The sequence below is a fragment of the Myodes glareolus genome, chromosome 2 (genome assembly GCF_982192425.1).
Source record: "Myodes glareolus chromosome 2, mMyoGla1.1, whole genome shotgun sequence".
Lineage (NCBI taxonomy): Eukaryota > Metazoa > Chordata > Mammalia > Rodentia > Cricetidae > Myodes > Myodes glareolus.
This window is the reverse complement of record NC_142027.1, coordinates 113,302,411-113,374,499: the sequence shown is the minus strand read 5'-3', so window position 1 is coordinate 113,374,499 and position 72,089 is coordinate 113,302,411.

Genomic DNA, 72,089 nt, shown 5'->3' with positions numbered 1-72,089 from the left:
TCTGGTCAAGCTGGTGTCACCTCTGCGAGTTTTACAAAACTATCTGGTCTCTGAACCAACTTTGTTAACAGACAAGAGAGGCTGCCAGGGTGTTGCTATGGGAACAGTTGTCTTAAAATCAGGAGTAGCAGGCTCTCTGTAAGGGGCTGTGGTAAGGAGGGCAGGGAAGAGATTTAATCCCTTACTTCTTCCTCATGGGGAGGGGGCAGTAGCCTGCTCTTCTCTGCCAATTCCAAGAGCGAGGCGGACCTTACTGTGGCTCTCCTACAAGGATGATCATGTATGCTTGAGTTTTAGTCTGAACAGATTTGGGTCCAAATTCCCAGTTCACCCCACTGCCTGGGACTCTGTTGCTGCGTTCATCACGAAGCAACCATCACAATCATATTTCCCTTCTGCAGCTGGTGTGACTCTTCGAGGGGACACCTGCAACTTGTCTAATCTAAGGCGGTGTGAAAATCGGTAAGAACGAGATGCTCCACAGAGCCACTGCACCGAGATGACAGAGTCTGCCTGCCACAGCCTTGGTGGTTAATTCTCCAAGGCAACTTGGAGAAAGATCTCACATCCATTAGAGTCTGATAAGGGGCATGCACAGGACTGGGCAGCACGCCAGCCTCCAGGTGGCTCACTTTGAGTCAGATGCACCTGAGACTCCACCACACCTGGTACGGCAATGTGGTTTGGGCATCTCTGCGCTTGGCTGTCGTGATTCAGTCCAATTGGACATGCATTCTCTTTCTGATTTTGTGGGGTGTTTCCTTGTGGAGACACAGCAAATGCCTCAGTTAGGCACTGATGAGAAGCCAAAGAAATGGTTCCACCCAGTTCTAGGTGAGTGAGCTAATGAGGTCATTGGAGGTGGTTTTTGACATCTGGAGCACCAAAAACGCCACTCCAGCAAGACTGACAATTCACAGAAGCCACATCATTGGGGCTCCATGCACAACTCACAGGCAGCTCCACCAAAGAATCCTTCATACCAGCCACAGTCATTATAGAACTCTAGAGGGAAATCTTATAAATCTTGTAAGATGCAGGATCTTCCTGGGATGTGTACCTTTCCTTGATTTCTTGAACCTTATCAGATCCTTCCTCCCTACCCCACAAAGGAAATGTTTCAATTCAAAGGAAAGTGCTGTACAAACAGACCTCTTATTGAGATATGAACAAGCAGCTAGGATCTGGCAATTGTCGTGGTTGGGTTGTGAAATATTTCCCACAGGCTTATGTGTGGTTGGGTTGTGAAATATCTCCCGCAGGCTTCTTTGTAGTTGGGTTGCATTTACTCTTTGGCTCTTAGGAGGTCCTGCTACCCAGTTCCCAAATAAATCACACGGAGTCTTATTCTTTTCTATGAATGTCTGCCCTTACCTTGACTTGTTTCTAGCCAGCTTTTCCTAAATTATCCTGTCTATCTTTAACCTCTGGGCTTTTACCCTTCTGTATACCTTTCTTTACTTCTTACTCTGTGACTGACTGTGTAGCTGGTTGGCTGCCCCTGGAGTCCTCCTCTCCGTCTCCTTTCTCCCCTTGATCCCTGTTTCCTCCTATTATTTTCTCCTCTTGCCTCCTATCTCTGCCTGGCCATTGGTCACACAGCTCCACAGAGTTAAACAGATGCCACATAAAAGAATGCAACCTGTCTTTGCACCATTGAACAAATATTCCACAGCATAAACAAATGTAACACATCTTCAACTAATACTCCACAACACTTACGTGTCTGGGCACTTGGTTCCAGCTACCGGCTCTATTCTGAGAGGCTGTGAAACTGTGAAATCTGGCTGGTTTCTCATTAGGCCACTGGGAGCAGGCCTGGAAGGACATCTCATCTTTGGTTCCAGTCTTGTTCTCTGCTTCCTAGTTGACTCCAGTGAGAAACTAGCACAAAATTCCCTCCACTAAGGACTGACCAATGGGAGCCACCACGCTGTCCCACCACAGTGGCCCATACTATAGGAGACTGGGAACCAAAGCAGTCCTTCTCTTTATTATACTGCTTCAGTCAGTCATTTTGGCCCAGCAGTGTGAAAAGTCACTAATACAGCAATGTGTCCAGTACCAGCTGTCTATGTCTGTTCCAATCCAGTCATGCTGGGCAGCCTCTGTCTTCTCGCTTAGATTTTACGGCGACCTGTGAGGGGAGGAGGAAGGCAGAAGGAGCCGTGCCTGGGGGTAGCTGCCATGAAGGCTGTGAGAACGCTCAGATGACGGACCCTGCCTCTGTAATTTAAATAGGATCGTCTCCCGGAACTCTTCCCCGAGTTTAATGCTCGCGTCACATGTAGATGGTATCAAGAGGGTGGAAAACCGGTGGAGCCCTGGGAAGTGATTATATTTGGATGAGGATGTTAGGGTGGGGCTGCTGAGACTGAACCTCGGTGGCTCTGTAAGAAGAGGGCCAGATGGTCACACAGGTACTTGATGACTCCTGGGAACCGTCTCAGGATTGGTCCATCAGAAAGTCCTTCCCGGACATAAGTGATGTCAGTGCTGAGCCCCTGAACGTCCAAAGCTGGGCAAAATCAACCTCTTTAGGAAGTTAACTGTCTTGGGTATTTCTTGACAGCAACAGAAAGCTGATTGTTACAAACTGTATGTAACAAGCCCTATTGTTAAGAAAAAGGGGTCCGCTTAGTTGGGGGAGCCAAATCTACCACACAGAACTGAGAAAGTGGTTAAATCTGGGTGGGAAGTGGAGGTGTTGATCAGAAGGGAGTCTGGATAGGGGACAGGTAAGAGCAGGAGGGTGGAGGAGGTATAAAGGACGGGGAAGGTGGCTTTGGGGTCACTCTGCCGTTGATGGACATGTCTCTGTCTTAGTCTGAGGTGCCACAGTTGCCTAAGATACCTAGCCTTAACTCGGCCCTAAAGATGAATGAACTCAATTAGAGCCAAGTGTGGTATCACACACCTGTAACTCCAGCACTCGGGAAGTGGAAATAGCAGAAAACCAGTTCAAGGTCAGCCTGGGTCACACAGTGAGACCCTTTCAAAACAGAAACAAAAGTGGAAAAGCAAGGGCTGGGAAGGCAGTTCAGTGGTAGAGCAGCTGCAAGGTTCTGGGTTTGATCGCCCATGCCCAAGTAATTAATTAAAACTTTGAAAAGTGGCAGATCAAGTTGCCACTAGCAGACTCCACATTCTTCGAAGACCTCATGGTAATGAACTTCTTAAGGGGACATTGTCTGTACAGTTACTCAGGTGCCTCTCTGTCATGTTGACTGCGGAACACGTAGGACTCACTGGCCATGCGACCCATACTGAATACATACAGGCTGTGAGCTGTTAGAGTTTATTCTATGATTAGCTCTACATACGCTTTAATGTTTCTATTCTGGGTGGTCTCTCTTACCTACCCTAACTGTTGTTGTTGTGATATTACTGTTGTTGTTGTTATTTTGTGTGGCAACCTGGATTGAATCCAGAGGCTTCCCGTGCACTTGGGAAGTGTTCTACCACTGAGCTACGATTCCAACCATTTACATATTGACCTCGTTGCCTTCTTAATGCTGTGGCAAAATGCCAAGTACAAATGCAACTGAAGATAGAGTCTATTTGGATTTATGGTTCTTGGGAGATGCAGTGCCACCAGGGTGTCAAGTCATGGCAACAGGCAGAGAAGGTACAGTGGCAGGAGCAGAGGCCGGCTGGTCACATTGTATCTGTCCTTAGGAAGAAGGAGCAATGAATGCATGGCTCAGCTCAGCTCCAATTCTTCAGTTTAACAGTCCAGGATCCCAAGCAGGGAATGGTAGAATGGTGTCTCCAGCCCTGGCACGGGTCTTCCATCAACATAATTGAGACAATTCCCCAAGAGAGGTCCAGAGGCTCTTCTCTCAGATGGCTCTAGATTCTGTCAAGCTGATGATCAACATTAACCATCACATGTATGCTTTTAGCAATGAGTCATGGTGGTCCATGTCCACAGTCCTAGCCCTTGAGAGAATGTGTGTGTTGTTTACCTTCCCCCTGCTATGCCAAAATACCAGACTGAAGCAGCTGAGTTATGGAGGTTTACAGGTTAAGAAGAGATGCAGACCACTGTGGCAGGGAAGTCCTGTGCCAGAAGAACGAGGTAGCTCACCATTTTGCCTCCACAGGAAGCACAGAGCAGACAGGACGCAGGACTAGTCTACAGAACTCCAAGGTTCACGCCTTCCTCCTGTCAATTCCAAATTCTACAGGTTTCACATCCTTCCGCCAAAGCTGGAGACCAAATATTTAAACACACGAGCCCATGAGAGGCGTTTTATATCAACACTGAGGCTGGGCGACTGTGACTTCAAGGCCAAGTGGAAACTGTTAAACACAGTGCAGGCTCAGCTCCAATCCCACTGTCATTATCATGTTGGCGCATATGTCCTACATCAGAGTCACCAATGGAATGGGAACTAGTCCTTGACCTCGTCTCCCAGCGTTCTGAGAACATTAGGGATCCAGATGCTCGGGCTTGAGAGGACCGAGAGTAGGAGTTTGCCTCGGAAACATGCCTGCATTTGGGACTAATTACACAGAGGTCATGCACACACGCAGACTCTCTGCTGAACCACAAAGGAATCAAGAAGTCTTGAGCTAAAACTAACTGAACAATGGCGTATTAATTTTCTCATCACCGAGGCTGGAGGGCATGACTCAGTAGAGTGCTTGCTTAGCATGTAGGAAGCTCTGGGTTCTCTCCTAAGTGCTGTACAAAACAGACACAGGGAAGCACTTCTGTAATCTCAGCACTTGGGTGGCAGAGGGAGGAGCATCTGAAGGCCATTCTCAGCAACACAGAGAGTTTAAAGCCACCCTGGGATACACGAGACTCTATTCAAAATGAATAGATATAAATAGATATAAATTCTATAAATGAATAGAAATAAATAAGTAATGAAAAAGGATTTTTTTTAAAAAAGGGTAAGTCCTCTTGTTGTTGTTGTGAATGCGCAGTCCTCTTCTTGTTGTTGTGACTACATACATGACAGAAATGACTTAAAAGAGAAAGGTTCATTTTGACTCAAGATCCAGAGTGTTCAGTCCAATACGGAGTGAAGCATGAATTGTATTAATGGCTTTCAGCAGTGGAAACTGCTGGTAGCTGGTCATAGCAAGGCAGTAGACAGGAAGCAGAGAGATCAGCCCAGAAGTGGGGCTGTGTGTCTATGGACTTCAAAAACAGAGAGGGGCACCCGTCTCTGCTAGCTAGTCCCTCACCCCTAGATGTTTCACAACTATCCGCCGGGAACAAAGTTTTCCAACAGACGATGCTGTGAGGGACACTGAACATCCATTCTTCCTGTCTCAGCCTCTCTCCAGTTCTAGGTTTCCAGGCATGGACCCTAATTCCAGGCAAATGAATCCTTTAACATATCAGTGTTTACTTTAAACTTGTGTGTGTACATGTGTGCATTTGCGAGTGCTTGTGTGGGTGTGGGTGCACAGGCTGGAGGTCAAACTCAGGTCTCTATATGGCTCTAACTTGCTTTTGGAGACAGTTTCTCACTGGCCGAAAACTCCTCAATTCATTCAGGCTGAGTGTCCAAAGAGCCCGGAGGTACTCTGCCTCCCCGGTGATGCAATTATAATTATTTGTTCCTGGTTTTGTTTGTTTAGTTTAAACATGGGTTGTGAAGACTAAATTCAGGCCCGTAAGCTTGCAAGGCATCCAAGTTATCACCCCAGGTCTAATGTATACATTTGCCGGAGACAGATGAATGTATGTGCATGTTCTTGTGTATGGGTGTGGGCATGTGTGGCCACAGCGTGTGTGTAGAGGGCAGAGGATAGCAGTAAGTTGTCAGTCCTTGCCCTCCTATTTTGTTTAAGACAGGGCCTCTTGATGCTTGCTGCTATGTAACTCAGGCTAACTGGTCCATGAGCTTCCAGGAATTCTCCCGTCTCAGCTTCCCATCTACTGGTAGGGGACACTGGGATGGCAGATGCTGGCCCAGATGTGTTCTGGGGGATCAAACTCAAGTTCTCATGCTTGCACAGCAGCGGCTCTCTCAACTGAGTTAGCTCTTGAGCCTCAATACCTTTCCTTAGTATATACTTTTACATAGGGGTAGGAGTTTGGAACCTGTGAGATATCAGAATAATGTTATTTTTTACTACTTCTAAATAAGGAAATCACATAGTCTACTGTTAATGCATATATATATATATATATATATATATATGAATCTCTCCAAATGGTAATTATTTAAAATCTACGCCTTGCAAAGCAGCTCTCTGGAAGTACTGAAGATGGCTTCCATTCACTGTCTTGACGTTTTGGCAGAGAAACGTCCTACCACACTTTCCCTGTTAGAGCTTTGGTACCAAAGGAAAAGAAAAGCAAGTTAACTCATTCTCGGAGGCAGAGGATGAGGTCACTAAAGCGTTGCAATGTCTAGAGACCCAGACAGGCAGGTGAGAGGATCAAAGGAGTGCCTAGCAAATGGTGCAAAGATCACGGCTTCTCTGGGTTTCCCTGTCTGTGGCTGGAGGGTTGGATACGGACAAACTGGAAGGGACAGTAGCCCCTGTTGTTCCTAGTATTGGGAGGGGTGTTGTCCGTAGTCCCTGGGAAGTCTCATATTGTTTCCACACATTTGTGTGCAGTCCCTGCCTGGTCACTTTTGTATTGTCCTCCCTGGCCTGAGCCCTGATTTCTGGGCTGGCTGTGGCCGGCTAATCCCTCATGGAAGGAATTCGGTAGTTGCTAAATGTTCAATAAATGTCAGCTATTTTTATTATCAGGATAACTGGCTGCCATACTTCTGTAAAGTTACTGTCCTGGAATCTGTGTGTTTCTTAGAAACCAAGCACAGAAGAATTTCAGGGAAAGGGAGGCTATACCACACTGGATTAAATCTTAGGGGAGAGAGACAGAAAGAAAGAGAGTTTATGTGAGTTTAGGTGCACGTGTGTGCACACACACACACACACAGGAGCGCGGAGGCTGGAGGTCAACCGTGTAGCTGTCCTCTTTATTTGACTGTACTCTCTCTCTCTGTGTATGTGTGCACGTGCCTGTGTTGTGAGCATGTGGAAGCCAGAGGTTGATGTTACGGACTCTCTCTCTATAATACTTTACCTTGCTTTTTGAGCCAAGTCTCTCCTTGAACCTGGAGCTTGCCAGTTTGGCTAGACTGATTGGCCGCGATCTGCCTGTCTTTAGCCCTTGCTGTTTCAGGGTTCCGGATGTGCACCACGCCTGGCTTTTTCTGTGGATCCTGAACATCCAAACCCCAGGTCACTGGGCTTATACAACAAGCACTTTAGAGTAAGCAGGCTCCAGAACCTCTTCCCCTTCATTTTTCCAATAGTCTATCACTAACTTAGGGGTTCACTGATTCATCTAGGCTTGTGTGGTCAGCAAGTCCCAGGAATCCACCTGTCTCCATCTCCCCAATGCCAGATTACAAATGTGCACCACCACCCCTGGATTTTCATGTGGGTTCTGGGAATGGAACTCAGGTCCTCGTTCCTACACAGCAAGTCCTTTACCAACCAAGCTTTTACTGCAGCCCCTCGCTTAAACTTTTAAAGTCAGCATCCTTTGGAAATCTCTTGATGGGACGCGTGACAAGAAAACTCGCCTCGGAAGAACTATGGTTTCCGCCTTCCAGGATCTAGTACTAGCAGATCCCAGGTGGGAATGAACCAGGCTCCCGCGATGCCACCTCCCTCTAGGGACCAGGCGGAGCTTCTGCTGCTCTGAGTTCCTAAGCAGAACCAAATGTGGGCTCCTCCCTTCAGAACAGAGTGCACGCAGGACCCTGCAAGGGAACGGGGAACTTTTGCCTTGATAGACAGCCCCTCCCACCTTTCCCTTTGCAGAGGGCTGCTGACGTGTCCAGAATCGCAGTCACTCACAAGTAAACCAGGACTGTGATTTGCAAACCCCAGAATGCTTATGCTTTGAAATGTCAGACCTTCGAGTCTAAAAGCAGACTTCAAAGGGCTTGAGAAGCTGGCAATTAACCAGCGCTCCCTGCCCGGAATGAAAGCGGATGGGTTTGCTGTGATACACAGACGGCATGTGTGGTAACGGTCACGGTCACCACGGTGTGCAAGCATCACTTTGTCCGGTCCCCACCCACTTTTGTAACTCATTGTTTGCCATTATTGTTTAGAAGTTATTGCACAGCACTTTGGCGAGCCCTCAAATCATTTAAATTTTTTCTTTGTTCTTGAAATTTTCATACATGTATGCGATGAAATGCGATCATACCGACCCCATCCCCCCTCCTACTCCTGTACACACCTGACGTGTCCCTCCTCCAAACTTCATGCCTTTTTTTTTTTTTTGATAACCTGATGAAGCCCAGTGAGTTCTCTTCACATGTGAATAGGTGTAAATGGGTCACCCTAGAGCATGGAAATCCTATCAGTGACCAAATCCTCCGAAAAGAAGACCGTTCCCTCCCTTCCCCAGCAGCTCTCAATTGCCAATAGCCTCTCGGTAAGGGGTGGAGTTTAGAGACCATTTGCCCAGTCCACGCTGTAAGTTTTGCTGGCTTGATCTTGTGCAGGTACCCACAGCTGCTTGGCGCTCATGAGCGTAGCAGGCGCGGCATGTCTGCAACGCAGCAGGTCACATCTCCCCTCCCGATCTCACACTCTTTTCACCTCCTCTTCCCTGGTCTTCTCTAGGGGAGACCTAAATCAGAGTTGTCTTCTGCTCTGCATGGGCATGTGTGTTTGCAAACACTTGAGTGTGGAGACCGGAAGACACTTTGGCTGCCGTTCCTCAGACCCATCCACGTTGTTGTATTTTGAAAGAGCGTTTCTCCATGGCCCAGAGTTCACCCATTTGGCTAGGCTGGCGAAACCAATGACCCACTTTCCCCCAGCACTTGGATTATAAGCACATGCCAGAAACTGTCCTAGCTTTTTAATTAATTAATTAATTAACATGGTTCTGGGGATCAAATTTAGGTTATTGTATTCGAAAGGCAAGCACTCTTTGGTCTGAACCATTTCTCCCACCTGCAGATCATTTTGTGTGCTTTGTGTGTGTGTGTGTGTGTGTGTGTGTGTGTGTGTGTGTGAGATGCTATTATACTCAAAATAGTATCACTGTGGTTTTGACCACAGCAAGGTCAAGATCTGATTGTTGTCCAGTCATACTCCCATGGCTCTGAAGAAGTCTCTGCCCTCGCTCCTTTCTTTTGTACCTGGGCTCACTCATTTCATTGAACTCCTGTCCTGATTTAGCTCTTTATTCTCAATTATTTAAATGCTTCGTGTTAGACATTAAGGGCATGTTTGTCCATTTTTTATTGGTATGATGACATTCCCGAGGCTTTGTATTTTTTAAAGAAAAGGCATTGGTTTCAGCTATGACTTTAACTATTCAGAGTCCTTTAAGTACAAATCTAAGATCTGGAATTTAGCTTTGGCTGTTTATATTATTCCATGACAGGTATCATGATAGAAGTGTGTGTGTGTGTGTGTGTGTGTGTGTGTGTGTGTGTTTTAGAGGCAGGGCGGGGAGAAGAAAGTCATGATCATTCTGGAAGCCAGAGAGAGGAGGTGTCAGTCTTGATTTTCTGTGAGAACAGGTATGTATACACATGTCTGTGTAGGTGTATTTGCACATTCAGCCTATGAGACAAGTTCCAGTGTTGTTCACCAGGCAAATCAACCCTGTTTTATTATTATTATTTTGCTAATTTTGTGTGTATGTATGATGTCTGCATGTTCTTGTATCTCCATTTCCCAGACTTTTTTTTTCTTAACATGGTTCTTAGGGATTGAATTTAGGTCCTAGCACGTACAGGGTAAATACTTCACCATGAGCTACCACTCCTGACCAGGTCTTGACCTTTTGTAACAGCCCTCTGTGAGAACAAACTGGGGTCCTTCAAGAACTAGATTAACTTTCTATATTAATTCCCCCAAGTGGTCTTCTTCTAGGTACCACCTCCTCACACGTAAGTGGCCAAAATTCCAACATATGATACTCTGTCGGACACTCAGGCCACAGTCAAACCATCTCAGAGTGTGTACAGACAGAAAGAAACCTCCATTGCTAGCCTCAGGGGACTAATCACGTGGGGATTAGCCACCCCGAAGGCTTAGAAGTGCAGGACCATTGATGTAAAGAGAGTGGCTGGGGATGCAAGGCTTGCGGCAGGCTAGGAGGAGAAAGCACTGGGGTACTTTCCTTCTGGGAAAGTAGCCATTACTGACTTAAACTCAACTATCATTTCAGGCAATTCAGCTTCCATTTTCTTCCAAATGATGCTCAGAAAGATTTTAATATCTCACATGAGTCTGGGGAGCTGTTCTAACAGAGGACCCAAGTTCCATTTCCAGCACCCTCGCCAGGTAGCTCACAACTCCCTATAACTCCAGCTCCGGGGGATCCAGCATCCTCTACTGGCCTCTATGGACACCTACACTCACATATACATAACACAGAAGAAAAGTAAAACAAGTCTTTGAGAAATAAAATACCACATGCAACACCATTCTGGCTGGGTGGGAAGGACATTATTAGATTTTTGGATATCAGAACCCTTTGGTGTTGGTTCATATTTCACTAATGACTTTTATCAACTCTCATTGTCTTTGAGCCTCGGATTTTCTTGCTGTTAAATGCTGTTTAAGTTGGGTAGGATGCCGTGCCTGTTGACATTGTATTTGGCAGAGCATCGTCTTAAACAACGAGTATTTTCTCTCACCTGTGGCTCCTAGACTATACAGATTCATAAAATCAGATTTGTACAGGATGCCATGAAAGTAAAAGTGAAACAGTCTAAGAAGCAAACAGGGCTGAGGGTGGAGGTAAAGAGGAGGAGCGAGGGGTAAGGGAAGTGTGTTCAAAGTACAATATAGTGGCGTAGAAATAGCTTTATGTAGTCCAATGTAATAAAACGAAAAAGAGCAACCCCTGTCTTGTGATCAGCTGGGCCCATCTATACCTATATATTATGTAGTTCCTTTCTTCCATCCTTCTTTTCATCCTGGGGTACCAGAGACAGACTCCAAAACAGTACTCCATCACTGAGTTGCAGTTCCCACCCCTCCCTGGAGGATTCTGGGCAAAATCCACGTCTCCTTTTTGCGTATTGAATTTGAGACAGGATTTCATTGCATGGCTCAGGCTGATCTTAATCTCACTCTGCTGTCCAACCAGTCCTTGAACTTGCGATCCCCCTGCCTCCGCAGTCTGAGTATCTTAAACCGCTAGCCCCACTAGGACGTATTCCTAACATTTTCCAGTGCCGAGACAGATACAAACGACGCGTATCTCAAACAATTGCCCTATCTGTAATGGCTGTTCATAGTAGATGTTGTTTATATTTTCAAGTGATGGATACATGGTATGATGTCTACTATCTGGCAGGGGAGGGTCCTTTTTGGATAGTTTTTGGTAGTTAAAGGCCCAGCCCTCCATACTCTGAAATACTGCAAATTACTGGAAGCAAAGTGGGAGGCGAGTCTCCTCTATTCCTTGCTCCCAGGGCATAGAAACCATGACATGTGGGATCCGCGAGTGTCATCCACTTAGAACATAAGCGGGAAGTGTCTGACCAGCAGCGCTAGCCACGTTGTACATTTGCACCCTCCCTGCAACCGGAAAAACTAAGGTTTGAAGGAAGATTTGCCTTGTACAGATCTGTCAGGTCTGTCTACACCGTGTCACAGGGTAGGAAGTGGCTGGCTTAGACGGGTTTGCCTCCGCAATGCAGCAGGACGTAAGAGAGGACTGCAGCCAGCCAATGAGTCAGGTGCATGCAGATGGCTTGCCCTCCGCCTGTCTGTAGACTCCCACTAAGGGCAAGAATTTTCTTGGGTGTGCATATGTGAAGGATGCGTGCTGTGTGTGTGTGGTGCATGTATGTGCATAAGCTTGTGATCCCTATGAAAGTCTGTCTAAACAAACAAATAAACAACAGGGACCAAGGAGATGGTTCAGTAGCTGAGTGCTCGCTATGCAGTCCTTGAGAACTGGAGTTCAAATCCCCAGAAACTCATGCAAATGCCCAGTGGCCATGGCGACCCATCTGTAATTCCAGCTTCAGAAGGCAGGGGCCAGGGATCCTCAGATCAAACTGTCTAAGGGGACTAGCCATACCAGTGAGCTCTGGGTTTGACTGAGAGACTTGGCCTCATTGTAAAAGTTGTAAGAATGATTGAAGATGATTCCTGGCATCAACCACAGGTCTACACACACACACACACACACACCCCACATACTCACCCCTCCACTATACATACTTACACATACCATACCACACACACTCACACATACACACCTCCACACACTGCAACACTCATATACACACCACATATATTTACACACACATGCACACCCCATGCACATGCACACACACACACACACACACACACACACACACACACACACACCTGTGCCCCTATTCGCATGCAAGATATGTACACATACACACATGTACAACATATACACAAAATCCCACTGGCACCTCAAGTTGGCCTTTGGTCTACACACACACACACCAGATGCATGTGTGTGTACCCATGTGCCCATTGATAAAAACATGCACACACATGTAAATGTGTATTCACAAGAATCCAATATTGAGTGGAACTGGCAGGGTGCTGGTGTGCCTTCAAACTCCATTAATGACTGAGACTGTTTGGAAGATTATAGCCTCAGCTCAAATAGAGAAGTGGAATCTCTCTCTCTCTCTCTCTCTCTCTCTCTCACCTAGGGCCTTGCACATGCTAGGCAAGTGCTTGATTGCCAGGCTACACCCCAGCTTCTTAGCTGTACTTTTTGCAGTGGAACATCAAGTTCTTTCTTAAAAGGTATTTTTTATTATGTTACACATAATACAATGTATATGTGATGTGTGTTGTACACATGTGTGTATTGTATATTGTATATGTGTATGTATGTATATGTACATGTGTGTGTGGTATGTGTTCTTTGTGTTTGTATATAATTTTTGTGTGTTGCGTGTTGTGTGTATATGTGATGGTCTGTGTATAGTATGGTGCATATTCATGTGTGTGTATGTGTATATGTGTGTGATGTGGTGTGCATGTGTGTATGTGTGCTTTCATGTGGTATGCATATAGCAGTCAGAGGCACACTCTCAGGCGTCAGCTTTTTCTTCGAACATGTGGGTCCTAGGGGTCAAACTCAGGTTATCCGGTTTGGCGCCTGTACCTGCTGAGCCATCCCATCAGCCCTGTCAAGTTCTCTCCAGAAAGGAGCTGAGTGGCACTCTCGTTCTACCAGCTGCCGTGTTATTCCGTGAACTGCCAGGGCAGCACCTTCTCTAACATCTCAATTCGAGCTGAAGGCTCCCTTCACGAGTCTTTTCATCCCAGGAAAACTTCAGCAAAGCACGGGGAGAACGAGTGTGCTTCCTGGAGCTCCAGATGCCCTTGCTCCAGATGCCCTGTCCCCGGCATCCGAACATTCCATCAGGGTTCACCTCCCAGGTCTTCACATTTGTCCCGACTATCCTTGGAGCCAAGCAGCAGCCATCTTGGGGAGCTCGGCTGAGACCCCTTATAGATAGATGATCATCGCGGCTTGACTTCTTGACTGGTTACGCCCCCCCCCGCCCAGTATCCAGCTGTGCCCACCACTTATTGTACACAACTCTGCTTAATTGCATGTGGTCTGGATGAAGGGCTGAAGGAGTAGGGGGAGGGGCTCCTTCTATGCAATACAGGGCTAGGGTATCCTACAGGATACCCCTGTTGGGTAACTAGGCACCCTCACCTGTATAAGTAACCCCTCATTCGTGCTCTTTTAAGGAAGCCCAATAAAGTTATTGGTTTCCTATTGTGAATTTTGGTGGAATCGGTTGGTCCTCCACTTGTCTTTGGGACCTTGGCAGAAGGGGTAGGCATTATTTATCTGACCCCATGGAAAGGAATTTTCAGGACACTACTGCGTATTGGCCAATCAGAGCCTCAGGGTTGAGACCTGGGAGAACTCTGGATGTATGGGAAGGGAGTGGGAGTTTCTGAGCGGCTAGTTGGGAGGAGCTAGAGCTTCTGGGAGATGCTGAGTGGGCTGCTTCCACTCCCCAGGAAAAGGCCTTCACACCGCCCTCCCAACCTCCTTCCTGGGCTCCATTCCAGGACCAGCAGGCAACAGCGGCGCCCCCACATGCTGGTTCTTGACTCGCCATTTGGGTTTTGGGAAATTCGATTTTGGAAAACACATCTTGCTTTCATTCCTTTGAGCTGGTGCCTTTGAAGATGGCGTTCAGAAAGGGGCTGTGTGGGCTCCAGGCCAGAAGGCAGCATCCTTGAGCAGAACAGAATCAGCTTATCCACAGCAGCAGATTTGACACCATGGGGTGGTCTGTGAATGCTCCGCTCTGTTCTGCTCCTGTCCTTACAGTTGGTGGCCTCATCACTGAATCACCGATCCTTGTATATCCGCTGGTCCTCACATTCCTGCTTCAGGGGAACCACACACTTTCTCCTGGTGTGTGTGTGTGCCCGTGTGTGTGTTTACACAAGCATGTCACAATGCCTTGGTGGGTCGTGGCGGTCAGAGGACAATTTGCCGGAGTTGGTTCTCTCCTACTATGTGGACTCTGGGAATTGAACTCTGGTCATCAGGTTTGGTGGTCAACATCTTTACCCATTGATCCATCTCCTGCCCACCCTCCCCCCCCCTTGTTGTTCTTTTTGAGACAAAGACACACCTGGAACTTGCCAGCTAGGCTAAGCTGATGAGACATTTTTGTATGACAAAATATACAAGGAATGGTGTTTGGTGTTCAAACTCAGAACAAGCGCTTTATGGACTGAGCTGCCACCTGGCCCCAGATGAATGACTTGTTCGGGGCCCTCTGCTGCAGAAGAAACTCTCTACTTCTCAGGGAAGGACCTGAGAGGGAATCCTTTGTCTATCACAGTCAAGCAATACTTCCCCCAGTAGTCAGCCAGAGCTGAGGTTTGAATGTCCCCTATGGGCTCACATTTAAAATGCTTGGCCCAAGTCTGGTAGTGTTGTTTGGGAAGCATGTGGGACTTTTGGAAATAGAACTGAGGTGAAAGAAGAGGGTCACCCTACTGGCCCCTGCACTCACATTACATACACAGACACAGATGCACAAATAGCACCTTAGAAATACATTTTAACTAGTGGATGGTAGTGGACAGATGGCTTAGCAGCTACAAACACATGCTGGCCTTGCAGAGGACCAGAGTTCAGTTCTCAGCTCCTTTGTATGGCAGCTAGCTTACAACTGCTTGACGGGGGGCAGGGCGGGGGGATCGAGCATTCTCTTCTGGCCTTCTTGGGTACTGTACACACATGCGTGCATACACACACACACACACACACACACACACACTTAAAAATAATACAATACACCTTTAACAGCTACCCCAGGATATTTGGTTGTTTTTCTGTCCATTTAAAAGTTTTTATATCTGTTATATATATTAAACTGTTATATATAAAAAAGTTTTATATTGTTCTAGGCAATATAACAGTCCCTGCAACTCAGGCTGTGGTATTTGAAATACCAGGATAATTGATCTCATTTTGCCTCATTTCAACTTGCCCATCTGCAAACTAAGGGCAATAATAGCCACTGCTTTCTTTTAAGGCCATTGTGTGGTTTGAAGTCAAGTGTAACACTCTCGGCATGGCACCTGCCTTGCTGCACACTTCCGCGGACATGAGCTGGTCTGGGTGTCATCATACGCCCCATTATTTTAGGCTAGTCTGGCCCCTTGGCCAAGAAGAAAGGCTCGGTGTCTAAGCACGCGCTGTGCAAGTATGAGGACCTGAATTTGGATCCATAGAACCTACATCAATCCAGGGTGGGCCTGACAGCCTGACTATAATTCTAGCCTCAGAAGGCAGACACAGTGAATCCCCAGAGCAAGCTGGCTAGTAACATCAGTCATGTTGTCCAACTCTGGGCTTGATCGAGAGACCCTGCCTCGAATGAATAGAGTGGAGGGGAGACTGTATGAGAATTTTGCTGTCCTGGTTAGCTTTTGTCAATTCAACACAATCTTGAGTCACCTGAGAAGAGGGGATTTCAGCTGAGGGGTGGCCTCTGTCAGATTGGCCCACAGGCTAGTCTGTGGATCTTTTTATTGATTAACGTTGCTGTGGGAGGACCAAGCCCCCTGTGTGTGGTGACACCCCAGGGTAGGTGTTCTTGGGAGCAAGCTACGAAGAGCAAGCCAGTAAGCAGCACTCCCCCATGGCCTCCGCATCAGCTCCTGCCTCCAGGTTTCTGCCCTGTTTGAGGTCCTGCCCCGACTTCCCTCAGCAGTGGAGGGTGCCCTGAGAGCTGTACGCTGAAATAAATCCTTCCCCCCAAATTGATTTTGGTTGATGGGTTTTTATCACAGCAGCAGAAACCCTAACTATGATACTTGCAGCCCCTCAGGGACGGACAGTAACCTGCAAGCCAAGTAAATAATCCTTTCACACTGAAGTTGCTGTTGGTCAGCGTTTGATCACAGCAACAGACAGCACACTAAGACAATGTCTAACATCTACCTCAGGCTTCTACCTGCAGGCATACACATGTGTGTCCTCACACATGCAAGCATACACACATGTCTATCAGACATGAATGTAAACCTCCCTCCACCCCACCCCCCCCCACAAGCAAGAAAAGAATCTCTGGCTCACCAATCCCTTCCACCTCAGTGGGATATCTCTAGCTAGCCAGCGGCCCTCTGTGCTATCCCTCAGCCAGCTTTCTCTCATTTGCCCTCCCCACCCTGGTTCCCCTTTCACTGTGTCTGGAACAATGGGGAAGACTTGTCTCAGGACAGTCATAGTCTCCTCGGGAAGTGCCGAAGCTTTCCGGGTCATCTGACAAGATAGCAAGGAAGCGAGCCTTGGGAGAAATTCAAATATCAAGCATAATTTGGTACTTGATACAGGAAAGAAAAAGTCTTCTGATTTCTTTTCATTGACATTTTCTCTCTTCTCTCTACCCAGCTTTCCTCAGGGGAAAGCTTTTCCCACAGGGACTGAAGGAGAAGCAGCAGCAACAGGTGGGCATCTTTAAAAATACCTCCCCTCTTCAGCAGTGTTAGTGCACCCAGCCTCCTTCACTCGTGTGGCCGCCTCTACCAGTCACCTCCTGGGGTGGTCTTCATAGTGCTGGTAAGATGGGATGCTTTTCAGATGGGCTATTTTTTTAATATTTGTTTTTTATTTTAAATGTGTGTGTGTGTGTGTGTCTGTGTGCACATGCATGTGTACATGAGTGTGTCTATGTATGTGTCTATGACTGCAGTGGCTGAGGAGGCCAGAAGGGGACTTAGATATCGTGGAGCTGGAGTTTACAAGGCAACCCAGGTGCTGGGAACCAAACCCAGATCATCTGCAAAATCAACAAGTGCTCCAGCTGCTGAGTCACCTCTTTAGTCCCAGGGTAAAAATGTTTTAATGGGGGTCAAAGACTGCTAAATGAGCAGCAATTATTTATAAAGTTAATTATTCATAACCTTAAAGTTTTCTGAAATGTTATCTGAATGAATGGAAAACAGAAACTACTTTTGTATGTGTGTTAACATGGCCCTCTTTTGTGTATGTGTGTATGTATATATATGTTCATGTTCGTATCATGTGTGTATTGGCATGTGTGTGTGTCTAGGAGTGTGTGTGAAGGCCAGAGGGAAACTTGGGGTTCTGTTCTTTAGGTACCATCACACTGGGTCTTGAGAGAGCGTCTCTAATTGGCCTGAAGCTTATCAAGTGAGGCCAGGAACCCCAACTATCCCATCGCTCCCCATCTTCACCCCCTAGTGCAGGCACTGCTGGAAGGAAGTTCTTTGCTACATTGTTTCTGGAGATCAAACCCAAGTCCTCATGTCTGCACAAAAACACCCTTTCCTGACTGAGCTAGCCACGCTGCAAACACACCGCACCACACACACACACACACACACACACACACACAGCTTCCAGCTTCCACTTGCCTTTCTTTGACAGACAGGAGGGAGACAGAGTTCCCTCTCTTCCTGGAAGGCCCGGTCTCTTCCTGGGAGTGACTGGTTCGGTTGACAGCCTTCCACAGTTCGGGCTTCCAAGCCTATCCAAGCTGGCAACGCTGGCACTTGTGGAAGAATCATTTTACCACACAGCTGCTATTGTAAACAGGGAGGCCTCTGTGCTGGAGGGTGGGGGCCCTCTTCACAACAGCTCCATCTAAATGCAAATCCGGATCCCCTGCCAGACATGGAGGTGAAAGCTTTCCTATTAGCAGGCGGGAGATAGGAGAGTTAATTTAATGCTAAAACATTCCCAAGCAAGGAGAGCAATTTCCCCTGTTGAGCAGTGGCCTCATTTTCTCTTCATGACCACTGTGCCCATAATATGATAATTTTTACCTTTTTAAACTTTGCTGAAGGAAAAAGGACAGTCATCTGTCTTTGGAAATGGTTCCTTGTGCATTCATTTTTATCTACAAAAATGCAGGTATTTGTCTATTTGGCGAATGAATGGCCTGGGAAAAGCCAAAGGATGATGACGGTGGCGTTGCGATGCGTTGGGTTCGACACCAGTACTTGACTCCGTGAACTGCCCCCAGGCAGGAGGTGTGTGTTCCACCAGGCTACTGGCTACTCGGCTCTTCTCTCTTCCTCTGTGTAATTCGCTCTCTTTTTTTTCCTCTCTCCTGGAATTGAGAAGAATATGTAAGAACAAGCAAATTCTATTCTATAGAGTTTGGTTACGGCTGGGATGGGACGGGTTCCCCACAGGCTCATGTGTGGGGATGTTTACTTGGTCCCCAGTTGGCAGGGCTCTTCCGGGAGAGTGTGGACACTTAGGAGGCGGGGCCTCAGTAGAGAAAGTCAGGGTCAGGATGGGAGTGAGTGGACTTTGAAACACGGCCTGGCTTCACTTGCAGCTTCTGGGCTGTAGGTACAAAGTGACCCAGACCCCTCAGGCTCCAGTTGCCACGGCTTTCCCGTCATGAAGGAAGGTGCCCTTAAACACTTCCTTCAGTCCTTATGGACCGGCATTAGACCCCAACAATGAAGTAAGTAGCTAATATACACGGGGTATTCCTCCGGGAGGAAGAGAGTCACTGGGGGCTGAGGATGGTCTTGAGGTTTCAGGTTTGGGGCTCAAGTCCTTTGGGGGAAGGGATATTTAAGATGAGCTATTAATGCCAAAGACAGACAGGGGTATGGGGAGGGTCTCTGAGCAGTGTTCAGGCCCATTGAGGCAAAGTTGGGGGTGGTCTCTTCTTAAAGATCTCAATGGAAGGGAGAGACTGGAAGGTTTCCAGTCCCATGGTGGACGAGTTGTCCGCAGTACCGCTTGCTGCTTAGAGTCAGACTGTCTCTGATTCCCAGTCGGGAGGGGAGGGGACCCGAGGGTCTTGTGTTTTGAGGAAGGGAGGAAGGAATCTTGCTAACATGTGACTCCAAATAAGTAGGTGAGGTGGAGGGAGGGGCACAGGGAGTTAAAGCATTCCCACTTAGGGGCGGAGATAAGTGTGTCACCTGTAGTGCACTGACATGGCAGAGCCCGGTAGCCTGGGCCTGTAGACGTCTTTAGGGAAATGGAGAATATGGTACCTCCTGGAATCTGGGCACCTGGGGAGTCTACTGGGGATTGGACATTAACAGACAGTAGGGGGCTGACTATTTTCTTGTATGAAAGAAGAAGAGCCCACTCTAGGTGGGCCTGGCTTAGAGGCTAGCTCAAAACCTGACTGTGGGCCATAGCTTCACCTCTGGCCTCAACTCTCTCTCTCTCTCTCTCTCTCTCTCTCTCTCTCTCTCTCTCTCTCTGCTTCTTGATGTAAGAGGCCACATGGGCAGCTCCAGGTGCCACAGATGACAGCACCCAGCTGTGTGCACCCCCGAAACCCAATGGACTGTCTCCCCTCAAAGCATGAATCTGCCTCCTTTAAGTTGCTTCTGTCAGGTATTTGTATCAAGTAGATGTTAAAGAAACTGATACAGTGGGTAAGGAAGCGTTAAAATGGATCCACAGGGCTGGTGAGATAGCTCAGCCAATAAGAGCACTTGTTGTGTTAGCACGAGGGCCTGAGTTCTAATCCTGAGCACCCACTTAAAAAGGTAAGCGTAACTGAGCTGGTCTGTAACCTTCACTTAGCTGGGGGCAGAGATGGGGCAGTGGGATTGCTGCAGCCTGCTGGCTGCCAATCTAACTGCAGGGTCAGTGAGACTCGGGCAGAGAGTGACAAAACAGGACACTCGATGTCCTCTTCTTGCCTTCATAAGTATGCACACACATGTGCATATGTCACACATGTAAATACACACACACACACACACACACACACACACACACACAAGTTCAAGGCCAATGCCAGCAAATACTTGTTGGATAAAATGTGTCCTGCTTCCTAAACATCTTACATCCCTTGCTTCCAGGTTGTGTGACTTAGAGCATTCAGCCTGACCGCGACACCTTAGCGGATGCAGACATTACAGATAATCAGGTCACGTGCCTAGATAGAAGGGGAGGGGTGAGTGCTTTCTAAAACCACAAAGCTGAGCTTGCAATGTAGCTCACTGCAGTCCAAAGAGGAGGCTGTTTTCTCCTTTGCCTCAAGCGAGCAAGCCCACTTTCTTGTGTGCACGATCCAAGAACGTACAGCCAATAGGAAGTTAACAGTTGACTCTCATTGTTGGTGAATTTTGGACTTATGGGTTTTCTCTCTATAAATTGTTCGCAATGCCCAAACCAGTGCTTGCAGCTTGAAACCTTTTTGTAGTAGTCTGAACAATGCATAGAACTGCAAAAACTAAGAGTTACAACACACACATACACACTTTCACTGAGGTTAAACAAAGTGGTTTTCCAGATTGACCTCCAATTCTTCTTCCCCTACCTCCACTTCCCAAGTGCGGTGTTTTAGGCATGCTCACCACACCTGTTTTATGTGGAGTAGAGCATAGAACCCAGGGCTTCAAGCATGCTAGGCTAGCATTCCTCCAGCTGAGCCACATTCTCAGCCTCTTTCCTTTCTGTCTATTTGCCTATTCCCTGCTGTCTGTCTTTTATTTATCTCAAGTTACATTTATTTAGTGTGTGTGTGTGTGTGTGTGTGTGTGTGTGTGTGTGTGTGTATGCATGTATGCCATAATGCCTGTGAGGAAGTCAGAGATCAGGTTTTAGAAGTTGATTCTGTATCTATGATTAAGGGACAAAACTCAGACAGCCAGATTTGGCGGCAAGTGCGTTTACCCACTGAGCCATCTTGACCCCTCTACTCGTCAACCTCACCTTTTTTGGTGGTGCTGGTGACTGAACCCAGAGCCCTGTGCATATTAAGCCAGTGCCTACTGCTGAGCTACACCCAAGCTTTCAAGTCGACTCCTACTATTGCATCAGAATAAAGTTGAGAAACATGGAAACCCCATTCTTTAGCCCAACTCAGCACAAAATGACAGAGGGGACAGGGACAGATTCCAGTAAGCATCAGTCAAATTCAGGAAAAAAAGACCCCAGAATTCCCCTCAGTTGAAGAAGGAGCTGGTGTTATAAGTCTCAGGCTACCTGAGGTTAGTTCCTTGGTTATTTCTAAGTTTAGAGTCTGTCAAAATGCATCAAAATAATCAAAGAAGACGCTGTTGAAGACAAGTCCTCTGTGATTGGCTGCTACTTTTGGGGAGACATGTCCTGACTTGGTTAGAATCAGAAGGGATGCTAGCTCACAGAGTTGGGAGTGCCAGGAGTTAGAAAGACAGAAACGTGATTGTCCTAGTAACCACACCATAGTGCTAACAGTGAGACAGACATGTCAATAGATGAAATTGGTTGCTGATTGCATTCATTACTTTCCTCACTGCTGTGTCAAAACAGCCAACAGAAGCAACTTAAGAAAACTGTTTGCTTTGGCTCACAGTTGAAGGGCGCAGTCCAACCATGGCGGGGAAGGCATGGTGGCAGGAGGGTGAGGCAACTGATCACATGGCATCCACAGTCAGGAAGCAGAGAGAGACGGATGCTGGTGCTCAGCTCATGTTTGCCTTTTTATGCAGTCCAGGCCCCCATCCTGTGGCATGGTCCTTCCCAAATTTAGGGTGGGTCTTCCTACCCTGGTTAACTTGATCTAGACCCATAGATTTGCCTCCTAGATGATTCTAGATCCTGTGATGGCCAATATTGATTGCTAACCTGACAGGCTCTAGAACCACATAAGAGACAGACTTCTGGGCGTGTCTGTAGTGGTTGTCTAGATGAGGTTAATAGAACTGAGAAGACCCATCCTCAATATGCGTAACTTCATTCCACGGACTGGGGTCCTGTACTGAATAAAAATGAGAAATCAAACCAAGCAACAGTATTCGTCTCTCCCTAGTTCCAGACAAACCCTTCCAGACTCTTGTCGCCATCACTTCCCTGCCCTGATAGACCAAATCCTCACACCACGATCCCAAATAAACCCTCCCTTCCTTAAGTTGCTTTTGCTAGGCATTTGGTCACAGCAGTAAGAAAAATAATTAACCAACCCCTAAAGGTCTAAACCCTCTCCCAGTACAATCCAGCTTTTCAACAGTTCCAATTCCCATCGCCAATCAGCACCAACCCCGGGAGGGAACGTTCCAGGACCAATCTGTTGCAGAACTGTCAGCCATTCCTACTTATTTTACAGCATTTCACACTATCTGCAGAGAAAGCGCCTGTTATTTCTGGTAAGAACCTGGTGTCACATGAGCTTCCTCGAGCGAGGCTGGGAAAGAGCCTTCCCAGTGGCTTGCAGCCTGACCCCTCTGTTTTCAATCCCATTCTCCTTAAAAGGGATTACTCCCTGATCAAAGCAGGAAATGGGATTTGAAATGCCATTGACTCTTTGTAGCCGGACTCTTTCTGTCTCCACTTTCCCCCCTTTCTTTCTTTCCTTTCCGTTTCTTTGTGCCCAGGATGAGGGGTAGACCCCAGGGAGCTAGAAGTTGAATAGTTTTGTTAAGGTTGGAACAGTAAGAAATTAAAGAGCTAAAAGACAGATCTGAACGATGCAGATGGTTTAGAGTAGTTGCTCGCTTTTGGATGTCCTCGTTCCAATTAATACTGTCTCCAGCCTTAAGGTAAGATTTTAAAGTGGGTAATAAGATCCCCCCCAAATCCCACTGTTTTGAAAGAATCCTTATTGTCTAATTCCCTCTAGCTTTTCAGTAATGCTTTCAAGGGGTTTCAAAGCCAGAGTCCTGAAAACGCAAGACTCCCTCCCTTCAGCCTGGGAAATAAGTCAAAATAATTGATTCTTCAGGGTCCTTAATTGGTCAGGAATATAGACTGAATCCTCAAAAGATCAAGACCCATTTGTTATATAAATTTTAGGATGAAAAGAGCTGAAGGCAGAGTTAAGATCTGAGTCAGGTGGGAAAAAAAATGTCAGAGTGGAAATTTTCAGCAGACCCTGGGCATGTTGGTGGATTATTTTTGAAGTTCCTGGTGTATTTAACCCGGCCAGTAGGCAGGTTATTTAATGCTCTGGCCTTCATTCTCTCATTTCTGCTGGATTTCACCTTGTGTTGGGAGTGAGCACTCTAAGTTCAAGCGCTGGCATTGCTTGAGATGGTTGCGGGGCAGGGAGGGGTCTTTCATTCACCCTGGAGAGGAACTGGTTTTATGTGAACGGAAAGTGAACGTCGGCATCATGTGTTATTGTTAGCGGGAGACAAAGTCGGGTCTCAGACTGCCTACATATGCAGGACTGGCCTGACCTCTGAGCCTCCTACCTTCACCTCTGCAGTGTTGGGACTGCAGGCACAGTACCCGGTTTGTGCAGAGCTAGACATTAAACCCAGAGCTTCTGGCATGCTAGGCCAGCACTCTACCGACTGAGCCGCATCCCCAGCCCACACCTTCATCCTTAAGTCTATGTAGTGTAGTAGGTTCAAGGATAAACCACGTCTGTGTTTGTGCTCGTACTAAGCTTTAGGAAAGTCAGATGTTACAGGATTGATACACAGGTAGATAGTCATCTGAAATATGGGGACTTTGGATTTCTGAATAACATCCCAACTCTCTTTTTACATTCTTTTTCTTTTGAGACAAGGTCTCCTTAACTTGTCTAGGGTGGCCTTGAATTCACTTCACCGTAGTCCCAGCAGGCCTTGATTTTGGGATCCATCTCCTCAGCCTTTCCAAGTAGCTGGGATGGCAGGCTTGCAGCGTAAGGGCCAGCTTGGTCTACTTTAATCTCAGTTATGCTTGCTGGCGTCTCATAGCTTGAATCTGTTCCCTGTTTTATTAACTTCTTTCTTTCAAGTATTCAAGATGGCAGTCTTATTCCTTCCCACCCTGTCATCCTTTTTTTTCTTACCTCTAAATATATTTTCTGTTGTTTAAAAATTTTGATATAGTTATTTATTTGCCTTGTGGATCGGGAGGCGCAGGCATGTCTGTGCGGAGGTCAGAGGACAACCTGCCGGAGTTGGTTCTCTCCTTCCAACACGTGGGTCCGAGGGATAGAGTTCAGGCCATCAGATTTGGCAGCAAGCTCCCTGACCCACTAAGTCATCTCACCAACCCCCCTCTCCTTCTCTCTTTCTTCCTTTTCCGTCTTCTCTTTTTTTTAGTTCCTAAACTGACTTTTAATTATTTCCTTTTTCTAAGCGAGGGATTTCCTTGTGTTTTCAGCGGCTGTATATAGGACAGGACAGCTCATCACCAACAGCTGGAGGATAAAGAACTTCTTTTCTACCCCTGTCTGTGTCAAAATATACCTTTAGTCTCTACCACGCCATATCTCACTGGTGGCTCTTTTCTTTCCTAACTCTGCTTCATTAGCTTTACTTTCGGATGGTTCCACTTCATCCAAACTCTTTCAAATGCACCTATTTTAGAAATGGGCCACCCATACCCTTAGGGTTGGAGCCCAGACCAGAGCAATGAAATTATCTGTGTGCATCAGGGATCAGGCAGCCTTCCACATTGTTCTCCCGTACGCTAGAAGATTGAGGTGGGGTGGATTCCAATTAATGAAGAACTATTTATAATATTCCTCAAAAGCCACCGCGCCTTTTCCAGAGGGGAATTTTTTTTTATTAACGAATGAAGTATGCTAAAGACCTCTTTGTGGTCCAAAAGCAAAGGATGGATTATTATTTGAGAAGTGCATATGTGCATGGTTGCGTGTGAATGCCCCTGAAGGCATTGTCAAGTCTACAGTCAGGGTAGGAGTGCCAAGGTTTATCTTAGGACAGCAAATTAAAAGAATACTTAGTCTGGATTAAAGCTATCCTTTTTTTCTTTTTAAAGAGTGATTTATTGTTATTATATGCATATGGGTCTTTTGTCTGCAAGTATGTGCAGGTACCATGTTTGTACCAACGACCTCAGAGGCCAGAAGGGGGTGTGAGATTCCCTGGAACTGGAGTTAGAGACGGTTGTAAATGTCCATGTAGTGCTAGGAACCCAACCTCTATTCCTCTGCAAGAGCAACCGGAGCTTTTAACCCCTGAGCCATCTCTCTAGCCCTAAGACCTCTCGTATTTCACATAATATTTCCATGCGATTCCCTCTTAATATTGAGGACTAGAATTTAATCAATGGAGACTGGAGAGATGCCTCCATGTTAAGAACATGTGCCACTCTTGTAGAGGACATGAGTTCAGTCCCTAGCACTCATGTTGGGTGGCTCATGCCTGTGGTTATAGGGCCACCTGATCCTGCACCCTCTTCCGGCCTCCAAAGGAACCTGCACTCACATGCGCATACTGTGTCAGAAACAAATAAAAATAAAACTTCAATCAATAGCTTGCCTGGAAAGGTTTATGAATGGGCTGAAATATTAGAGGTATTGATTGCACCAGAGCTTTTTCTCATTCATAGTAGTCAGAATTTTTTTCCATGTTTAGAGAAGAAGGAGAAAGAGAAGAGAGGGCAGGGAAGAATAGAAAGACGTAATTGTTAAATCTCTTCAAGGAAGATAATGTATTTATACATACTTAGGTTTTGTCTCAAAACTAGGGCGGTGTTAGTTTGATTTATGATTTTTGTCTTTTGTTTTTCTCTCTAGACATCAAAATTCACCCATAATTCATTCAAGTATTCACAAGTATCCCATAGGTAGGAAGCGGAAATCTACTTTTAACACGTACATGTAATTATGGTTCCTGTCTTACTAAGCTTAATTACCTACTTGACATAGTGTAGAGTCATCTGATAAGAGAATTGTCCAGATCAAAATGGCCTGTGCACATGCCTTGATTGTTAATTGACGTAGGAGGGCCCAGCCCACTGTGGGCAGCACTATTTCCTAGGCAGGTAGTTCTGGATTTTGTAAGAAAACTAGCTAATAATGAGTCCTCAAGCAAGTCAGCGAACAGCATTCTTCCATGGTTTCTAATTCAGGTTTATTAACTGGCTCTTACAACTTAAATTAACCCATAATTCTTGTCTATGTTTAGCCACGTGGCTTGGTGCCTTTTCTCAGTGCAGCATTCTCATCTTGCTTCCTCTGTGTCTGGGTGGCGACTGCAGACTGAGCCTTCCCTCTTCCCAGAATTCTAGTCTGGTCGCCCTGCCTATACTTCCTGCCTGGCTACTGGCCAATCAGTGTTTAATTAAACTAATATGAGTGACAAATCTTTACAGGGTGTAAGAGCATTATCCCACAGCACAGGTTCCCGCCCTGACTTCCATCTGCTGTTGTGATAAAATACCAAAGTAACTTAAAGGACAGAGCGTTGATTCTGGCTCTCAGTCAAAGGGCAAAGCCAGCATGGTGGGAAGGGTCAGGCATCCGGTGCTTGATGTCGCTGGTCTCCTTGTGGCTGCAGTAAAATAAATAAATAAATGAATAAAGCTGGAAACAAAGAACTCTTGTACTTACACCACTTTATCCCATTTCTACAGATCAGGATCACAGCCCAGGGAATGATGCTACCCATGGTGGGTAAGTCTTCTTATCTCAATAACCTAATGAAGATAATCCACCTCGGCTTGCTCAGAGCCCTACCTCTCAGGTGATCCTACATCTCATCAGGCTGATGATGATGATGATGATGAGATTAGTCATCACAATGGGACCTGATGTTGGACAATCGAAGGAAGCAAGGATAGGTAAGGATTTGTCACCATTTGATCATAAGGTGACAGAACTGTGCGCATTTCAACGAAAGTTGGGTTTGATGACTAATCGTTTTGCTTGATGTCTTAGATACATAATTATTTGTTTCCATTTTAGGGGTGGGAAATGGAAGAGAAACAATTTGCACAGAGGAAAGCACGAAGGTTTTTCTTTAAAAATTCTATGCAGGACTGGGGAGATTGCTCAGCGGGTGTATCACTTGCCACACACATGTGAGAACCTGAGCAGGAATTCTCAGAACCCGTGGAAAAGCCAGCTGTGGAACACGTGGCTCTATTCCCAGTGATCTCACAGTGAAACAGGAAGCAAGGCAGGAGAATCCTGACTTCCCACACATGTCCTATCACACACACACACACACACACACAGACATACAGACACATGGACACATATAGACACACAGACATAGACACGCATTACATCTTTTCAATGGTTATGAGTGAGAGAAAAGATATTTGTTGTCATTCAAGGACATGTATTGTAAAAGACTATTTATTCCTATATTTGATTTATTTTATGTGGTTTTTGAGATAGGATCTCATCATGTAGCCCAGGCTGATACTACAATTGCAATTTTCCTGCTTCAGGCTCTCATGTGTTGTTGGGATGACAGGTATTTACCATCATATTCAGGTGTAAAAGATTTCACATTGACTTGCTGCACATCAAAATATGTACTCATTATTAACCAAGTAGGAACGACAGGCGTCTTGCTTTAATTGTCATAGAGTCATCTGAGAATGCCTTGACTGAAGCATTGACTAGATCAGACTGGCCTCTAGGTATGTGCTGGGAGATTCTATTGATTATTAATTGATCTAGGAGGGCCCAGTCCACCGTGGTCAGTACCATCCCTAAGCAATCAGTCCTGAGATGCTTGAGAAAGCTAACCAAGTAGGAGCATTGGAGAAAGCTGGAAAAAAAGCATTGCTCCATGGTTTCTGCTTCAAGGTCTTGCCTTGAGTTCAGGCTTTGACATCCCTTGGTGATGGATGGTGATGGGAAGTGTAAACCAAGTTAAAATTTTCTACCCCTCAGTTGACTTGGGTTACAGTGTTTTTATCACAGCAACAGAAAGGAAACTGGAGCAGTGTGAACATAAATTTATGACCCAGAACACTGTCTGTGATGAAAATTGATTAGCAGCTATGATTTTGGTAGGACATGACAGGGTTATGATAAAATACAACACCCATATTTCTCTATGATACATACAATGGCTAGTATTGGGGGCCTAGCTAATGAGTAGCCTCATAAATCTAAAGGGGCTCCCTTCTTTTCGATGGATCTATAATCGACTCACGAGTATTTGCTTCCTGGACTTTGTTAGTTACTTTATGTGTTGCGGAGGATGATACCTAACAAAAGCAGCTTAGGGAGGGAGCGTTTCTTTTGGCTCACAGTTTGAGAGTACAGTCCATCATAGTGGGGAGAGCGTGGCAGCAGCTGCACGCGGCAGCTGGTCACATTACATTGCAGGCAGGAAGCAGAGAGTGATGGACGCTGGTGCTCAGCTCACTTTCTCCTTTTTATTCAGACTCAGACCCTGCTCATGGGATGGTGATGCCCGCATTCAGGGTTCGCCTTCCTTCCTCAACTAATCAGGTCCTGAAACTCCCTCATAGACACACTCAGAGGTCTGTCTATTGAGCAATGATAAATCCTATCAACTGGACAATCAATATTCACCAGCATATAGTCCCACCTCTCCACACAATCGACACTTAGATAACCAGTCCTTCATCTCATACTCTTCTTGCGCTCCTAACAGCGCCTGCGTTGCTTAGCTTTCTGGTCGCTGTGACAGAATGGCCGATAGAAACAGCTGAGAGGTGGATGAATTAGTTTTGGCTTACACAGTTTCGGGAAATAGATTCCATCAGGGTCGGGAGGCATTGCAGCCAGAATGAGTCCATGTATACCTGCCTGACTGTGAGAAGCAACTCCTCACATCTTGCTGGATTGTGGTGCAGGGATTGAGAGGAAGTGGGGCAGTGAGATGGCTCAGCTAATGTCTTAGTCAGTGCTCTATTGCTGTGAAGAGGCACTGTGGCCAAGGCAACTCTTATAAAAGAAAACGTTTAATTGGGGGCTTGCTTACAGCTTCAGAGGATGAGTGCATTGTCCCTATGACAGGGAGCATGGCAGTATGCAGGTAGCTATGGTGTCACAACAGTAGCTGAGAGCTCCACCCTGAGTCAGAGGCAGCAAGCAGAGAGACTCTGGGTCTGCAATGGGCTTTTGGAATTTCAGAGCACATCCCCAGTGACATACCTTCTCTGTCAAGGACACACCCACTCCAATAAGGAGGCACCCCTTAATCGTCCCCAAATAGTCCATCAGCTGGGGACTAAGCACGTAAAGGTACAAGCTTGCGGGGTGTGTGTATGCATTCTCATTCAGAGTGCCACTGTTAGTAAAGGAGCTTCCCGCTAAAGAATTTGATCTCAGAGACCCACATGGGTGGAAAGAAAGAAGCAACTCCCGAATCCATCCTTTGACCTCACTGCATGTGTGTGCATGCACACACAATAAATACAAACAAATAAATTACAACATAATACTAACAACATGCAGTAATAAAAGAAGCAGAGAACCCAGCGAGCGATAGAAATGGCTATCACCTTCAAAGCATGATTAGAGAGCTTCCTCTGCCAGAGCAGTGGTTCTCAACCCTCCTAATGCTGCAACCCTTTAATACAGTTCCTCATGTTGTGGTGACCCCCAACCATAAAATTACCTTTGTTGCTACTTTATAACTGTAATTTTGCTACTGTTATGAATTGTAATGTAAATATCTGACAAGCAGAATGTGTTTTCATTGCTAGACTTGACCCGAAGGCGTGGTTAAGAATCACTCCCTACTCTCTCTTCCCTTCCCTTCATCCCTGTCTCCCCCCCCCCCGTTATTTCTCTTCTCTTTTCTCCATAGACAAATTTCTGCTCTGTTGATATCCCCTCATACACTGCCCTCTTGGCTTTTAAGAATGAGCTCTGTCACCCATAGGAATGTACCAAAGGAAACATCTTGAATATGCTTTCCTTTGACATTTAGAGTTTTGCCTGTATGTGGTCTCTGGTGAATAGATGAGTGTAGCCCTGTCTGTGAGCCTTTTGCCTGGGGAAACTGAGGAGGCTTTCAACAGACAGGCTAGGTACTGAATTCCTATAATGAGTTCTTTTAAAAAGCTCAGCAGATGTGAAAAATGTTTTTTTTTACAGGCTTCTATTGATTAGGAAGAAAAATCAGACAATTGGCAATTGTGCAGGTAGAAGCACAAAGGGGCATTCGTGTCAAGGGGGACACACCAGGGTGTCATTTTCTTCATGTTGTTAAGAACAGGGATGTATGTCTTTTAACATTCAAAAGAATTGAAATCTAGTATTCTCTAAAGACAGAACGCTTTCTAAAAAAAAAGAAGAAGAAGAACATCTGAAATCAATGTTTTGTACAAATAGGCAAGAAGGAAGAAAAACCAAGTGAGTAACCATGGGGATGGAAGAGGGCCAGTACCCATGTGTACCAGATAAGCCCAAACTTGGGCAGGCAACCATCTTTGCTGGTTAGTTCCACCAACTCCCCTTGGGACTCACTGTGTAGACCGGACTAGTCCTGAACTCACAGAGATCCAATTGCCTCTGTCTCCTGGGTGTTGGGAAGAAGAGCATGTATCACTATGCCCAGTAATCATTTATTAATGACTTATTTGTATGTGTGTGTGTGTGTGTGTGTGTGCAAGCATGCACACAAGCTCACACAGCTGCCCACAAAAGCCAGAAGAGGCTATCAGATCCCTTGAACCTAGAGTTACAGGTGTCTGCCAGTTGTCCATTGTGGGTGCTGGGAACTGGACTCAGATCCTCAGCCCTCCTGTGTTGGTTAACCCTGATGACCAACCGGACTGGGTTGAGAAGTACCCAGGGTGACAAAAGTTCCCCAGGGTATGTCTCTGCATGAGAGTTTTCAGAGACGACTCTGACCTAATCAAACATTAATCCATCGTTGGATTAAAAGCATGAACAGATTAATGAGAGGTGATAAAACCAAAGATAAGCCTGGGCGGAGCTGGTGAGCACAGAGCGTGTCATTGGGAGCTATAGACATCGTTATAGACATAGACATGTCTCGGCCTGTTGGATGGCTCATCTTCACTGATCAGACTTAGAATCACCTTGGAGATGTATCTCTGGATGTGTCCATGAGGTCATTTCCAGAAAGCCTTAGCTGAGAAGAGAAGATGTAACCTGAATGTGGGCAGCATCATTCCACGGGTCTCAGACTAAAGGAAAACGAGAAAGTGAGTTGAGCAGCATCCTGACTCTCTGCTTCCTGACTGTGGATGTCACGTGACCAGCTGTGCAAAGTGCCTGCCACCATGCCTTTCCCATCATAATGTGCCTGGACCCCTGAACTGTGAACCAAAATACTTGTATTTGATCATGGCTATGACAAAATTATTTTCTCCCGTTCTCTCTCTCCCTCTCCTTCCTTCCTTCCCTCTTTTGAGTCAAGGTCTCACCTCAGACTGGCCTCTAACTCACTATGTACTGGAAGATGACAGAGATCTTCTGATTCTTCTGTATCTACTTCCCAAATTCTTGGATTGCAGTGTTAGGGTTATGGATATATGCCACTGAACTCATTTTACGGGGTGCTGGGTATAAAATTCAAGGTTTCCTGCATGTAGGCAATCACTCTGCCAATTGAGCCCCATCCCCAGCCATTATTCCTTGTTTACACAGGCATCTGTCAATCATGAGATTTGACTGGATGCATACTCATTCCTTTGTATCTGTGGTAGATTAGTTCCAGAACCATGCAGGCTCAAGACCATTGTATTTGACAGCGCGGTGTTTGCGTAGAGCGGCCACATATCTTACCATGTATTTTACAATATCCCTAGATAAGTTGTAACACTCATATAATGTGACTATTATGGGGATGATTGTTAAATGCCAATATGATGAGAACCAAAGTCTGTGGAAGTTCTGTGGAGGTGCGGCAATTTTCAGACCTACTCCATCCAGTGTTGGTCGGATGCACAGCTGTGGACTGGAATCTGTGAATGGGGAGTTCATGAATACAGACAGTCAATAGGGTATCTTTTCCTTCCAGGACATCAGGATGGAGAGTCCATCCCTGTATTTCCATGTTTCCCAGCTTAGGAATTAGAAGACTATGCTGCACATCAGTTACTGATGCTTCTGGGTGGAAATGAGAAGCAACACTCTGTTTGAATCAGGGTCTGGCTACGGAGCCCAGGCTGGTTTGGGGCTCCTGATCCCCCTGCCTCAGTCTTCTGAGTGCTGGGCCACAGGTCTGTGCCACCATGCCTAGTAACAGGACACTCTCACCTCATTTTTCTGTCTTAGATGATTCCCAAGGCTCTGGCCTTTTCGTGGGGAAATCCTACCACACACCACGCCCCCGACAGGGAGGGGGAAGGAATGCAGAATGGCATGGATATCGGCCACAGTCACAGCCATTCATGTGCATTCCTCACTACACATAAAAATTGCAGTCTCAATTAAAGCTGGAAGGGGGTTATGGAGGGATCCAGGCAGAACTGGAGAGGAAAGAGTTTTAATATGATCAAAATGCATTGCATTCATATATGAAACTCTCAGATTATATCTAAAATTTTATATTAAAAATTGCAATCTCTATTAGCAAATTTAATTCTAACACTCTCAAATAAATACTCTGATAATTGATGTGTGTGTGTTTGGTGCATGTATAAGTGTATGTAGTGTATGTCATGTATGTACATGTACATATGTGAGATACACGTGTTTGTGTGTGTAGTACATGTGAATGTACATGTAGTATATGTGGTTTATGTACATGTGTGTGTGATACATTTCTGTATGGTACATGTGTAAGTATATGTGGTGTATGTGCATGTGTATGATGCACGTATTTGTGTGTGTATAAGTATATGTGGTGTATATATGTATGTGGATATGTGTGAGATATGCGTGTTTGTGTGTGTGTGGTACATATGTAAGTGTATGTATGTATGTATGTATGCATAAGGAGGCCAGACACTATCCCATGTCATTAAGCAGGTGCCATCCCCTTTGTTTTTTGAAATAAGGTCTCTCACTGGTCTGGAACTGGCCTAGCAACTGACCCTGACCAGCCAGTGAGTCCTAGGGCCGTTCCTGTCTCTTCTGTCCACAGCATAAACCACACATGACTTCAGGGATCTAACTCAGATCCTCACGCTCAACTGGCAAGCACTTTGCTGATGGAGCCACTTCCCCAGCCTCAGGAGAAAGCTTTCTAACTGCCAAGGAAACGGAGGCCCAGGAAGGTTGAGAGCGGTCTAAGGTCTAAGTAGTACTGGAGTTGAGAGTTTTAACCCAGCCTCTCACCCCTTATCGTTGACTGTATCTTAATGGACAGCTCTTGATTGAAAAGCACATTTTCTGTAGTTCACCGGGGTGCCCAAATATTAGTTTCTTCTACCTGCAAGAGAGTAGTCGGGATCAGTAAAGGGCAAACACTGTGGGGAGGTGTGTAGGACTATCAGCCAAAACAACCATTGTGCAGGCTCCGCAGATCCAAAGGGACTGGTTGTTTATCACAGAGTTCCAGCTTTGGGTGAGATGTTTCAGAACCTCTGAGGCTGAAGGCAGAGGCCAGCCCCGCATGTGGAGGTGACGATGTCATTAATATCAGAGGCTCTCAGCAGCAAGTCCCAGTCGCCCAGGTGATGCTGGCAGGTGGCTGCACTCGCACCTGCACTCCGAGACCCCTTCACTTCTCAGGAACCTGCTGCATTCTGTTTTGCCTCTGGTAATTGAGCTGCCTGACCTCCGTGGGAGCCTTCCTATTCCTTCTCTGAGAGGGAGAATTGATTTGTCAAGCATACATCCGCATTTCTCCACCGGGGCAGGTTCATTCTGTCTGCGAGCCACACATCACGCTTTCAAAGTCCGGCTCTGAAGCCTGTCATGGGCGAAGCTGGAACTCCCTGCTTCTCTTCTTGACAGATCCAAAATGTCAAGGTGTAGGAGAGTTATTTATTTACTTAACGGATATGTGACTACCCCAGGTATATCTATCAGGCCGAGCTAGATTGGTCTAGAAGCCCCGTTAGCATCTTGGAATCCCAAGATAAAATAGCCAGGTTTCTAAAGACTGTTACGGTTTGAATGAGTGAGAATTATTGCTCATAGGCATATTTCTATCTGTCTGTCTGTCTGTCTGTCTGTCTGTCTACACACACACACACACACACACACACACACACACACACACACACACACACACACTGGTCCCCAGCCAGTGGTGCCATTTGGGAAGGTTGTTCAGTCTTTAGAGGACAGAACCTTCCTGGGAGGCAGTAGGCCACTGGGGGCTGACCTTGAGCCTTTAGAGCCCAGCACTGCCTCCTGTTCTCCATCTGTCTCTGGACTGTTGATGCAATGCAGCTGGCCAGTCTCATGCTCCCCTAAGCCTGCTTTCCTCGACACGGCTTTTTGAAACTATGTGCCAAAATAAGCCCTTTCTTCCCTAAGTAGCTTTAGTTGGGCATTTTATCACAGCCATGTGTAAAATAGCTTAGGATAAGGACCACAGCCAAGTTTAAATCAGAGGTTCGGCACTCCTGGGTAGGCCATCTAGAGTGATGGTTCTCAACCTGTGGGTCGCAACCTCCTCACGTCTATCTGTAACCGTGAAATTATATCCTGCGTATCAGGTATTTACATCACGATTCACAACAGCAGCAAAATCACAGTTATGAAGTAAGAACTGAAAATATTTTTATGGTTGGGGTCACCACAGCATGAAGAAATGTATTAAAGGGTTGCAGCATTAGGAAAGTTGAGAACCCCTTTGTTAGAGGGTCTCCCTTGCGCAAAATATCAGTGAGTATATAATATCATGCTGCTCCACAGGGCAAACCCCCAAATTTCATCTCATTGATACAAGTTCAAGAAAGCACAGGTATGTCTAGTTTTTCTAAAAACTGAACGAAGGGGAAAACACGGAAAGAAAACTTCAGCCATCATTAGTGAAGTTTAATGGTTGCCACAGACCGAACGTCCTGTCCTAAGAGGAGGCTCAGTGAGGAGGTGGGACCAGTTTCCCACAGTTCATAGATGAGAAATCTGTGTGGCCCAGAGAGGCAGAGTCGCTTTTCTAGAAACAAGAGAACTAGGTCGTTCCTGTTACTTTTCTGTTGCTGTGCTCGAATACCCTGGTGACAAGCAGCTTAAGTGACAAAGAGCTTTAGTTCACAAACTCCATGTCACAGTCTGTCACTGCAGAGAAGCCATGGAGGCATGGACTGGAGGCAGCTGGTCACAGCACCGCCCGAGTCAAGAGCCGAGAGAGATGAGTGCATTCAGAATTTCTAGCTTTCTTTCGTCTTATGCAGTTCAGGGCCCAGCCTAGGGAATGGTGCCGATCACAGCAGACTGAGTCTACCCACATCAATTAACAAGTAAGACTGTCTCCCATAAGCATGCCCATGAACCAAGCCTTCCTAGAAGGTTCTTCCGTTGAGATTCCCTTCTTGGGTGATTCTGGGTTGTGTCGAGTGGAGAGTTAAAACCAACCAGCATGTAGGTCCATCTCAAACTCGGGCCAGCACCCAGGTCAGGAAGCAGCATCGAGTTAGCGCACTTGCTGCTTGTGCAGAGAGCCCAGGTTGGGTTCCCAGCACACCCATCATGCAGTGTTTAATTTCCTATAACTCCAATTCCAGAGGATCCAATACCTCGTTCCAGCCTCCATGGGTACTGCATACACAGGGTATACATATGGACAAGCAGGCACACCTGTACACACACATTTGAAAGTAAATTGACTAATTAAAAAAATGAATCAGCATCACCAGCTCTTTCTTAGTAGAACATGTCTCCCAACTGCCTCCTTCATACACAACTTCTAAATATTCGCTCATGATTAAGCATGATTTTCACTTTTTTTTGGTTGTGTGTGTGCTTAAGCATGTATGAAGGGGACCCATATGCATGTACATGCTTATGTATGTGGAAGCTAGAGGTCAAGTTTGGGTGTCATTCCTAATGTACCTGTGAGTGTGTGTGTGTGTATGTGCAAGAGTATACACATAAGTACAGTCAATACCTCTTATGTCAGAGCTATCAGACACTGCTGGAGTTATCAGGGAGGGGATTCTGAGTCATTCAGTGTGGTAGTGGGATTTGAGCTCAGTACCGCTGCAAGAGTCAAGCATGCCCTTAACCTCTGAGTCCCTTCTTTTGTTCTGAGAGAGAATCTCTCATTGGCCTAGAGACCCAAGCAAGCAAAGCTATCTAGCCAGTCAGTTCCAGGGACCTGTTTATCTCTGTACTGGTTTTGAAATGTGCTTGAGGAACCTAGTATAAGTTAAGACATTTTCCACCTCGAGGCATACACAACCCCTTCTACTTGTTTTTAAGACCTCTACTAACCTGATAACCAAGGGAATGTCTTTGTCCCAAGGTAGAATGTTATGTCAAAAGCTGATCCCATGTAGTTAGCACACACTGTATTGTGTCAATGAAAATTCATATATTTGAGATATGGGGTCTAGGGAGATGGCTACACAGGCATGAGGGCCTGAGTGAAAATCCTCAGAACCTCTATAAAGCCAGGTATAATAGTGCACAATAGTAATCCCAGAATTCCTATGGCAGAAGGGGAAACAGGAAAAGCCGTGGAAGCTTTCAGGCCAGCTATCCTGGCCTACATAGTGATCAATAACTAGAGACCCTTGTTTTAAAAACTGTGAAAGGAGGGTATTGACACTTGAGGTTGTCCTCTGACTTTCACATGCATGTAGTAGCACACACACACACACACACACACACACACACACACACACACAGAGAGAGAGAGAGAGAGAGAGAGAGAGAGATTTTGTGTGTGTGCATGTTCATGCGTGTGAGCCTGTATACATGTAGAGGCCAGAGATAAACCAAGAGTTCCGTTCCTTAGGAACCATATGGCTTCCTTTGCAAGATAGGGTTCCTTGCTAACTTAGGGCTCACCAATTAGTCTATATTGGCTGGCGTGCAAGCCACAGAGATCCATCTGGCTTTGCCTCTCAGGTGCTGGGATTACAAACGTATGCCAGCACACTTGATGTTTTATGTGGCTGTTAGGAATGAAACTTAGGTCTTCATGTTTTACAGGATAGGTATTTTACCAACTGCACCATCTCCCCAGCCCCTCAAAAACATGGTGGTCTTCATTGACCATTCCCTGAGCCTTTTGGGATTTGAACCTCTTCAAACTATGAGCTCAAAAACCACTCTGTCCCTGTAAGTCAATTACCTCGGGCGATGTGTGAGGGTCGTGTGAGGCTGACAATGACAGAGCCTACACACTTAAATTCAGCGTTGAGGAGGGCAATTGAGCATGGAAATGATTTCTTGCAACAAAAGTTACAGTTTGGAGACGGGAGATTTGCCTGGCACTTAAGAGCACTTATTACTCTTCTAGAAGACACGGTTCTCAGCACCCACATCACGGGACTTACAACCACTTGTAATCCCAGCCCTCGGAAGTTGACCCTCTCTTCTGGATTCCATAGGCACCTGCTCGCTCTCTCTCTCTCTCTCTCTCTCTCTCTCTCTCTCTCTCTCTCTCTTAATCATAAAGTAAGTATTTTCAAAAGTTAGAGTTTCACACAGTTCTGACACCGAGTGTCTCTTTTCTTCCAGGTTACACGGCTGTAACCATCCCACGCCTCAGGTTCTGCTGGGATCCTGTGAGCTGCTGGCTGTGTTGACGGCTGCTTTGCTTGTACAAGGCTTACTCCATTTCCTGAGTTCTCAGACTCCCTCTTTTTAACACTGAGATTAAGAGCAATTACTGCCTCCCTCTGAACTTCTCAGTGCCCATTTCATCTGCCCTGTTTCGCTCCTGACATTTCCAGTAATTCAGTGCGGACGTTCCTCCAGGATATAGCAACCGCAGCCGGCTTGGAAGCAATCACCGATGGAAGAGGTCTATTTACCCTGTGCTCAGAGCACTCCAGCATCTGGGCTTGGCTCTGTGAGATGACGCTTGAAAGAAGAGCTGTCTACGACGTGCCTTTCCTGCATTTCTCTTCGTCGTGCCTGACCGAAAGAGCGTCTACAGCTAATTCAGAAATGAGTAGTTGGAAGCAGCCCATCGGGCAGAGAGAGGGACTCAGAACCAGGAAAAACAGGGATTCTGAATCCAGGGAACTCAAAGCCAATACAAAACCAAACACAGAGAGCCTGCGTACTATTCCTGCCCATGCTGGCATCCTTGATTTTAAAGGTTAGTTTTATTGTGTGTGTGTGTGTGTGTGTGTGTGTGTGTGTGTGTGTGTGAGAGAGAGAGAGAGAGAGAGAGAGAGAGAGAGAGAGAGAGAGAGACCGAGTGTATATATGAGTACCAAATGCACTCAGGTGCCTGTTGAGACCAGAAGACAATGTCAGATCCCCTAGACCTGGAGATACAGGTAGTTGTGGGCCTCCCCATCATGGATGCCATGAACTGAGCTCGGGTCTTGTACAAAGAGCAGCAAATGCTGTCTCAACTCCCGAGCCCTCTTTTCAGCCCGCACCCTCGATTTCAAAGTCCCCCAGATATTCATCTCCTTTTCACTCAGTGAGCACAGACTTTGTGCCAGACAGTCCTTAAGGACTCAGGGGGCATTATTTAGATGGATGCTCACTGTCAAGCTGTGAATCCGAAGAGGTGATGCCCTGGCTCTCATCTGATAGATGATGACCTAACCCAGAGAGGTGTCACGTAGTGTGAGGGTCCGTCTTGATTGTCAACTTGATTGAACGGGAGAGATGTGGGGATGGAGGACCCACCCTTCATAATAATGAATTTGAGGTTCTCCGAGTCATGAAAGGCCAGGCGTTCTATTTTTGTTTCTGTGGAACCAGCCTAAAGAAAATGCACCACAGGAGTGCAAAGAGCAGCTTTTATAGCCCCGAAAGTATGTCCCTCCCTCATTTCCAAACTGGATGAGTGCTCAGGAGGGCACACTCTTCCCTGTACAATGCCTAAAGTTAATACTTTCCTATAGGCATTAGCTTTTGGCCCTTGTCCTCTAAGACAGCAGTCTTACTGCCAGAAGAACAAGGTCAGAGCTGGCAGGCCCCACTGGGAGCGTCACAGACTGGTCCAGTCTGGGAATAAAACACACTCTAGACTAGACAATAGAGACTAACCTGTGTCTCTCCTCTACTCCAGATCCCTAGAACATGAGAGCAAAGACGGGAAGGGACAAACTACCTATATCTCTGTGGTTCTGGGATCGTTTACCTTGTAGTCTGTGTATTGTACTAGAGCCCCCTACCCTGGGAGCGTGTTGTATGAATTAGGTCTCGCCTCTGTTCCTGACATCCTGTCTTTAGAGGCCCTCTGGGTGGGTCTGCTCTCATAACCAGGCTAACTGAGGTGTTTACCTTTTTCATCCTGAGATAAACCTTTGTTGAACTTAAAACTGTAGTAGGTGCTTTCATATTGAAAATGTAAAATAAATAGCTCGCTATTTCCTATGAGGGCTGCCTTGGAGATGTGTAAGGCACAGTCCTGAGTGTGTCTGGAATTTCTAGGAGCAGTTAGGTTATGAGGGCAGTGGCTTCTTTAATGAGTGAAGCCCTTGATGGATTCATGGTATGATGGTGTTACTGAGTGACAGTGTGAACTAGGAGGCGGGGTCTCAGTAGGGGAAGGAGGTCCCTGGAGATGTGTCCTTGGAAGCTGTGTTTTGCCCTAGACCCCTTCTGTATCTATTTCCTGTGCTTCCTATCTGCCCTAATGTGAGCTTTTCTGCTCTGCTGTAGCCTCCCCACCATAACAGACTGAATTTCTGAAACCGTGAGCCCAAATAAACCCTCCTTTCAGTTGGTTTTCTGGGGTATTAGTAAGTGATACAAAGCCTGAGTCATCTTTCCAACTGTTAAATGAGGCCTCTGTGGTCCGTATTTCCCTCTGATTCCAAAATAATATATACATTATACAATCTGTATAGTTGCACATTATATATCAATTATATTATTATGTTATGTCTCTATATATTTGAGACAGGGTGTCACTATGTGGCCATGACTAACCTGGAACTTAAGAATGTGGACCAGGCTAGGCTACCACTCACAGAGATCCTGCTTCTACCTCTCAAGGGCTGGGATGAAAAGTACATGCCAGCATGCTTGGCCAATGGTTATTCTCTTAAGTTAGAATTGTTAGAAGGTATGGGTAGGGGTTAGCGCCTTTATTTTCTAAGTGAAAATGACTACTTTCTCCCAATTAAGAGATACATCTATAATTTGGTGGTGTATTTTAGAGGAAGGTTGAAAAGAGGCAAGAAGTAAAGGAGAAGGTAATGATGAAGGTGAAGAAGAGGAAGAAAAAGAAAGGAAAATGTATCAAGCTTACTACCTATACAACGATTCGTGGAAGACAGGGTATCATATCGAACTTGGACAATCTGGACCAGTGTGTCCAGATTAGGACAAACATGACTGCAGAGTGCTCATCCCCAAATAAGACATCAGCATCCCACTCCCTTTTCTAAGTCAGGGAACTTCTCAGAGAAGAAAGTGAGAAAATCGTTAGAGTCGGAGGTTGGGAAGGACTGCTTTGAGACTGTATCTTCTGAACATGGCGCGGTTGCTGGGCTCACAAACCCACGGAGGCTGTGGTTGCCGGCACAAGAAGAAGCCAGTCAACATTCCAGTACAGCTGAGAGGGTATTACGAACCCAACCCCCAGCTGAGGAGTTGTTGCCAATTAAAAGCTGCCAGGAGAGGAAGTGTCAACTCTTTTAAAGGATGAAGTTCTTGTTAGGTTGCCCAGACTCCAATGAATGTCTCTACACCTGTGTGTGTGTGTGGGCACCATTGATTAGACTCAGTGGGCTATAAAAGGGGGGGGCACGAAGTTGGGAAGGAGGAATTTTGGAGGAGTGCTTGTATATGTATATAAATCTTCAGTGTGTGTTTAAGATGATTTCAGAGCCGAAGAGATGACTCAGCAGTTGAGTGCGTTGGCTCCCCTTGCAAAGGGCCTGGGTTTGGTTCCCAGCATCCATACTAGGGTCTCCCACTCACCAGTAACTCGACTCCAGGGGATCTGGCACTTTCTGTTGGTCTTTAGGGTACCTGAACACATGTGGTGCACATATCTACACACACACACACACACACACACACACACGCACACACACGCACATACACTAAAAATAACAGACAAATCTTTTTACAACATGATTTTAGTCTGCAAACATCTTTTTGATAATTGTGTTCATGAAGTTCCAAAGTCAATGTCATACAGAGCAAGCGAACAAAGGCCCCAGGGAAGTGTGTGGGAACATTTCAACTGGGTTGAGAGCTGGAGCATCCCTGAATGGAATTGTCACCTGAGCATACCCTCTGAACTCCAGGAAGCCCTCCTCACCGCCCGCTCCCATGAAATAGCTCGGTTGTTTTATTTAAATTTTATACCGGTGTGACAAATTGTAACGATTTTAGTGCTTAAAGCTACAACCATTTATCACGTTGAAGTATGTTAGGTCAGACATCTGGGTGTGCTTGGCTGGGTTCTCCACTTAGCTTTTTACAAGGTAGAAATGAAGATGTCAGCTCCCTGGGGATCGCATATGGAAGGTCTAAGGAAGAACTTGCTTTCAGCCCATCCAGACCACTGGCAGTCTTGAAGTTTCTGTGCACGTAGGTTTAGAGTCCATCTCTCCTGCCTGGCTGTTGGTTTGAGTCCTTCTCCACTCCCAGAGACTATTTTTTTTTGGGGGGGGGGCGGGCTTTGCATATAGCTCCTCATCTCTAAAGCCAACATCACCACATAGAGTCTAGCTCTTGCTTCAAGCCTCTCTGACTCCCTCTTCTGCTGCAAGCCACTGACAACTTCCGCATTTAAGAGCTTGCTGATTGGGCCGGGCCACAGCCATTTCCTTCGTATTTGAAGGTTAAACTGGTGTCAGACTTCAATAACATCCACAAATTTTCATCCCAGCAGTCCCAAGATGACTGTTTAGTTTAATAGTCAAGGGCAAGATCTTAGGGTGTCCTCTTTAGAAGTGCCTGCCTCGGTTGCCTTTGCTGAAATGATGACATTCTTTTTTGCCATATTCAAGCAGATCAGAGGTGGACAACTGACCCAAGCAAGGTCAATTAGTGTATTTTTTTAGGATTGCTAAAGTAACTCTCTCTCTGCCTAGAAGGGTGGGAGGTTCTTATCTAATCGATGAGGCACATTGGGCATATTTTTTAAAAAAGAGAATAGTGTGTGTGTGTGTGTGTGTGTGTGTGTGTGTGTGTGTAATTTAAAAGCAGTGTTGAGGGCTGGAATGACTCAGTGGCTGAGGACCTAAGCTCAACCCGCAGAACTCACATTTAATGAGCTAGGTATGGTGGCATGTGGAGACAGGTGGATCTTTGGGACTCACCAGTCAGTGAGCCTACCCTACTTGCTGAGTTCCACGCCAGCGGGACTCTTACAAAAAATAAGGTAAATAGTGCCTAAGGAGTGTTACCAGAAGCTGTTCTCTGGCCTGCACCACACACACACACACACACACACACACACACACACACACACACTATGTTGAGACTGAAATATTAAAATCTAAAGAATGGATACAGTTAGGGAACACATCAGGGTGACCTGAAACACCTATCCATGACTCTTTTTAAAAAATTTTTTATGTGTAAGTGTGTATGGATACCCACAGGGGCCAGAATAGCATGTTACAAACCCTGGTATTCTTTTAGCTTGTTTTTTTTTTAAATTTGTTTTTACATCGGTCTAGGAGTCCTGCTCATGGGATGAAGCCAGACCACATTTAAGATAGGTTTTCCCTTCTCAGTGACTCTTCTCAATGACACACTAGGAGTGTGTCTCCTAAATCCAGCCACACTAACAGGGCAAGTCAACCATTTCAAGGTTAGGAATTGAGAGGTAGAGAAGATTTGGTTTTCTGAGGCAAGCCAGGAATGAGACTATTGTTCACTGTGGTAGTTTGAATGTAAATAGCCCCCTAATCCCACAGGGAGTGGCACTATTAGGAAGTGTGACTTTGTTGAAGTGGGTATGGTCTCCCAGGAGGAAGTGAGTCACGATGGGGGTAGACCCTGAGGTTCCCGCTTCTCAGGATACCACCCAGCATCTCAGTCAACTTCCTGTTGCCTGCAAGATGTAAGACTCCCAGCGATTTCTCCAATGCATCTGCCTGCACCGCTGCCTGTCATGAGGATAATAGACTGAACCTCTGAAACTGTAAGTGAGCCACCCAATTAAATGTTTTCTTCATAAGAGTTGTGGTGGTCATGGTGTCTCTTCACGGCGATAGAGACCCTAACTGAGATGTTAACTAAGATCAGGTTGTAACTGCAGATGTGTGTGTGGAGGAGAAAGTTCCCTGTGGGTGGTAGAGAGTGGGATCTCTGATAGACAGGTCAGAATGTTAGCTGGAGCTTACGTGAAGGGAGCTTATATGTCTGGCTGGGTACGACCAGAGTATTGGTGGCTAACAGTGGGGTGGTTTGTACCCTGGAGTCTCCTGTGCTGGAAGTTGGGTCCTTGTTAACAGTATTGGAAGGTGATAGGATCTTTAAGACGTGGGGTCTAATGAGAGTTAATTAGTACCTGGGGGTTCACACTCTTGGAAAGGGTTAACACTGGTCTACCAGGACTGGATGAGGTCTCAGAGGACCAGATTGATGGTCACAAAAATGTGTTGTTAAGATGAATTTGGCCTTCCCAGCTCTGTGTTTTACTGTCTCCCTTGCTGTGTGACCTCTCTTTCTTCTACACATACACACATTCCAGTCATATGTGCCTGCGCACCACGAGGCCTTCATTTTAACCAAGGCTGGTGGCTTCAGCCTCAAAACCCTTGATCCAATATATACCCTCTTACAAAAAAAAAAAGCCATCAGCCTCCCGTATTTTATCTTAGCAACACAAAATGAATGAACACAAGGGGTTAAAGTTGGGGTTACCCAAGCGATAAGGATACTAGGATGGTCTCTGTATAGTTCTCGAGTGAACACGGTTGAGAGCAAAAGGAAGGCACTGGAAAAGAAGGGGAATGGAAGAGGGAACATTTTACTGAGTTTGAAAAATACTGACATAATGGATTTGGTATTGACTAACCTTCTGCTACCGCTCTCTCTCACAGACACATGATATTTTTTCTTATTTTAATTGTGTTAAGATGTACATAACATAAAACCCACCATATCCATCTTTTTTTAAGTGTGTTGTTCAGTCGTATTAAGGGCACTCCCGTTGTTGAGCGACTGTCACCACCATCCATCTCCAGAACTTGCCACGTGCAAAACTGAAATTGTAACTGAGTAGTAAATAGCTCCCAGGCTCATCTCTCCACAGCCACCGGGAAGCGCTGCTTCATTTCCTGTCTCCATGGAGCAGACTGCTCTGTGTACCCTCACATCGGTGGAATTATATGGATCTGTCTTGGCGTGAGCTGGCTCATGTTCTCTCCAATTGTTATAATGCTCTCAGGTTTTATTCTTTCTGTAGCGTGGGTCAAATGTTCCTTCGTTTACGGCTACATAACGTTCCATCGCATGCATGCATCACAGGTTATGTCCCTACTATAGAGATTCACCTGTTCTTCTCTCGGAAGGTGAAAATCATCAAAATGGGGGAGAGAATGACACCAGGATGGACACTTAATCTGCCTAGAAAACGGGGTCTTAGTTCCTCTGATAAATCCATTCCTGCCACGGTTTTTTCCACACCTGGGAAGCAATCAGCTTTTCAAGGGACTCCAAGTGGGCACTGGCAGCTTCCTGGAGTTTTAAATTTTAGTTTATTTTTTAAATGTGTGTGTGTGTGTGTGTGTGTGTGTGTGTGTGTGTGTGTGCACGGGCGTGCTTGCTCTGTGTCCACAGACGCCAGGAGAGGGTGGTAAATGCCCTGGAGTTGGAGTCACTAGTTACAGGTGCCTATGAACCGTCCATCATAGGTCCTGGGAACCTAACTCAGGTCTTTTGCAAGGGCAATAAATGCTCTTAACTACTGAGCCATTGCTCTAACCCCAATTTGGTATTTTACATAAAGGAGCAACCTGTTAATCATTCAAGGTCCATGGGCTCTCTGTCTGTTTTAATTTCCCTCCCATTGTGTGTGTAGGTAGGAGTGTATGTGTGTGTGTATATACATGCTTGCTTTGCACATGTGTGGGCAGGCACATTTTTATGCGGGAGCATGTGAATGTGTGTGTTTTCAAGTGGAGGCCCAAGGTTGATGTCAGAGATCATTCATGATCACTCTTTCGCCTTACTCATTGAGGCTGGCCCTTTCAATCAAACTCAGAGCTCATTGATATGGCCAGGACAGCTCATTCTGTGGATCCAGCACCTCTACCTTATGAGACTGGAATTACGGACAGGCTTCCAGGACTACTTGGCATTCACATTGTTTTCTGGGCCTCTAAACTGCTCATGCTTTAAAGGCAAAGGGTTTAACCACCGAGGCTCTATCCGTTTGAATTTTATTCTGCATGAACCACATGTCAAAAATACATGTATTCAATTATCTACCTCTACAATCAGTAAGGGACTAGAAGTCATTCAACATTCTAGGCTGGCCTACTCTTCACATGGGTGCTGGGGTTTGAACTCTGGTCCTCATGCTTTCATGGCAAGCAATTACCCGAATCAGCCGCCTCCCAGTCCCTGGCTGCTAATGTCTTGATGCTCCATTCCAGTATCCACTGCGGTCTCCAGCAATCTGTATACTTGGCCCCAGTTCCTTTGGATCCATGCAGAGATGCCGGCAATTTAGCACAATGTTTTTTTGGCTTCCATTGGAAGAACAAGATAAGAATCGGCCAGCGGGAGAGCATTGCTGTGCTTTTTTGGTAAAGCGATGCTCTGCTCAGTTCAAGGGCTGCCTTATTTTTAGCTCCTATTATTCCAATGCGCTCCTAATTGGTCACTGTGCCTTGATTCTTGTTCGTTCCCTCTCCCCCTCCCCCTCCCATGTTCCACACCGAGTAATCGTTCTAATCTTTCTAAAATGCACATTTCATCACACGCAGCCTCCTGATTGCAATGCTTCAAGAGTTCTGTCTTAGTTGTGGGATGCATTCCAAGCTCTGGGCTCTGCTCCATAACCTACAAGTTCTGCTACGGCCTGGCCCTGGCTCGTTTCCCCAGCATGTTCTCTTCTACTCCGCACTGCAGACCCAACTTCCCTACACACGCTCTGCTCTTCCCACCATCCATTGCCTCCCACCTGCTCTTCCTTCTGCTTCCTTTCCCAGTTGGCCTAATCCTACACTGCTGCAAAGTTTGACTGGAGTATACCCCGTTCCAAGAGAACATCCCTCCCCCTCCCTGCCGTGGCTCACTCCCTGAGTTCTCCCCGCTTTTGGTTATACATGATACTATCATGGGCTCAAACAAACCCTTTTCATCTCTGGAGACAAGGGTTTCTCACTAAATAAGTTTGCCATTCTCTGACCATGCTGGCTAGCTAACCGAGTCTCAGGATCTACTGGTTTCCAGCCCCCCAGGGCTGGGATCACAGGCACTTGCAGCCATGCCTGACTTTTTATGTAGGTTCTCAAATATTTATCACACACACCCTTGTCTGTCAACTTGTGCACCCTCCTCTGGGCCGTAAGTATGGAATAGGGTGGATGGCTGTGCATCCTATGTCTAGAATAAGTGTGCTGGTGCTATAGTTTGGATATGGAATGTTTCTGAACTCCTGTGTGTTGAAATGTTGGTCTTCCAGGGAAGGAACAAGTATACGTTCAAACTAGTCCCTCTGAATGTGGGTGACAGTGGCAGAGCTGGGGCAGACTGCGGAGCCACTGGCGGTGGCACCAGGATTTTCCCTACTGCTTGTACTGGCTTTTTGGGAACTCACTCTCTTCCTTGTTTTTCTGCGTTACTGTGTCCTGGCTGTGAGGTGAATGGCTGCGTTTCACCACAGGCTTCCACCATGATCTAAGGCCTCATTATTGGCTCCAAACACGAGGATAATTAAGCCTTCAACATTATGAGCCAAAGGAACCACTTCTCCTTATAAGTGGATCATCTCCGCAACCTGTTGGAGTGACGCACATCTGAAATTTAGTGGACCTGCAATAAATATTAAAAAGTCTCTTCAGTGCTACAAATATGAGCTTCATTATTCTACTGCTGGAGCCTCTCACAATGAGAGAACTGTCTGCCCCCCGGGTGGTAGAAGACACTGTACTCCTGATTATATCATTTGTGTGTGTGTGTGTGTGTGTGTGTGTGTATCTCATTTGTATATGTGTGTGTGTGTGTATCTCATTTGTATATATGTGTGTGTGTGCATGCATGTGTGGGTGCCAGGGGACTATCATGATGTCATTCCTCAGAAGCCATCTACCTTGCTCATTTTTTTTTTGGTGGTGGTTGTTTTAAAAAATTATTTAATATAGTATTATTGCTGTTGTTTGGGTGTATGCCATGGTGCGCATGTGGAGGTCAGAGGCCATCTTGTGCGAGTCAGCTCTCTCATTCTATCTCGTGAGTCTTGGCACTAGAAGTCAGGTCATCAGTCTTGACTGCAAGTTCCTTTACCTGCTGCGCCATCTTGTCAACCCAAAGTTGGCCCTGACATTATTTTTCTTTTTAGTGACAATCCTGGGTGTTGAACATATGGCCTCATACATGAAAGGCGAGTGCTTTACCACTGAGCCACGGACACGGTCTCACTTTGTTTTTTTGAGACGGGGTCTCTAAATCGCCTAAAATCCTCCATGTTGGTTAGACTGGCTAGTCAATCAACCCCAGGAGCCTGCCTGCCTCTACTTCCTCAGTATTGAGATTTTAAGTGTGCTGCTCCACCGTGCTGACCTGTTTTATGTGGGTTCTGAGGATCAAATGCAAGCCCTCATGTTTGCATAGCAAACATCTTACCCTCCAAGTCATCTCCTCCCCTCGGAGAAATATATTTTTTTTAACAGTTTGGTTTTGTTTTTCAAAATTCTGTCTAACCATCCAGGAACCTGTGGGTCCTGTTTTGCGAAGCTCAGATCTCAATTTTCAAAGTAGTATCTCAGCTCTTTGATATTGTTCATAATTTACTTATACTTTCTTTTTTTCAAAAAAAACAACAACAGTTAAATTATTCCAAGAAAAAATTGTAGCTGAAAAGTTAAAGGATAAACCAATGTGTGTACAAATGCCTGCTCCCCACTGAAAAGAAAAAAAAACTAGTTTAAACTGGTATGTGTGTACATACGTGTATGTGAGAGTGTCTGCATGTGTTTATGGAAAAAAGGTGCCAGCACAGAATAGAAATTGTGTCCTGTGTGTATGCATGTGTCTCTGTATGATATGTGCCAGTGTGTCCCCCTTTGTGGACATACATGGAAGCCAGAGTTTGACATGGGATGATTGGGTGTTTTTTGTTTGTTTGTTTGTTTGTTTGTTTTGATCATTTCTCACCTTGTTTCTGAGGCAGGGTCCACTCACCAGACCTACAGCTTGCTGATTGGTTAGATTGGAAGGCCAGCAGATGCTGGAGATGGCTCTATCTCTGATGTCCCAGCTCTGGTGTTAAGAGTTACATGCCTCCATCCTTGGCTTTGTATGTGGGCTCTGGAGATCTGAACTCAGATCCCTCTGCTTGCATGGCAGGCACTTTACTAACTGAGTCAGGAGGGGGGAAAGAAATTTTATGGTTAGAATTGACGGAGCGCAGACAACTTAGACACGAACTGACTCAAGCTGGTGGCAGTTGATAGTAATAATTAAAGAGAGCCGGCAACTAAAAGCAAGGTCATGGCTTAGATTTACAAAGCCAGGCAGAAATGTATTGAAAATCCATATGACAAGAAAGGCATGTGGTAGCAATGAGATGGTTCTGACATTGACAGGCTTTCATTTCCTGGCCTAAGCCGTGCAGTTGAGGGGTCTGGATGCCATATGGTGACATCTGACAAAGCAAATGTATTGATGGACTGACCAGCCAGTTCCCCACGGGAAGACAGAAGGATACCTTCAGGATGAGGGAGGGGGTACCTGGCCAAGTCTTTGAATTGGCCGTCATACAAATTAGTCATTTTATCCTTGTGTTTTCATTGTCATTTGCTAAGAGAAGTCTTCAAGAACTGAATATAATCCCCATTCATCTTTCGAAAAGATGTCTTCTTCTTCTTCTTCTTCTTCTTCTTCTTCTTCTTCTTCTTCTTCTTCTTCTTCTTCTTCTTCTTCTTCTTCTTCTTTTTCCTCCTCCTCCTCTTCTTCATCTTCTTCTTCTCCTCCTTCCCCTCTTTCTCCTCTTATTCTTTCTCTTCTTTTTTCTTTCCTGTCTGTCTGTCTGTCTGTCTGTCTGTCTGTCTCTCTCTCTCTCTCTCTCTCTCTGTGTGTGTGTGTGTGTGTGTGTGTGTGTGTGTGTGTGTGTGTGTACAAGTGCCTTCAAAGGCTAGAAGAGGACATCAGATCCCCTGGAGCTTGTAGTTGTGAGCCACTTGACATGGGGTCTGGGAACTGAGGTTGGGTCCCTGAAGGACCAATAAATGCTCTTAACCACTGAGTCATCTATCTAGCTCCCACATATTCATTTTTACAGTGTTAAGGTTAGGCCAGAAAATGTACATGAAGCATAGCCTACTGTCATGGAAGGGTGTGGTAACATGTGGGATTCAAAGGATCGGGCAGAAAGGGCTATCATTGTGGGATTCAAGTAGAGACAAGGATGAGTGCTCTGCACCAAGTAATGGAGAAAAGACTACAACATTGGACAATCCATAAACCAGAGACTATGGCTTCTGTTTTAGTTACCCTTCTTGTAGTAAGAAAACACCCTGACAAAAGCAACTTCCAGAAGGAAGGGTTTATTTCAGCTCATGGTTAGAGGACACAGCCTATCATGGCAGGGAAGCCATGACAGCAGGAGCGTGAGGCGGCTGGTCACGTGGCACCCACAGTCAGGAAGCAGAGAGAGATGGATGCTGGTGCTCAGCTCACTTTCTCCTTCTTCAGTCAGAACCCCAGCCCATGGCACGGTGTTTCATCCCACTTTGATTAACCTACTCAAGGCAGTCTCTCACAGGTATGCTTAGCACTAACCCAATCTAAGTCTTTCTCAGCAGGCATGCCCAAAGACTTTGTCTCCTAGGTGATTCTAGACCCGGTCAAGTTGACAGCTAGCACTTACTATCAGAACTTTGCAACAGGAGTGAAAAGATAGGGTGTCACCAATGGTGGAGTCCACATGTGACGTTAACTGTGTGCCCATAACCTTCAAGAGAACAGAATATAAAAAAATACAGCCTCAGGAATGGCTAGATACAGGATCGTGGTTCAAAAGCACTTGTTACTCATACAGAGGACCTGGGTTCAGTTCCTCTTCTAACCTCTATAGGCAGCAGGCATGCTTGTGGTACACATACATACATACATACATACATGCAGGCACACCATTCAAATATGTTATAAATAAACAAACAAATAAATAAATAAATCATTTTTAAAAAGCTGCCGCCTCAAAAATAGAGGGCCAGGCTGATAGAGTTTGTAGATAAGGAATGATGGTTTGACCATGGTAATGGTATACAGAGTCTTTGGTTTGCTGGTGAACCTTGGTGTGCGTAGCAGAGTTGAAACCCAGCAAAGCAGTACAGCCAGATACAAGCACATGCACTGCCAAGTCTTGACTGCGTGCCTAGTAAATCCTTTGTATATTTATTTCACACACTTGATGCACAATGAAGAGACACACCATAAAACATGTGTCATGCTTCTTAATAAAACGTGGTAGGGAGAGTGGTTCTTCAATAATTCACATTAATAGGACCAATAAAGATTTATGCTGCCTGCTGCTCATCCAGGAAGCTAATTACATGGAGGAATTTTAAAATGGCACAGGGAGTTAGTGTGTGGGAATACTACTGCTTTTCAATATCGTGCGCCATTCATTCATTCATTCATCTATTCATTCATTCATTTAAATAGCCGTTGACTAATACTGGTACTAATTTCAATATGATGGTCCTTCCCTCTTCCCTTCCTTTTCTTTTCTCTCTCCCTTCCCTCCACTCCTCCTCCTTCCCTCTCCCCCTCTCATTTTTCCTCCCTCCTTTCTTTTCTTCCTTCTTTCCTTCCTTCCTCCCTCCCTCCCTCCCTCCCTTCCTTTCTTCTTTCCTGTTGCTATTGACTTTACACTAACCTCAATATGAAGGTATAGGAAATACATCTGAGTGGGTTTAAAGCTGAGATTTATCACACTCTGGACCTTTAGTGTATCTATCAGTGTCCCTTCTGTTTTATAAAAGGATTTACTCTATGGCTCATCTTTTCTGAAAACTTCCTTGTTGAGTGTGATCGATATCCCCGACATTTGCATACCACTCCATCTCTGCAAATGGCTTCCCATCATGCTCACCTGGCTCTGTATTAATGCTGTTGACATAAAAGGCAAGGGATATTACACGCAGGTTCCAGAGGACACAAATGTCCCTCTGCACAGTTAAAGCTGGTGTTAAATCACATGTGTTTGATGGGCCTCGTGGGACATGGGATAAGGATCTATATGGCCAATCATGTTTATAGATGGTAATGTCGTATGGCAATGCCAATAGGAGAGACATCTCTGTTAGTCAAATAATGAGCCCAGCCTTGAAAATAGTAGGCATTATGACATCTAGATAAATCTACTACGCAATATGGAACTCTACAGTTTATATGCACATCATCATTTTCATGATAGTCTTATAAAGTAAGCTACTTGCCACTCTCAGCACTATTATCACCATCACCGTCATCGCCATCATTGATTCAGCATTATCATCATCACTATCATCTTTCTTGGAAACTAGGGAAACAGCTTAGTCAGTAGAGTTCTTGCCTTGCAAACAGGAGGATCCGAACTTGGTATCTAGTAGTGATGCTTAAAGAAACAAAACAACTCATAGTGGGAGGAAGTGCTTGTAATCCCAGCTCTGGAGAGGTGGAGACAGGTGGATCCCAAGCATTTGCTGGACAGCTTCTCTAGACACACACACACACACACACACACACACACACACACACACACCTTCTTAATAAGTACTCCATTGTTCTTACAAGGGATAATTGATGTTCTCAAAGGAAGGATCTTGGTACTAGTGCAGTCAATCTGATCAATACACAGACAGTATTAATCAGGTGCATATTCTAATAGACTTTATGAATGTACAGTTCAGGGCACCTCAGGACTACCAGACACTTCCAATGGACTACACCATTATCTGGTTCAAATAGGGTCATCAGAGCATGCTCAAGACAAAATATGCAACTTCAGCCTAATGAATCTTCCAGTTTTCTCCAAACAAAATTCTCGTAGAAAGATGGCCTCTGCATCTAGTGTAGAATGGAGGAGTCGGTCATCAACGGCTGCTAGGAACTGGCGAAACAATGTTTACTTTAGGAGGGAACAAGAGCCCTGCTGGTGGTCAGTGAATTTCTTAGAGCAAAGGTGAAATCCCAATCTGTCTGTACAGAGAAATTGGTGCCTCCACTCTTGGCTTCCAACCCTCCTTTGGAGAACAGCCTGCTTGTGGTTAGCAAGTGGCTCTGAATTAGTTGGAGTTTGAGCTGGGTATCAAGTGCTGGCCTAAGGGTGAAGGTGCTGTGAAGCTGTAGTAAACTTGCTTAGCATACACAAGGCCCTGAGTTCACTGTCCAGGGCTACAGAAAATCAGTGTTAAAAATGCTCGTACAAGTGAAACCTAGACTGGTGAGTGGCTGGAAAGATCACACGGAAGCTCTTGAAATGAATGAAGGAAGTCAACTTCTCAAGGAAGCAAAGGAGAAGAAAAGCCTTCTCCTTTGCATTGTAGTGCTGAGAAAGGTTTGGGGTAAGAATGGATTTAGGAGCTGTGATCAGTACAAGATCCATACAGGAATGTTCATGTTTAACCAGAGGACAACGACAGATTTGGAAGCCTGGTGGTTGAACCTGGCTAGAGGTGCATTAACACAGGATTCCAGAATGGGGAACATTTTAAAATACTTGCCATGCAATCAAGGAGACTCGAGATTCAGTCCTCACAACCTATGTAAAAAGCCCAGTATGTTGTGTGGTAGTCGTTTGTAATCTCAGTACCAAAGAGTCAGAAGTTAGAGGTTTCCGGGCCAGCCAGCCCAGACTGCTTGGTGAGTTCCAGGCTAGTGAGGGACCCTGCTTCAAAACTCAAAGCCAAGCTAAATGGTATCTTAAAGAAGCTGACCGTGAGTGCATGAGTTCATGGGTGCATGGGTGCATGGGTGCAATGGTACATGGGTGAATGCATACACACACGCGTGCATACCTTCCTATAAGCAGCCACATGCATAATGAAATTATTGTTGGGCAAAATACTGGGGCTTATTATGGTGAGAAAGTGCCAATCACAAGACCAAGGATGCCAAATGTAAGAAGAATGAACTACTGTGCAATTAATATGCAGAAATGGGAGTGTGCCCGCTGGAAGAGATTACAGGTCTATGGGCTTAATATTCATCATGTCTGGGAGGATGCTGGCTTCCTATTACAAGCTGCAGTGTAATTAAATCAAGGAACGGGGCTAGAACTGGCTGCTGAAGAGTCTCAGGCACTCACGCAGCTCCGGAGGTAGCTCCTGCCTGAGATTTGTACCTGGGGGACCACACAGAAGCCATCTAGCCTGTATGGAGTGGGAGGGAGACTCTGGGTGAGCAGAGACATCTGACATCACTTCTGCTCCTGTTTTGTTTGTTTATTTATTCATGTATTGATTTTATTTATTATTTATCCTTTGAGAATTTCCTACACATATTCAAGGAAATACGATTATATACACCTCCTATTTACGCCCCCTCCCACTCCCAGATCCTCCCAACACATTCCTCTCTCAACTTCGTATCCTCTTTTCTGTTCATTTTAATAACCTGTGAAGTCCAATTAGTGCTCAGTCTTGGGCTTGGTGAATGTCCTGACATATGTGTTGTTTTTCTCTCTACCTGATTGCCTTCCCCCTAGGCTCAGCTGCTGCATTGCTTTCTCAGGGGGCTTAGTCCATAAGTACACATTTCCAACCTCCTGATGGAGACATTGTAAGCGGCGGGAAGCAGGCAGCATCCGGCTCCCCTCTGCCTCGGGGGACACAACTCTACACTGGAAGCCTTACACAGCTTCACACAAAACACAAAATACTGGAAAGGAAAGGTTTCCCTTGGGGTGTGTTGATTAAATTGATTAAATGCATGTCAGGCTCTTAGAACAGTGCCTAATAATCAGGGGGAATGTTCAAAACTGTTTATTAGAAGTGTGCTGGTGTGTGTGTGTGTGTGTGTGCGCCCACGCTAGGGCGTGTGACTGGAAGTGTGTAGAGGTCAGAGGATGACCTTGGATCTCCATCTTCACCTTCCACTGTGTTTAGGGCCTCTTTTTGTATGCTGCTGTGTAACCAAGTAAGCTGTCTCTTGAATGTTCAGGGGTTCTTCTCCTGTTTCCGTCTCCCATTTCACTGGAGATTATAGACACACGCTTCTGTGTCTGGCTTTACAAGAATTCTTGGGATTTGAACCCAGGTCCTCATGCTTGTGCAGTATCTGCTTTACCCACAGATCATCTCCACAGCTTATGTGTTTGTTTAAAAGTCTCATGATGGAAGCTGGAGAGAGCACTCAGCAGTTAAGACCACTCTCTCTTCTGAACGACCTGAGTTCTATTCCCAGCACTCATGCCAAGCAGCTCACAAAGGATCTGAGACCCTCTTCTGACCTCTGAAGGTACTAACATACAACTGGCATGCATACATTCACATAGACATACACACATACACATAAGTTTGAAAAGCAAGCAAGCAAAAACCAAAAGTCTGTGGTGACTGACGTTGGGGACATCTGAAAATCAAATTTCTGGTTCTCACAGATCCAAATGCAAATAGCTTTCAATATACAAACACTGGGTTTCAGAACCAGGTCCATAGATGGGTAACTAGAAGGTGTGGGTATATTTGTGTGTGTGTGTGTGTGTGTGTGTGTGTGTGTGTGTGTGTGTGTGAAGAGATGGGCCATAGCTCAGTGGTAGAGTGCTTATCTAGCAGACAGGAGGCCATGGGTTCTGTCTCTAGCATGGACGAATGACAGCAGCAGCAGCAGCAGCAGCAGCAGCAGCAGCAGCAGCAGCAGCAACAGAACCAGCGCCAAGCTGTCTCCCCACCCCTGCTGCCTCCACAGCAACCCTCCGCTCTGCACGTGACTCCCCCTCATACAGCCTCACTGGTTTCTGGACCTGACTTTCAGAACTGCTCATAACTCAGTGCCTATCTCCCGTCCTCACACACAGGCTCTTTCCTCAACCCACACTCTCTGGGCATTGACACCCCGTGGTCCCGCCATTTGGGTCCAGCTTTAGGCATGCAAGTCCTCCTCCATTCTCGCCTCCTCCATTCTCGCCTGCATTTCTCCTCCTTCATCCCCTTTTCCAAATGTCCTGTAAATGTAAGAGATAAAGGTTCCTCAAGATACCTGTACCCCTAGAAGCACCCCTGAGGCAAAAATCCTAGCTCACAGGGTGGCAGGGAAAGTCATGATTTTTGTTGATTATAAACGAAGATTTAGCCCTGTTTGTGAGATTTTTGAAGGTGTCTGGGAAGAACAAAGCCATATTCCAGGTTACACACATGCTGACTTTGGTATCAGAATCTCTTTATCCTTCCAAGTCCCAATGGTTTTCTATCAATATCCTCCTCTACCTCGTTTGAAACTTCTAACAGAAAAAATGTTTACTATTCATTAGTTATATTGCAATGTTGGGCAGGAGGGAAGATATTGGCAGAAATACTACTTAGTCATAAAACATAAGATGTGTTTGTGGGGTGGAAACGAGACCGCATTAGAGAGAACTGCTTGGGTTAATGGTGAGTTTCTATGGGTCAGTTCCTCAGCTAGTGATTCTGTTATGTAGCTGTGGGAAGTCCAGATTGGCCTGTGTACACTCCGGGGAGGTCAGTGTGAGCGAGTGTGCACATAGTTTCCAGTTTTGTACCTCCCACTATGTAAATAAGGGTCATACAAATAGACCTATATAAATAGATCCTGTGCAAATAAGGTCTTGGTTGGTCAATGGTAGGTCTCAGGGAAAACTGGCTCTGATTACTGGGTGCTGGGCTGTAGCTATCTGGTTACAGCACTCCAGAGCTAGAGTCCAAGTTTCTGGACCAAGCTTGTGCAAATTCCTTGATGAGGACCTGATCCATTTTTTTGGCCTCTTAATGATGGTCTTCCTTCCATAGAAGGTAATCTATGTCTGCCCCACCCTGCAATAGACCATGTAGGATTGTCCAAACCTCTGTTGCTAGCTTTGAATGACCCAGGTAGCAAGTTTAGAATTGCTCCTATTGAGAACCAAAGCAAATTGCCATCTGATAACAAGAAAAATGGAGGAGTTGAACGAAGACTGGGTGTGCAATCAGAGCACCAGTGTTGGCCACAAGCAGTTTTGCATCGTCTTTGCCTTCCACTCATTAGATGGCGGCTCTTTGAAGACTAGAGCCCCACTCAACACCCTCTTGCTGGGACCTATAGTAAACACTTATTAAGTAAATAGAAGTCATAGAAATGTCCCCAAATTCCATTGTTATTGTCACCGAATTTCAGAATAGCGGAGTCCCTGGTCTGTAAGCATCCCGGAATTCTCCCTGTTCTACCACCCATCTCCCCACAGGAGTGCCAAGAGTACAAATGTTTGCTCCTGCCCTCAGGTCCCTCGGGTCTGTAGAGCAAGCGCGTTACCCAGCAAACCATCTCCCCAGTCCCAGTTTTGTTCTTGCTCTGGATACAGCCAGGTGCTTGGCTTTGTTCGTCTAATCACCTGTTGTTTTGGCTGCCCCATGGTACTGATACAGGAATAGCTGAGTGTCTTTGATAGCCGTCAAGCCTCTCCTAGTTCCTCGTTGGGCTTGGCTTGTGGGACTAGGGTCCTGGAAACTCAATACCCATCAAAGCTACCAAAGCTAGTGGCTTTGGGGTTCTTATCTCATGAATGTGAAGAATGAATTCAAGGGCTACAGAGGGGGATCTTATTTAGAAAGAGGCATTTTATAGGGGGTTTAAGAGCAAGCAGGCAGAGCTCCTGTACAGCAGGGGGGAGCTGTCTCTGGGTGGGGGACATGGGGTTGCTAAGGTTTTCCTGGACAACTGAAGGAGTGTGGGAGGTAGAGCTGGTCAATCCTCTTTCCATTCCTGGTGTCCAGGTGCCATACAGTTTCATTCAGATCACAGGAAAGGGGTGCCTTTAAGGGTAAGAGATTAAAACAACATTAGACAGACAGAAAACAGACAGACAGACATGCCCTTTCTGGCATCTGGGGCCTCTGGCCATGGTGGAATCAGAGAAATCTTGGCTTAAAACCTCCTAGTCTGTCTGACATCTGGCAAAGACGAGGCTGTAAGGGAGCCCAAGGACATTCCTGGCATTTAGCTTTTCGAGGTCTTTTCCCTCAGCATTACCTAGCCAATTGCTATCTCCTATTCTCATCAGTACCAGCCAAACCTCCACCTTGAGACTTGGATAATTCTCCCTGGGGAGAAAGCATGTGTCTAGGAAAGTCTCCAGGCTCCCAGCCTCTTGCAAGCTAAAATTGGGTTTTGATAATAAAAATACTTTGAGGTCTTTAACACTCAAGGAGCCGCCAGCCGACACAGTGGCACTGTATTAATTTTCTGTTTAATAAAGCATATTGGAGCCTCCGCATGGGCTGTGCGTGCCTGCCCGGGGAGGGCAGAAACACAAGGCAGTGTTTCACTTAAAGCAGGAGGCCGCGCTAGATAAAAGGAGTCTAATTGAAGTGCACAATATGCTTACCCGTGTAGCTGCTGATAAAACACTGCTGCTCCCCCCTCCCTTTGCACAGTACAAAGGATAAAATCAGAGCCACTAAGTCAAATCACACCGCACAGTATCCTTTAGTGTAGGTCTGTGGCCCTCTGCGTTTTGTAAGGGATCAAGGCTTGAAAGCTTAGCTTTGCAGAACGTGTTGCTGTTGGGACTGACTGTGGGCTCACAGGAGGCAAGAACAGCTCAAGTGTGACTCTTTGCAAGAAGTGGCAAGCCTGCCTCATTTGCATGAAGGCTGGGATTCAAAGCCTTTCCGAGATCACTTGTTATACCTCTGGGTAACCCTTTAATTTGGGTGAAAGAGTGCATATAATTCCTTCTTATTACAACCAGTGAAACAGATAATGGCTGGTTTATTGTGGGGTTAATTTTCAACCTGACTGGCTTTGGAATCTCCTAGGAGACACACATTTGGGTGTGTCTGTGATAGTGTTTCCCAGGGAATGGTGATATGTTGAGGGTCGGTCTTCCCTCCATATGAGCGGCACCAGTCCATGGGTTGGGGTCCTCTGCTGAATAGAAGAAGAATGTGAGTCAAGTTACAGCATTTGTTTCTTGCTCTTTCCTTGCCATGGGTATCACATGACAAGCTGCTTCATGCTCCTCCCAATATGCCTTCCCCGTCATGATGGACTGTGAGCCAAACAAATATTGTTTTCATATGCTTCTTGCTGTCAGGTATTTCATCACAGCAATGAGAAATGTAAGTCATAGTCACACATGCACATGTATCTGTGTTAGACTCCCATCAATAGGTTGAAAACATTTCATTTCTTTTTGTTTTCAGGCAAAATCTCGTGTAGTGCAATGTGGCTTTAAATTCACTTAATATCCAAGGACGGCCTTGAACTTTCAATTTCCCTGCCTCTACCTCCCCAGTGCTCAGATGATAAGCCTGTACCACCAAGCCCAGGTTTATGTAGTGTCGGGTTTCAAACTCAGTTCTTCACACATGCTAGATAAGCATTCTTAAAACTAAGCCACATTTCTAGCCACTGGGTTTTCCCCCCAATGATAGCCTTAAACAGTACCTAAAGAAAGAGGCAACCAATGCTTGGCATGTGTTTGCAATGTTCATTATGATGGTCAACTTGGTTGGATTGTGGGACACCTTTCCAGCAAGGACTGACTAAGGGGAAGACTTAACCTAAGTGTGAACCATCCCATGCCACGTGCTGGGAGCCTGGAATGAGGCAAGAAGCAAGAAGAGAAAGTCATGGGTGAGGCGGATGGCTCAGTAGATAAAGTCACCTGTCACCAAGCATGGCTACCTGAGCTCAATCACCAGCACCATTTTCCATGGTTTTTCCTCTTACCTCCACACACTTGCTAGGGTGCACATGCAAACGAGCAAAATGTGCATACACAACCAAATAAATAAAGGCAAAAGCTTGCTTATAAGGGAGATAACTCATAAGCCAAGCATTTTCCCTCCTGTCTCCTGACTCCTGTGATGTGACCTTCTTTGATCAGCCTTGAGCCCCCTCCATGATGAACTCACCTCACATCTTTGAAATTAAGCAAATTAGATCATTGCCCGTCTAAGTTGCTGATGTCAAGTATTCTGTCCTTTTAAGGAATTACATTTGTTTAGTTATCACCCACTCCCCTGTGTGTGTGTGTGTGTGTGTTTATGTGTGTACACCTGCATGCCTGGGGGCATGTGTTGTCAGAAAACAAATTAAGGGGTAGCTTATTTTCTGTTGTGTAGGTCCAAGAAATGCAACTCACGTCATCAGGCTGGGTAGCAAGGACCTTTATCCTCTGAGCCATCTTACCGGGACAATCACAGTGTTTGTTTGTCCCTTATCAACACTACCTGCACTAAATTCAGATGGGCCCCCAAAGAAAGGACAGTTCTGTCCTTTAAAGATTTGTTTTTATTCATGTGTACACATGTGTATCTGAATGTGTGCATATGAGTGCAATGCCCACAGAGGCCAGAAGAGGGCATCGGATGCGCTGAAGTTGAAGTTGCAGGTTGTGAGTTGCCCAACAGGGTTGCTGGCAACTGAGCTCAGGTTGTCCGCAAAAGCAGAACGTGTTCCTCATGACCGAGCCATCGTTCCAGCCGAGTTTTGCTCTTTTAGAACCATCGGGAATCCATTGGCACAACCTTTGCCTGTGGGTCAGGAAATCTCTTCTGGTTCATATAGCTCCAAGTCTCCTCGAGACAGTGAAAACTAAAGCTGGCTCAGGGTTTTCAGTGGGAGCGGGGACCTTTAATGGGCCCCAGAGCCTTGCTTTGAGTTGTTGATCAACTGTGTGTATGGGAGGAAATTAATGTCTGGTTCACTGGTAGACAGAAAACGTAAAACACCAAGCATCTCATGTTTTTATGAGCACACATTGGGAATTAGGAGGCTGTTTTCCTGTTGTTCCTCCCTATACCTCATCTAAGAGGTCAGAGCCAAATTACTTTTTCTCCTCATTTAGATTGACAGATTCCAATCGTATATATTTATGTGGTACAAAGTAGCGTTATGAATTTTTTGATACAATGTGGGATGATTAAGTTATTCCCTCAAGTATTAAAATTTTTAGTGATTATACATCTGGAATGTAGTAGCAGAGGTTTAATGTACAGGGCTGGGGAGATAGTAAAGGTAGTTGCCACGCAGGCTGTGGGAGGATCTAACTTCAATCCCTAGAATCCACACATAAACCTGGAGGCAGAAACAGGCAGATTCCTGGGGCTCTCTGGCCAACCAGCTAAGCTTACATGTCGAACTCCAGGCCAACGAGATAGCCTCCCTAAAAAATCCAATATAGATAGTGCCTGAAAAAATGGCACCAAGGTTGACCTCTGACTTCCACACCAATTTCAGTGTGTCCACATACATGTGCGCCTGACACACAGTTAACATATCTGTCCTGTGTAAGAGAGACAGATATGAAACAACAGCCTTGAACTTGGTATGTAGCCAAAGCTGGACTTGAATACCTCATTACCCGTCCTTTACCTCCCAAATACTAGCAAAACAGGCATGTAGGCCGTCACTCATTGCTGAAATCATAAGCTATGAATCTTAGGGGTTGGAGAGATTGCTCAGTGGTTAAACACCACTTGCTATCATTCCAGAGCCTGAGTTCAATTCCCAGCTCCAATGCTGGGCAGCTCACAATCACCACTTCTAGCCTCTGTGGAAGCTTATACACAAGTGCAGACATACGTACACGTGTGCATGCGTGTGCATACATACATACACACACAGAGTAAATTTTTAAAAGAAAGGACAATATAAATTTCTATGAATCTCTTAACATTCCAAATAATGCATTGCAATGTTGATCATTGCATCTCCCCCGGTCCTCTCTCTCTGCAAATGCGATGCAGTGTTGATCGTTTCGTCTCGCCCCCTCTCCCTCCTTTCTCTCTCTGTGTATTAAGATTCCTAGTGTCCTGGTGGATTAGAACTTGAGCTCTTCTGAGGGACAAGAAGGCACTTACGTTTCTCCCTGTACAAAAACCAGGTCCTACTAGAAACGAGCTCTCATAATTGCTCCCTCCCCCACCCCTCTGTAGCCCAGAGTGCACCTACTAATGCCAGGCCCCCTGAATCAGCAGCTTTCAATGGAAGTCATAATTCCAGGTGAGAGCCAGTTGGTTTGTTTGGAGCTCCAGCAGACGGCTTCTTGCCAAGCTCTCTGAATGGCCCCTCTCTTTCGACTTCCCTCAGAGCAGGTTATAACTCTGCTCTAAGCTGCCAACGGCAGGGATGGCATTTAACATGCTTTCCAATGAAATCGGTTTTATGTAGTTAGCAAGCTAATGCATACAGAAAGTACAGGTGATTTCTAAACACAGGGGAGCTCTGTCGGTGCCAAATGACTTAGCTTATTGACAGCCCTCTGAGGGGGGCGTGTTTTCGTCTCCAGATCAGGAATGTGAGACCTGAGGTTGGGCAGAGTTTCACAGCTGTGACTCGAATGTTCCAGGAACAGAAAAAAACTGTATCTATGTGCTTGTGTGCCTGTGGAAGCCAGAAGACACCCTCAGGTGTCAGTCTGCAGGCCTTATTCAACTGGTTCTTAAACTCTGAGGTAAGGTCTCTCCTGACCTAGACCTCATCTATTCAGGTAGGCTGTCTGTCTGACGAGAAGCGGGAATCCTCCAGTCTCCACCGCCCACTACTGGGATTATAAGTGAATGTTACTAGACTTTTTACAGCATAGGTGCTGGGTATTGAACTCAGGTCCTCGTGCATGCTGGGAAGGCTGTTCATCATTTCAACCATCTTCCCAACCCGAAAAGTCCATCTACCTCATGGTGTGTTCATCATTGGAGTGCTGCTTGGCTAACAGTACCCAGGACTTTGCACGGATACACTGTGACTTGGTACATAGACTGAGGTGAAAATTCTGACTCTTCGCTATGACTTTTGGAAATCCTAAGGAATTTAGGACACATTACAGTATATAAAAATACCAATAGGGAAAACATGAAAAATCTTTAAGGTTGGTAAATTGGATAGAGTTTTTAAGATCTCTCTCTCTCTCTCTCTCTCTCTCTGTGTGTGTGTGTGTGTGTGTAACATATGTGTATCTGTGCCTGCAGAGGCCAGAGGAGATCTGGGGTTACAGGTGGTAGTGAGATGCCTGATGTGGGTGCTGGGAACTGAACTCAGGTCCTCTGGAAGAACCACAGGTGCTTTATCTCTAAACCACCTCTTCAGTGCTTGGCTAGAATCCGCAGGGCCAGCATCCATAGAAAACTACCACACTGGCATCAAACCAATGAACCACAGCCGAATGAATTTCCACACCTCATAGCCCATTCAGGAATACCTTTCACCTAGATGCCCAGGTACATCAGTGAGCATCCTTCCTGCTAAGCAGTACCAAAGAAGAGAACTATGCAAAGCAGGGCTATTTCCAACATACTTCCTTCCCCGCAAGAAGCAATCTAAAAATTGCCTGCTATTATGGTTGGGAATAAGATAGGTTATTAAATGAATGACAGAAAAATAAGGAGACGTCCATCAAAGTGTCTATCTACTTCCTGCTCCTAGAACTTGTGTATATCCTGAGGGTGTCAGTGAGCAATTCACGGGTAAGGGTGTCTGAAGTGGAAGGAACTAGAACTGCGAAAGGAAAGACTTACAAATTGTGTCCCCCAGCTCTTGACTGAATCATTTCTCTCCTGGCATTATCTTTCAAAGTAGAAAATTGATGGCTCGCTGGTTGCAGGGAGAAAATGCACAGATGCACTTGCAGGATTGGTTTTTAGCAACATGTGGAGGAGAAGCTGGTGGGGGGGCTGGCTCCAGGGGGTCCTGGGCTTGCTCACCATCAGCAGGATATACTGTGTGGATACCCTGTGTCTTGTCTAAGAGGAGAATAGGAAAAGGGCCTGAAGGAGGTTAGATGCCAAATCCTACCTAGCTAACATCGGCAGGGAGGTTGGCTATCTCTAGTCTCCTCGCCGAACAAACAATAGCAGATCTGAGAGAGGAGTAAAATAAATACTGAGCCAAGGTCCCTGTGGTGGTTTGAATAGGAATGACCCCCATAGGCCTGCAGATTTGAATGCTAAATTATTAGGGAGTGGAACTGCTTGAGAGGGATTAGAAGGTGTGGCCTTGTTGGAGTAGGTGTGGCTTTGTTGGAGGAAATGTGTCACTGAGGGTAGGCTTTGGGATTTCAAAAGCTCGAGTCAGGTACAGTATCTCTGTCTTCCTGATGCTGCCTGTGGATCCAGATGGGGAGCCCTTGGCTACTTCTCCTGCATCATGTCTGCCTGCATGCTGCCACGCTTCCTACCGTGCCAGTAATGAACTAAACCTCGGAAAGTGTAAGCAAGCTCCAGTTAAATGCTTTCCTTTTTAAGAGTGGTCATGGTCATGACGTCTCTTCATAGCAATAGAACACTGACAGAGACAGCCCCTTTTCTGAGACTCATGCTAGGAAGAAAGGGAGGTTGCAAAGCAGCTTTGGCACACATCTTCCAGAAATCCTGAGAAAACTTCCTGAAGCAGGACTGGAGTTGATACTGGGGTGAATAGAGTCAGAGTCTGGACTCTGGAAACCCTAACAAGCTAGCCTCCGTCCCCCACCTTCAGTAGGACAATTGAAGAGACAAGTTAATAAACGTAGAGGAGGAGGAAAAAAGACAAATTGTAGTCAATCCAGCTACGGTGGGAAGAGGAAAAACTAGGTCCACTGACTCCCTTCCCCCTAAGTCCAGATTTGTGGGTTCTAACATGAGGCTTAGGTTTAGTTGAAAGCAAGAGGCAGGCATGCCTGACAGTACTGGTCAAGGTGTGGTCCTGCCCATCACTGGCTTGTCATTGCCTGTGCTCTGCTTTCTCCAGCAAAATGGTCTGACAACTGAGAATTGTTGTCAGAAGTCTCTTCTAGAAAGGCATAATCTTCCTCTGGTTGACTCCGGTCTTCAGCTGGTCCCTTCTTCCAGCCTGAGATGCTTGGGAAAATTCCAATTCCTTGAGTCCCCTTATTTCAGTGTTTCCATAACCAAAGGGCAAGTTGCGGCGGTCTCTCTTTAGGATGGTGGTTCTCGACCTTCCTAGTGCTACATCCATTTAAAACAGTTCTTCATGTTGCGGTGACCCCCCCAACCATACAATTATTATGTTCTTACTTCATAACTGTAATTCTGTTACTGCTAGAAATTGCAGTGTAACTATCTGATATGTAGGATATCCCATATGTGACCCCAAGGGGTTCATGGCCCACAGATTGAGAACCACTTACTGAGCATGTCCTCATTCCTGCCAGGAGGATTACAAGGTGATATTCACAGATAATATTCACACAGGGAGATGATGGCTAGAACTCAAAAACACCCTCTGATGCTCAGGAGAAAGCCCAAGGCGACAGAAAAGGGCATTCTGCTTGCTTGGAAATCTAGCTTCTCACATGTCATTGAGAGGCAGCCTGTTGCTATTATGAAGGTTAAGTTTTGCCACTTGGGTGGTGAAGGTTCCCTTAAACCTACCAGGGAGGCTTCACCTGCCCTCTGCTTAAGATGCTCTTGGGACAGTGTGAATAGATGGCAGGGATATGAGTGACATCCAGGGGACCTTGCAATGTCAGCAAAACCAGAATCCATCTAAGAGCTAGGATGCCAGGGATGATTGTGTCACTCAGATTCGAACACTCGCTTATTTCCAGACAGCAGATAAGGCCAGTCACCGATGCTGGTCTTTGGAGTGCTGACTGTGCGTGCACTCAAACAGGTACTCCATAGTGATGGATTTCCTTAAGGCTCAAAACCACCCTGTGCAGGGAACACTGTGGTGTTCATTTTCTCAGGAGGGGAACCAAAAAGGCTTAAAGTGAGGTTAGCTGACTTAGGAAACGGCTGTGGTGTCATGTGTCCTCGGATGTACTCGGCACTAAGTCCCACAGTCCTGCACTGTGGTCTAGAGATTTGGGAAGGTGCATCCCTCAAATTACATAACCGCATAGTTCTTCCTCTTTTGTGTTAGTGGCCTTGCTCATTGCTGAGATAAAAATACCCAGAAAAAGCAGCTTTAAGGAAGAATTTTTTTTTTTTTGGTTCACAGTTGGAGGGGACACAGTCCATCATGGCAGGGAAGTCAAGACAGAAACTTGAACACCTAGCTATAGCATGTCTGCAATTGGGGACAGAGAGAAATGAATGCAATGCTTGCTTGGTTGCTTAAGCTCAGCTTAAGTTCTCATATACAGTCCAGAACCCTCTGACTGAGGAATGGTGCTGCCTAGAGTGGGCTGTGGCTTCCCGCACTAATCGACTTAATTAAACCAATCGCCCACAGACATGTCCACTGGCCTACCCAGTGTAGGAAATGCCTCACTGAGACTTTCTTCCTGGGTGTTTCTAAGTTGGGTCAAGTTGACAATCAAAGCCAAGCATCACCATTGCCAAGTGCATTGTGAGAGGAGTGGTATGTGCATAGCCCAAGCCAAGCAGAGATCCAGGTTGCTAAGCTGTTCCCTACACTTAACCTGCCTCAGAGATACTTTCAGGAGACTTGAAGAGGTGAGAAGGGCAGCAGGCATGTAAGGCGGCTGGTCACATGACAATCATAGTCAGGAAGCAAAGAGTGATGGATACTGGGGCTCAGCTCATTTTCTTCTTTGTATGCAGGCCAGGATCCCAGTCCTTGGGATGCTGTTTCCCACACTTGGGTTGAATATTCCTTCCTCAATTATTCTTCTCTGGAAATATCCTCATCAGCGCACCCAGAAGCACGTCTCCTAGGTGATTCTATATCTAGTCAGGGTGACAATGATCACAGTGAAATGGTGCTGGAGAAATGGCCCAACAGTTAGAAAAACTTACTGGTCTTCCAGAGGACTCAGGTTGGGTTCCCAGCACTCCTGTTAAGTAGTTCACAATCACTTGTAACTCCAGTTGTAGGGAGCCTTATGTCCTCTTCTGGCTTCTTAGGGCACCTGCGCCCACATGGCTCACACACAAATGCTCAAGTACATACACGTACAAATAAAGCAAAATGAGTAAACAAATCTAGAAAAAAAGAAAGAAAACCAAAAGCAAAATCCCTCTCATACCAGGGAACTACAAGTGTGAACAGAGTATCCTGGAAGGAGTGGGGCCTCTTGTCTGTGCCTTTGGTTCAGATATGCTCACCAGCAAACCTGGGTGGTCCCCTTTCCCAGAGTGAGCTGGTGGGGTGTGCATCAGAGCACAGATATGCTTGGAGTTTTGCTTACTGTTTGTTTTGAATTTAGTTTTGTGTTGCATTGTCAAATGAGGATTTCTTTCTTTCTCTTTCTTCCTTCCTTCCTTCCTTCCTTCCTTTCTTTTCTCTCTTCCTCTCTTCCTCCCTCCCTCACCCCCTCACTCCTTCCTTCCTTCCTTCCTTCCTTTCTTCCTCCCTCCCTTCCTTCCTATAGTCTTATTATAGATTTTTTGTGTATGTAGAGTAGCAGCAGCAGCAGCAGCCTGTGCATGATCATGTGTGTATGTGTACATGTGTTCATGTGTGTGTGTGTGCACGCACACGTGCATGTAGCAAAGGAGAAGCAACATGAATCCTCAGCAGTTAGACTGGGAGAAAGGCTTTCCAGCAGGGCTTGTTTTGACTGCGGACACATGCTGAACTAAAGAGAGAATAAGGAATCCACTGTCTAGGCATCCGAGCTGAGCCTTGCCGATCTGCAGGTCCACAGGCCCCAAGCTCTTCATGGGAATTTCCATCAGAGATACTGGCACAGACTGGCTCACCCCACCACCTCAATGACCAATAAAGCTTCTAGTCAGCAAACCTGTCACAGAGACCACCTTGAATTCCAACTGTGTAGGTGGCAGCTGGCTGCTGGTTTCAAATAAGAGGTCAAAAGAATCATTCATTTGCTGGAATGTTCACTTTCTCCCTGGAACATTTCGTAATATGTGTCATATTCATTTTAATGTCAAGCGAGTTTTATATTTTCTTTTCCCTCTCATTACCTTTCTCCTTCTATGCTTTCTCCATTTCTTTTCCTTTCCTACCTCCATCCCATCCATTCCCTTTCCCTTCCCTTCTTCCCTTTTTTCTTCCTTCCTTCTTTCTTCCTTCCTTCTTTCCTTCCTTTCATCTTTTCTTCCTTCCTTCCTTCCTTCCTTCCTTCCTTCCTTCCTTCCTTCCTTCCTTCCTTCCTTCCTTCCTTCCTTCCTTCCTTGAGTTTGCACTGTAACCCAGGTTGGCCCTGAATTCACTAAGTATCTCTAGAGGCTTCAAACTTGCAGTGATCCTCCTGCCGTAGTCTCCCAAGTGCTAAGATGACAGGCACATACAGTCACACTCCACTTAGAATGAGTTTTCACATTCAATAATTTACGAATCATAACCCAGTAGATACAATCTGGTGTTTGTTAACTGCTTTGGTATCAGACACTGGAGATATGACCATATGGACTGGTCACTGGTGACATAACCTGCAATATTGGGGTTGTTACACCCATTGCAGAGATAAGGAAGCTGAGTTACAAAGGGTTTAAGAAAAGTACTCCCAGGGACCTCAGAGCTGGAGCTTGCCTCTGAACCTGTGTCTGCTTCTTTTTCCTAGTGACAGCAACTGGCAGCTTAGCAATGAGTACTCCAGCCAGCAGCCACAGCCTTGCCGCCCAGAGTGACATTTGTGTGCTTATGTTTCTAATGAGAATGGCTGTAAGGTAAGAAAAGGGCCGCCTGGGTTATATGGGCCATTGCCAGCTCAGCCACTCAGTTTGTGTGCTCGGGAACAGTGCCATCGCAGCAGAGGAAATCCAAAGGGGTGGCCATCTAGAATAGGGCAAGGTCTGGAAAGTCACATGAAGGTGGACACTTAGGTCTCTAAACCCACCATCTCAGGTGTCACCATTGTCTCTTACAAAGAGGTTTTAGTTCGAATTCAGTCAAGAAAAAATAGGATCATCTGTTTTGACAAAGGAAAGTGTCAGATTCTGTGGAATCTGAGATCTCATTCCTTCTAAACTAAGTAGAGTTATCTGTCTTTAGGTCGATTCCTTTGATAGGTGTCTTTTATATATGTATTTATATCTTACCTATGTGGTGTGTATGTATGTATGTAAGTAAGTATGTATGTAGCTATCATCTATCTTTCTTTGTATCTATCTATTTGTCTGTCTGTCTGTCTATCTATCCTTTTTTGTATTTCTTTCTTTGTATCTATCATCCATCCATCCATCCATCCATCCATCCATCCATCTATCTATCTATCTATCTATCTATCTATCTATCTATCTATCTATCTATCTATTTTACCAAGCCAGTCAACATTCCATCGTGGATTAAGGCGACACACATGAGTTCTTACCCCTGGCTGAAGACCTATTGATAGCTGATGGCTGCTAGGGAAAAGAAGAGTCAGTTTTCATTAAGGATATGGACCATGGTAGGTCAATTATGCTCTTATGGATGACCTCATACCCGTGTGTATTTAGGCAACACTCTTTCTTTTTAAACTGTATGCTTATGGATTTATATTCATGTGTGTGTGGTTTGTGCGGGCGTGTGTATATGAAGGTACCTGTTGTCTGTGTGTATAGAGGCCAGAGGGGAACATTGGGAGTCCTGTTCTGTACCACTGTCTCTATCTTGGACTCTTGAGACAGGGTCTATCTCTGAACCTGGATCTAGGCTGACGACCAGCAAGCCCCAGCTACCCCCTAGTTTTCCCCTTCCACAGTCATGGTGTTACAGGCACATGGACAAACACACTGGAATTTTTATGTCCGTGCTGGAGATCTGAACTCAGGTGTTTATGCTTAGACAATACTCTCACTGGCTGAGCCGTCACCTGACTCACTGGCTGAGCCATCACCTGAATCACTGGCTGAGCCGTCACCTGACTCACTGGCTGAGCCGTCACCTGACTCACTGGCTGAGCCATCTTCCCAGGCATTTTGTGTAGTTGTTCTGGAGGTCAGCTTCAGTTCCAAATCTTCCAAGACTGTTAAACAGATCAATTTGCAAGTTAAAAAAGATAGTCTGATAATCTTAAGATTTGAGCATCCCTAGATTTTGGCATCTATGAGAGGATCCTGGAACCAATTCCCCGTGGAGAGAGCCATAAGGCCATATGCTAGATATTGTGAACGCATTTTACATTTGTGGCACATTTGACGTACTTAACTCATGAGTACTTACACATAATATAGACATCTTCTCTCAAGATGTAAACGGCTTGTTGTTCTTTTGTTGAAGTCTGTGAAGAGGTGCCCTGAGCATGCTGTGTCAGAAACAGATGCGTCTCTATCTTTCCACAAGGTCAGAATTTATTTTCTAATGAAAGGAAGGGCACTGAGTGCCTCTCATGACAGTGTCTCCTCCCTTGCCAGGGTTTTAGAGTTGGATCAAGGTTATAGTAAGGCAAGCTGACAGGCCAGCCAGTTACAGCCTATGCATTTTCTGTCAGGAGAAAAATCCTACAGTATTTTTCCCATTTTAATATCCTGGATCGGAAAGAAGGCAGGGGTGGCTCATGGGCTGGAGAGATGGCTCAGAGGATAAGATTAAGAGGACTTGTTGTGCAAACATGAGGCCCCGAGTTCAGATCCCGTCACCCATGCAAAAAAACAGGTGTAGCCACATGTGCACTTGAAGTCCACTGCTATGGGGAGTGGAGACAGGAGGATTGCTGGGCTTTCAGGCCTTGAGTCTAGCTCCAGGTTTATTGGGAATTGTATCTCAATGAGAAAAGACAGAGGCTGATAGATCAGGACACCCGACTTCTTCCTTTAGTCTCTGCATGTGCACATGGATGTGTGTGCACCCACACCTGTGCACATACGACATCCCGCTTCTCCCTCATGTTAAGACCAATTTTATTACCAAAACTTTAAAATTGTGCCTACTTTTCCCTGTCATTACTAAGGAAGGAATTTCCAAAAAGTGTTAGTTGCCCGTGTTAACCCATCTCAACTCAGCATGTTCCCTGCTGGTCATCTATGCTTGACACAAGCCCAGTCCAACATCACGGCCCATTCCACCACTCAGCGTTCCCTACTCCCTGCTTGAATGAGGATCACTGCTCAGGGTCTGTGGGCCGAAAGTTAAGCCACATCTACTCAATACAGAAATACAAACACTTGGATGGATATTTCCTGCTTTCTGGTGCTAGCTAAAACTCTTCACTGTAGGCTGGACAACACTTCGTGACTTTTTCATCTGCACATGGGGGGAAGTCAGGAACTCAAGCGAGAGGGAGTCACATCGTCAAATACATCTGAAAGTCTTTAAATAAGCTAGCTACTACATGTTAGAAGCCAACCAGATATATACAGTCTCACCCACACACATATATGTATATATTATATGTGATACATACAACGTTAACACACTTGGATATATTCACATAAACATATAACTATATAACATATATAACACATACCATAGACCCAAACCATATCTATCACACATAAACACATATAATAAACAACATATACCACATGTAAAAATATATCGGTTTATATAGCTATGTGCACACTCCCCTCCCACACTTACATGACAGCAGATTTTATACAAGCACATGTAGTTTTAACCATTTGATATGTTGACAAGTAGGTATGGGTTGGGAAAAAGTCCCTAGCTTTCTCTTCTGTAGTTTTTAAATTACTAATATAGAGGACAAACTTTATGCCAGCACCTTATAGATCAAGAGGTAGGGTTAAATAAGTAAATGTATATGGATGCTACCTGTATGTGTGTATGTGTGTGCGCAGTTATCATTAATATTATACAGATAGTGAAGGTGAGGCTCAGAGAATGGAGCTGATTTCTCTGGATTACAAAGCAAAGACAGGGTCAGTTTACTTCTATCCATAGATGTCCATAGGCTGGGTACTTAAAAATTACTTACTTTGTGGACTAGATCATACCTTTGTGGAATCGAGAGGTTGAAAACTTTGCCCTCAATAGGGCTGTTGGAAATAATGCTTTTGGGGGTGACTCACGTTAAATGATGTCTTGAAGGAGGGGTCCTTTATGTTGCAAGAATTTCTTCCCCAGGGGAAATGTAAATCATGTTGACTCCCAAAGACAAACCAGGTATGACTCCACTAAAGTCTACTCCGGGGAACTTGTTAATTCATTGAATTTTTTACAGAGTATGGGTGAGAGGTTACCAAACAGGAGGGCGGTGACCAGAAAATGGCTGCATTGTGATGGCCTCATATCCAGCATGCATGATGGCTTCCGCATAGCAGTCGAGATGGGACCTCTTCCACTCACTTCCCCAGCCTATGCACCCTAATACCTCCCAGACCACATTCATGTGCAATTGGGGCAAAACTGCATATGAATGCCTGGGAGGTGTGACTAGATGTCCAAGTGAGGGTCCACTGACCCTCGTCCTTCTATGAGGAATGTCAATAGTCTGCTGGTCCAATCATGATGGACCCTTGTAAAGTAGACATGGCTGAGTTGATAGATAAAGACGATGGCTTTTTTGCTCAGAGGTCATGTTCTGCAGCACGGCTGTAGTGGGATTGGTGCCCATATGAGAAAGAAACAGCATACAAGCTGACCTCAGACTTGGCGTCCTCCAGATCTCTGAGCAATCGGCTTCTGTGAGGTAGGCTATTGGGTCTGAGGCGATGTGTTAGGGATAGTAGGTGGATGGGTGCACTCCGGTTTCTTTCTTCCTCCTATGCACGCTCATATTCTAAAGCTGACATTTTAAAATGCATGCATGTATAGGTGCGTGCACACACGTGACAGTGTACTTATGGAGGTCAGAGGGTAATTTCTGGGCGGCCATTCTCTCCTTTCACCATGTGGGTCCTGGGGATGGAGATG